We start from the raw sequence: 72,089 nt of genomic DNA, 5'->3' as shown, positions 1-72,089 counted from the left end.
TGCTGCAATGTGAACAGTGCAATTATTTTTACACTTGCATATGTTGTGATTTTGCCCTACAGACCTTTAACGAAGATTTTCAATCCACGGTGCTTATAAGGAAAACAATAGAAGAGAGAATGAATGGAATCATCAAGCAAACAGAAGATCCCTTATTTTTGATACATGAATATTCCTTTTAGAAACTGCTAGCAAATAACCAGTCAATAAGTGGAATGTCAGCTCCGAGGTCATTTCATAACTATCACTGTTTACTTACTATGCCCCAGATTGGGATTCTGAAGCTTCTCAACCAGTGTTTTCGTGCACTCTTGCTCTTCAAGTAAATAAACAGAGCCTCTGCTGACCTGAAGTTCAGCACAAGGATAGCATTGGATCCAAAGGTTAAAAAAAGCAAACAGGCAGGTAGAGCAGCCCATTGTGAGGGAGGAGGAAACCGGTCTAAGTCCCCTTTATCTGGACTGACTCCTGCAGTAAATACACGTGGTAGTACATTCATATACTTACAGCCCAAAATAGGAAATGTATCATGAAAAACAGAACACAGCTTTGCCAATTTGCATTGGATTGCATCCATGCCAGCCCGTCCCTTGAACTGGCAATAGGCAGTTTCAAATGCATTCTTTCCCCCCTTTTGAGCTTTTCTTTATTAAGATATTTAGGTAAAACTGTTGCACTGCAGTAGACCACTATAAAACAGGAAGTTTTATGCCACAGGAAGTATAAAGATTGCTTGCATTTTTGACCCCCTCTCAGGTTTTTTTATAAAAGACATAAGATATTTATTAGCAATGCCACTGCAAAGCAAATTCTTGTAGGGGAACTAAGATTACCCTACAGGCTTAACCTTTTACAATTAATTTACATACTATTATCTAGGCAATAACCCTTTTCTGTCTTCTTCCGTTTCATGGACCTGCCTGCCTGATTTAATATACATTTTTCATTCTTCATTACTGATGCTCAGTTTAAATAAATTCCCGAGAAGAGAGATCCATAAACAATGAGATTTGCATAGTTCAGCTCTGAGGAACACGGGCCTATTTGTACCCATCTTCCTTAGCGTGAGAGATAACAGTGTAACTGAGGTGTGGAAACTGACAGTTCTACATTATCCTGGGTTTTGAAGCCCAGGTTTCTCTTGACCAGTCATCTTTCTTAAGGTTAAGTAGCAATTTTCTTAATCAGGAATTAATTACTCAGTAAAAGGTTCCAGCTGAAACGGTAGCCTCTAAAGATGCTGCAGAAAACTAGATAGACTATTTCAGTGATTAGGATCCATAAAGTGTTGAAACCTTCTTACTTTCAATATAATCTTGGCTGGAAATAGAATTTCATGGGAGCTGATGCTTTTCGTGCCACCTGCCATATAGACCAGGCTAAAGGCATGTTTTTTTCTCTTTGGTGGCTGCCGCATTATCTTTTGGGAGTCTTATTTTATTTTGAAACTAAGTGATTGCTGTGATGTTTTCAACCAGACAGAGCAGGGATGTCAAACTCGCAATGTCATGTGATGTGTTGCGACGTATCATGACTTTTTTGCCATTGCTGGTAACGGCGTGGGCGCTGTTTTGCTATGATGCATCCGGCCAAAAGGCCGGCAGTTTGACAGCCCTGAGATAAAGCAGACCAGCATAATCTTGCCCAGGCAAGCCAAATATCATTCATTTGAAGCACACAGGAGCAGACAAAGAGTTGAATAAACTTCTGGTTTTGTTTTTTTACTTATGATCTAATAATGTGTGTATGATAGCAATGATGGGCAGGGGAAGAGCTTGCAAATTCTTTCCGGGCTACACGAGGCATGAAATAAAGGGTGGTGATTGCCTCAGATAGGTTGGGGGTTAAGTACCAAAATGCCAGTAAAATGTTTCAACAAGATAGTTCTCATGACTATTTCTGCAAATGCAACGGCCTTTGCTATTATAGCTCCTACTGGAGTTGCTACTCAGCTATTTTCCTAGTTTGTTTCTTTTCAAACTCGGTTCTCTTGCTTCTTTTTAGTTGTTTAATAATAGAGAAATAGCTGATACTTGTCTTGTGTCTTTAAGAAGAAATATTCTGGAATATGTGGGCATGCAAGAGTCACATCTAATGGAAGCCACATTCCTTGATGTGGAAGTTTTGCCCCATAATGCTTCTATCTAGCTATTAACATTTTCCCCCAAGGAGAGAAAGTGCATCTGCAGATCTTGAAGGAACTCCCATGGTCATGACTTTATGGTACTTTGGTCACAGCTATAGCCTGGATTTATATTTGAGGAAATGAGATGTGAATGAAAGGTGATGGAGTTCCAACTGATTGTTATTACTATTGTTGTTCTTCATTTTCTTTCTTTTTTTAAAAAATGTTATTAAATCTTAAGTGAGATATGATTTCCAAGTCTGCAGCGTTATATTAGATTTAGCTATTTCATTTGTAACATTGGGCCTTGTTGACTGGATTTTGGTGCTGAATCCCCATGAATTCTGACTCAGATTAAATCCTTCACATATTTATGGTATTTACTGTTACCAAAAGGAGGACTTGGATTTGGAAAATTCTACAAAAAATCATGTTCCCAAGAATTTATATTTTATGAAAAGTCTACCCCAAGGGCAATGTTCTTTTCAAAACTGGAACGTGGGTAAGGTAAACATTGCAGTTGTTGTGGCAGAAAGAAAACAGCATCTGCTATTGTTAAAAGGAGAAGAGCAATGTGGGTAACTTGAACAAAATGAATAAATATGTTTGGCAATTTAAGACCAGTAAGTACTGTATATAATAGCATATAGTGACAATGCCATAGTCCATTTCATCAACCATTTGGGCATGTCTAAGCCCTTGGATATGCCTAAAATAGTTAATGTAGCTGAAACAAATATCAATATACTACTAGAACTCTCATCGTTGACCTTTAACTGAGTGAAATGATGCACCACAAGGCAACAATTTTGGAATGAAGACATCTCAAAGGGGCTAACTACACAATGTGTATAAAATCCAGAACCCATGATTTCCAAGAGAATGAAGTTTGGGGAAGTTGTGGCTGCTTTGGTGCTACTGGCTGTGCTGCTGCTGCAATCATGTGATCTTTATTTTCAATGTTCCTTGACAGTTTCCCAGCCAATCTTGCAATCTCTCCTCCCTCCCTGATGCAACAGCAAAGAATTAACTCATCATGTGTCTCTTAAAGAAGCAACAACTTTATGGTGGATGAAAGAAGGCCTGGTTATTTTTATTGCCCCTTCTCTGGCACACAAAGATGCACATGTGTCTATAACCCATCTTTGTTGGGATACGAGGCATAAATCTAACTGCTCCAACCTCCTACATTTATTCACAACAACCTTGAGAGATAGATTGGGCTGAAGGGCACCAGATTAGCTGCAGTGACTGCAGATGGAGGATCTCTCTGGTAACAGTCAGATACATTAGCTACTAAGCAACCTGTTTCATTTTTCAACTGTTTCCTACTCTGAAACTCAGTGTAGACTGGCCCCTCCTTTGGCCACTGGAGATCAGATAAACCAGTCCTGTCCTAGCCATCAGGAGGTCAAATGATCCCGTTTTATTTTTAAGCTATCTCTTGAATCTTTGTACAACTCAATGGAGAGGCTGGCAGAGGTCTCCAGTAAAGTTAGGGAAGATGGAGAAGTTGCTATTGCTTTAGCATCCTCTGTTCTTGCAGCAACATTGATGTCTTGTGGGAGGACACTGCATACAAGACTCAAGATACCCTTTAGAATCAGGTTAGTCATTTCCCAAATTTTTGATGTGCTGAGCCCAAAAGATTCACCATCACATTAGATACTTCCCTGAAATGATACAAGGATATTGTTCCATTATTGATGTCAATGAAGGAGCCAATGTTACTCATTTTCCAACAAATTCCTTGATTCCAATGAGTTTTCTGGATTGTCACCACATAAATTGGAATTGAAGATAGGATATCACATCATTTTAATGAGGAACATGAATCTTCCAAAGCAGTGGAATGCAAATGATTATGGAAGAACTCCACATGAATCTCATTGTAGCCAAGATAAACACTGGCACATTCCAAAATGGCATTGTCACGATTCCAAGAATTACGCTCAATTTATTAGAAGGTGAAAATGTCTCTCTTCAGCAGATAAATTTCCCAAAAGAGTCACACTTTGCTTTCATTATACATTAACTGCAAAGAGAAGCCATACAGAATGTGCCTATTTAGTTGGAGAAACCGGTATTCCAGCATTGGAAGCTGTAGATCGCTTTAAGCTGAGGGAAAAGAAGTGAAAATGTTGTCCCAAAGGTGTTTTTTAAGGAGTCAGCTGGACTTCCTTGTTTTTTCTTTGAAGACATTTCGCTTCTCATCCAAGAATTTTCTTCACTTCTGACTGGACGGTGGGGAATGGAAGGATTTATATTCCTTGCAGACAGCTGGTCATTTGCATTCTTTTAGAGCAGCGGTTCTCAATCTGTGGGTCACGACCCCTTTGGGGGTCGAACGACCTTTTCACAGGGATCGCCTAAGACCATCAGAAAACACATATTTCTGATGGTCTTAGGAACTGAGACTCCACGCTCTTCTACGAGGCCATAGCTCCCCCCAGCAACCGGCAGCCTCCCCTGACCACCGGCAACACAGGAGGGGTGGTGGTGACAAGAGATGACCCCCCGATGTCCAGCTGGTCATCTCCGCCATCCAGCTGGCTTCTGGGAATTCCTCCCCGGCGCCCGGTGAGAGGGAGAGGCGGCCGTGGCAGGAGGCAGTTCCTCCGGCGTCTGGCTGACTTGCCGCTGACACCCAGCTGATTTTTGGGACTCCCCTTGCATCCAGTGAGAGTGAGGGGTGGCTGAAGCAAGAGGCGGTCCCTCCGGCGTCCAGCTGGCATGCCTAGGATGCCCAGCCGGTGGTAGGGACTTCCCTGGCATCCGTGTCAATGGAGGGAGGCAGCCGTGGTCTAATTAGAATAGAATAGAATAGAACAGAATAGAATAGAATAATAGAATAGAATAGAAGAATAGAATAGAATAGAATAGAATAGAATAGAATAGAATAGAATAGAATAGAATATAGACCAGACCAGAATAGAGTAGAGTAGAGTAGAATAGAATAGAATAGAATAGAATAGAATAGAATAGAATAGAATAGAATAGAATAGAATAGAATAGAATAGAATAGACAATATGGAAGAGAGAATAGAATAGACAATATGGAATAGAGTAGAGTAGAATAGAAGAATAGAATAGAATAGAATAGAATAGAATAGAATAGAATAGAATAGAATAGAATAGAATAGACAATATGGAAGAGAAAATAGAATAGACAATATGGAATAGAGTGCAAATGACCAGTTGCCTGCAAGGAATATAAATCCTTCCATTCCCCACCATCCAGTCAGAGCTGAAGAAGCTTCTTGGATGAGAAGCGAAACGTCTTCAAAAAAACAAACAAACAAGAAAGTCCAGTTGCCTCCTAAAAAAGTACCTTTGGGACAACCGTGACCTGGATGACTGAGAATCTCCATAGACAAAAGTGAAAATGTTAGAATATTTTTAAAAGATAGCAGAACAACCAGAAATGTTGTCATCAAAAGCATGCCTGGTTAAATAAAAGAATCTATATTTGTCTTGCTATGCATCTTTCTTCTTTAATAAAATGATGTTTTCTTCTTTAATTTTAAAACCAAAACAATAGCAAGCTACCATTGATCATTCTGTTTGTGTTTAGGTGAGAAAATATCTCTGAAAGGATGATCAGTGAGACATGGGTTGTTTAGTTAGCAATGACAAGGTGTAAATATAAAAGCAGTGGTGCAGTGGTTAGAATGTATATTGCAGGCTAATTCTGCTGACTGCCAGCAGTTGGGCAGTTTATTCTCACCAGCTCATCCTTTCATCCTTCTGAGGTCGGTAAAGACCCAGATTCTTGGTGGCAATATGCTGACTCTGTAAAACCCTTAGAGAAGGCTGTAAAGCACTGTGAAACAGTATATAAGTCTAAGTGCTATTGCTATTGCATTCCATGTAAAATGGTCAAGCAGTTCCATCAAGACTTAGGGTAAATGCTTGGGGAACTATTAAAATCTTAAGAGATCCTTTTGGGTTTATCTATTCTAGGTTTATTGTCATTTCTGAATCATCTTGGAGAACCCTCAAATTTCCTCTTAGTAGACTATTGATGTTTATATTGTATAAGATACTTATATACTTACTTCTTTTTCATTTATTTAAAGGCATTGTCCTCTGATGAATCCAGGATTTAATTTCCATTGGATGAAGGTTAGGGATAGTTACTCAGGAAAGCACTAGTCATTCCCAGAGAGGCCAGGAGGGTAGCTTCCTTCCCTTTTGTTATCATTTGTTTTAGTAGCTACTCTGTGATTAGTACAGGAGAATAAATATGAGCACTTATTTGGTTAAACTTCAAGAGACAACAGTACATGCATTTAATTACACCTACCATCAGTATCTTTCCCCTTAAAAAGAAAATAGAACGGCTGGAGATGAAGCTGTACACTGTATATCCGATTGAAAAAATAGAGTTTGGAATGAAGCAGTCCACTAAACATGTGGTTTGCTATTATTTGGATTACATCCTGGCCCTGACCATCTGTCAGAATAGACCAGAGAGAGCATTTAGACTTTGACAATAGATGAATAACAGCTTTGCCACCTGTTCCCAAAACAGGATTGGCCAACTCATGGTTCATGAACAGCATCAAACCAATGTTGCATCTAAGTGGTTTCTTCTGGAGCCTAGATCTATCCATGCTGGCTCAGAAGCAGCCAATACTAGCCCTGAGTTTGAACTGAGCCTCTTCCAGAACAGTAGGAAGTTCTCAAACAAAGCCAAGATTAGCATGGAATTTCATTATGACAAAGAGTGTATTATCCTACCCAGATAGGAGAGCAGTCAAGAAGAACTTAATATGCTTTGTGTAGATAGTATTTTTCCATATTGTGCCTATGCCACTAAAATCTAATATTTTCTGTAAGTAAGGTCTTTCTGTAAGGTAAGTCAGCATATGAGAGGGTAGCAAGGAAGAATTGATCATCAAATCAAAAGGTGCAGCCAATTCTTCTTGACGTTTAGATAGTGCTCATCATTTTGAATAGTTCATAGGTAATGAAAGGGTTTTGAAGATCTACAAAATGTAATATATAATGTGAACTTTCAACTTCATCCCAAGTGTTTGTATCTCCATGAAAATATCTTGTGTTAATAGAAACTCTATGAATGAGTAGCTTTATTATTAGTGCCTCATTTACCAGCAATGAACTTCTGTCTTTGTATCTTTTACTAATTTTTGTTGTCCAGAATGCTCTCCAGATGCTATAGAAGAACTTTATTCAGAAAAAATGATAGACTATAGCACAATTCAGCATAGCTAACCATGCAGCTTCTGTGTATCGGGTTGTTCGAAAGTTTACAATGAAAGAGCCTATTTGATAGAAACAATTTTATGAGAAAATTTCTGGCATTATATAATCAGAAATAATTAAAAGGTGATATGTATCTTAGATGAATAATTTTATTAGATAAATTACTTATGCACAGTTTCTTAATAATGAGTTTCCTTTGAAATAATCCAGAAATATTCCACTATTAATTTATCCAGTATTCACTAAAAATTAAATATTGACTTATTCCTCTTGGATGTGGTTGATAAATGTCCGTTTGTTTTTATATAAGTTTTATTAAAAGTTTTAAAGAGAACATGAAAAGTAAAACAAACTAATATAAAGGAAACAAAGAAAAAAAGAGAAAGAAAAGGGAAATAGAAAGAGAAAGAAGCTTCTGATTTTCCTTTGTAGCAAATATAATTAAAAAGTTATCTTAGTCTATGATTACAAAAGAATCCTCAGTTTCTGCTCTTATCTAATTCTTTTCCTCATCATCAAAACCACAAGACATATGTGCTTTTTTGTTTCATGAAAAAAGTCTGCAAGAGGTGTCCAAGCCTCTATAAATGTAGTCATTGCCTTTTCTCTAATCTAGGGGTAGTCAACTTTGGCTCTTTTATGACTTATGGACTTCAACTCTCAGAATTCCTGAGCCAGCTGGGAGTTGAAGTCCACGAGTCATAAAAGAGCCAAGGTTGACTACCCCTGCTCTAATCAAAGAAGTCCATTTAGCCATCTCTGCAAGTTCCATCATTTTACCAACCATTTCTTTATTTTGGATAGCATCAAACTTTTCTACTTTTGAGCATATAATAATCTCGCTGCGATGGTTGTGTGTAAAAATAAAGTTCTATGTTTTTGTTTAAAAAAAGTTGTCTGTCCTTTAATCACAAACGTTTCTGATTTCGATCGGCTGATTTTTAAAAAGTAGTAGCAAGGCCCTGATTGGATCTCCATTATATATATAGGGTATTATACTCTATTTAAACCCCATTCCAACTCTGATCGGGTTGCTGGAACGTGCTACATTCCACCAGCTGCTGCTTAAACTGTAAGTTCTGGGAGAATCCACCAGGAAAGTAGCAAGGCCCTGATTGGATCTCCATTATATATATAGGGTATTATACTCTATTTAAACCCCATTCCAACTCTGATCGGGTTGCTGGAACGTGCTACATTCCACCAGCTGCTGCTTAAACTGTAAGTTTTGGGAGAATCCACCAGGAAAGTAGCAAGGCCCTGATTGGATCTCCATTATATTATATAGGGTATTATACTCTATTTAAACCCCATTCCAACTCTGATCGGGTTGCTGGAACGTGCTACATTCCACCAGCTGCTGCTTAAACTGTAAGTTTTGGGAGAATCCACCAGGAAAGTAGCAAGGCCCTGATTGGATCTCCATTATATATATAGGGTATTATACTCTATTTAAACCCCATTCCAACTCTGATCGGGTTGCTGGAACGTGCTACATTCCACCAGCTGCTGCTTAAACTGTAAGTTTTGGGAGAATCCACCAGGAAAGTAGCAAGGCCCTGATTGGATCTCCATTATATATATAGGGTATTATACTCTATTTAAACCCCATTCCAACTCTGATCGGGTTGCTGGAACGTGCTACATTCCACCAGCTGCTGCTTAAACTGTAAGTTTTGGGAGAATCCACCAGGAAAGTAGCAAGGCCCTGATTGGATCTCCATTATATATATAGGGTATTATACTCTATTTAAACCCCATTCCAACTCTGATCGGGTTGCTGGAACGTGCTACATTCCACCAGCTGCTGCTTAAACTGTAAGTTTTGGGAGAATCCACCAGGAAAGTAGCAAGGCCCTGATTGGATCTCCATTATATATATAGGGTATTATACTCTATTTAAACCCCATTCCAACTCTGATCGGGTTGCTGGAACGTGCTACATTCCACCAGCTGCTGCTTAAACTGTAAGTTTTGGGAGAATCCACCAGGAAAGTAGCAAGGCCCTGATTGGATCTCCATTATATATATAGGGTATTATACTCTATTTAAACCCCATTCCAACTCTGATCGGGTTGCTGGAACGTGCTACATTCCACCAGCTGCTGCTTAAACTGTAAGTTTTGGGAGAATCCACCAGGAAAGTAGCAAGGCCCTGATTGGATCTCCATTATATATATAGGGTATTATACTCTATTTAAACCCCATTCCAACTCTGATCGGGTTGCTGGAACGTGCTACATTCCACCAGCTGCTGCTTAAACTGTAAGTTTGGGAGAATCCACCAGGAAAGTAGCAAGGCCCTGATTGGATCTCCATTATATATATAGGGTATTATACTCTATTTAAACCCCATTCCAACTCTGATCGGGTTGCTGGAACGTGCTACATTCCACCAGCTGCTGCTTAAACTGTAAGTTTTGGGAGAATCCACCAGGAAAGTAGCAAGGCCCTGATTGGATCTCCATTATATATATAGGGTATTATACTCTATTTAAACCCCATTCCAACTCTGATCGGGTTGCTGGAACGTGCTACATTCCACCAGCTGCTGCTTAAACTGTAAGTTTTGGGAGAATCCACCAGGAAAGTAGCAAGGCCCTGATTGGATCTCCATTATATATATAGGGTATTATACTCTATTTAAACCCCATTCCAACTCTGATCGGGTTGCTGGAACGTGCTACATTCCACCAGCTGCTGCTTAAACTGTAAGTTTTGGGAGAATCCACCAGGAAAGTAGCAAGGCCCTGATTGGATCTCCATTATATATATAGGGTATTATACTCTATTTAAACCCCATTCCAACTCTGATCGGGTTGCTGGAACGTGCTACATTCCACCAGCTGCTGCTTAAACTGTAAGTTTTGGGAGAATCCACCAGGAAAGTAGCAAGGCCCTGATTGGATCTCCATTATATATATAGGGTATTATACTCTATTTAAACCCCATTCCAACTCTGATCGGGTTGCTGGAACGTGCTACATTCCACCAGCTGCTGCTTAAACTGTAAGTTTTGGGAGAATCCACCAGGAAAGTAGCAAGGCCCTGATTGGATCTCCATTATATATATAGGGTATTATACTCTATTTAAACCCCATTCCAACTCTGATCGGGTTGCTGGAACGTGCTACATTCCACCAGCTGCTGCTTAAACTGTAAGTTTTGGAGAATCCACCAGGAATCCACCAGGAACTCTGAGCTGGAAGCTACATTCCACCAGCTGCTGCCTGATTGAGAATCTCCTGATTGGATCCATTATATATATAGGGTATTATACTCTATTTAAACCCCATTCCAACTCTGATCGGGTTGCTGGAACGTGCTACATTCCACCAGCTGCTGCTTAAACTGTAAGTTTTGGGAGAATCCACCAGTAAAGTAGCAAGGCCCTGATTGGATCTCCATTATATATATAGGGTATTATACTCTATTTAAACCCCATTCCAACTCTGATCGGGTTGCTGGAACGTGCTACATTCCACCAGCTGCTGCTTAAACTGTAAGTTTTGGGAGAATCCACCAGGAAAGTAGCAAGGCCCTGATTGGATCTCCATTATATTTATAGGGTATTATACTCTATTTAAACCCCATTCCAACTCTGATCGGGTTGCTGGAACGTGCTACATTCCACCAGCTGCTGCTTAAACTGTAAGTTTTGGGAGAATCCACCAGGAAAGTAGCAAGGCCCTGATTGGATCTCCATTATATTTATAGGGTATTATACTCTATTTAAACCCCATTCCAACTCTGATCGGGTTGCTGGAACGTGCTACATTCCACCAGCTGCTGCTTAAACTGTAAGTTTTGGGAGAATCCACCAGGAAAGTAGCAAGGCCCTGATTGGATCTCCATTATATTTATAGGGTATTATACTCTATTTAAACCCCATTCCAACTCTGATCGGGTTGCTGGAACGTGCTACATTCCACCAGCTGCTGCTTAAACTGTAAGTTTTGGGAGAATCCAGGAAAGTGCAAGGCCCTGATTGGATCTCCATTATATATTATAGGGTATTATATCTATTTAAACCCCATTCCAACGGGTTGCTAACTGCTACATTCCATGCTGGGTAGTTTTGGAAATCCACCAGGAAAGTACAAGGCCCTGATTGGATCTCCATTATATTATAGGGTATTATACTCTATTTAAACCCCATTCCAACTCTGATCGGGTTGCTGGAACGTGCTACATTCCACCAGCTGCTGCTTAAACTGTAAGTTTTGGGAGAATCCACCAGGAAAGTAGCAAGGCCCTGATTGGATCTCCATTATATATATAGGGTATTATACTCTATTTAAACCCCATTCCAACTCTGATCGGGTTGCTGGAACGTGCTACATTCCACCAGCTGCTGCTTAAACTGTAAGTTTTGGGAGAATCCACCAGGAAAGTAGCAAGGCCCTGATTGGATCTCCATTATATTTATAGGGTATTATACTCTATTTAAACCCCATTCCAACTCTGATCGGGTTGCTGGAACGTGCTACATTCCACCAGCTGCTGCTTAAACTGTAAGTTTTGGGAGAATCCACCAGGAAAGTAGCGGCCCGCGCGCCTAACGGCGCGCGAATTATATAACTATATAACTAAAAATCACAAACAGTAGCAGTACATTCAGGGCAAGTGTGTCTGACATCCCCTGTATCTAAGATGTCCGGCTTAGTTCAGTGCAACACCTGCTTTGCAGCCGTCCTTCGCAGTACCCTTTTCAAACTTGGAAACTGTCCTATCTGTAAACAAATCACTAGCCTACAAGGACAGATCATTTACCTAGGGTCTGTAATCCGTGCTCTTCGGGCAGAAATTAGGTGTCCAGTTCAGCCCCTCTACTCTAGTAAGCCTCCCTGCTATCAGCCCCCTTTACCACAAAGATCCTGCAGGAAAAGGGCAGTGTGGACAACCGTGGGATCTGGCAGGGTGAGAGCTGTGAACCATAAACACAAAGCTTTCGCTGTGTCCCTGCACAACAGCTACAGTGCTCTTGCTGACCTTAATAGGGACATTAAGGAGACTGGTAAAGGTATTTGTGAAGATAACTCAAATAAGCAGGGGATTGTGGTCCGAGATGAAGAACTAGATTTTGATAGGGAGAAGTGTGAATCAGGTATTGCACATCAGTCATGCAAGAATAGAAAGGCTCCCAAAAAGAGAAGCTACCTTCTGGTAGGTGATTCAATTATAAGGGATGTAAATTTAGGAAAGGACACAGAGGCTTTGAAAGAGGTCAGGTGTCTTCCAGGTGCTACTGCCAGTAGGGACAAGAAGCGTATTTCTAAAATAATCAAGAATGGCAGCAAGGACTGTGATGTGGAGGCTATTGTACACCTTGGCACTAATGATCTGTCCCAAAAAGATGTACTCTCTGTGCAGAATGATTTCCAGAGCTTGGGGAAGGAACTTAGCAGAATAGGCTGTAGGCTTACTTTCTCAGAGGTTTTACCAGTGTATAAGGAGCAAAACGGAAAAGGCCAGCGCATAGCACAATTCAATATGTGGCTAAAGGAATGGTGTAAAGGGGAAGGCTTTGGATATATTAGTCACGATGTCAGTAGCTGGTCCAATCAAAAGATGTACAAAAGAGATGGTTTGCATCCATCAAAAAAAGGGACTGAGTTACTCGGCTATAAATTCACAGATTTTCTGGAGGGAAATTTAAACTAAACAGCGGGGACAGGGAGTTAATTGATACGGAACAACCCTGTCCCCGGCAATTTAAAAACTATAGGGCTATCAGTGCATGTAGCACAGATGTGTGTGTGGACAAGAATACCAACCTTGCTACCAATCAAAATGAAGCCTCTAATAGCGAGTGCCATATAAAGTGCACTAACCAAATAGGTGGTAAGACAATAGGGGAACTCAGGCACCACACAGGTTATGTAGAAAGGAAACACAGGGCCACCCACAAAGGACTCAAATGTTTATACACCAATGCACAAAGTATGAACAGCAAACAGGGTGAACTAGAAATTCAGGTTAATGAGGGCAGATACGATATTGTTGCCATTACGGAAACATGGTGGGATGAAACTCACACATGGAACACACAGCTAGAGGGATTTAAATTATTTAAAAGAAACAGACCAAATAAAAGAGGAGGTGGAGTTGCTCTCTATATAAGAAATAACTACATCTTCACAGAAATAGAGTACAACAATGATAAAAACTGTCTTGAATGCATTTGGGTCAATATAAAAGGGGGGGGAAATGACATTGCCATAGGTGTATACTACAGACCACCCAACCAAACAGAGGAAATAGATGAACTTTTTGCTAGTCAGCTAACTAAGGTATGTAGGAAGCACATCACAATAGTAATGGGGGACTTTAACTACCCTGACATCAACTGGGAGACAAACTCCGCACCAAGTGGAAGATCAAACAGGTTCCTGGCAAACCTAGCAGACAACTTTGTCTCCCAAAAAGTAGAGAATGGAACTAGGGGATTAGCCATTTTGGATCTAATTCTCACTAACAGAGATGAAATGATAGACGGTGTTGGAGCCATAGGAACCCTGGGAGGAAGTGATCATGCAATATTAGAATTCAACATTATAGAAGCACAACCAATAGAACACAGTCAAACTAGAGTCTTGGACTTCAAGAGAGCTAATTTCAATAAACTTAGAGAGGGCTTGGGAAGGATTCCATGGATGAGAATCCTCAAGGGGAAAACAACTCAAGAAGCTTGGGAAATTTTGAAAAATGAGATAATAAAAGCACAGTCTAGCACAATACCAACAAAGAGGAAAAATAACAGCTCTCAAAAGAAACCAGCATGGCTGCATAAAGAACTCTCTGACAAATTGAAAGATAAAAAGGACAAGTATAGAAAGTGGAAAGAGGGGAACATAACTAAGTCAGAATATCAGCAAATAGCCCGAGCCTGCAAAGATGAAGTGAAGAAAGCCAAGGCTCAAAATGAACTGAGGCTTGCGACCAAAGTCAAAAATAACAAAAAAAGCTTCTTTCAACATGTAAAAAACAAGAAAAAAGTGAAGGAAATGATTGGTCCATTAGTGGGTGGAAGTGGCAAGAAGGTGACAAGCAACAGGGAGAAAGCAGAACTATTTAACTCATTTTTTGCATCTGTCTTTACACAAAGGGAAAAAACAGACCAACCTATCAAAAATAGTGCCATAAAAAACAAAACAGAAACACAAGTTAAGATAGGCAAGAAAATCGTTAGTGAGCACCTGTCCAGCCTAGATGAGTTCAAATCGCCAGGACCAGATGGATTACACCCCAGAGTTCTCAAGGAACTGGCAGATGTGATATCGGAGCCACTGAACTATATTTTTCAAAGATCCTGGAACACAGGGGAACTACCAGAGGACTGGAAAAGAGCTGATGTAGTTCCCATCCTCAAAAAAGGAAAAAAAATGGATCCAGGAAATTACAGACCTATCAGCCTGACCTCAATACCTGGGAAGATCCTGGAAAAGATAATCAAACAACGAATCAACGAACACCTAGAGGCAAACAAAGTCATTACTAAAAGCCAACATGGGTTTGTCAAAAATAGATCATGCCAGACAAATCTTATTGCATTCTTTGACCAAGTGACAAAATTAGTGGATCAGAGGAATGCTGTGGACATAATTTACTTGGACTTCAGTAAGGCATTTGATAAAGTAGATCACAACCTACTACTTGACAAGATAGAAAAATGTGGGGTAGACAGAACCACCACCAGATGGATCCGTAGCTGGCTGACCGGCCGTACTCAGCGAGTGGTCCTCAATGGAACTGCATCTATATGGAGGGAAGTGTGTAGTGGGGTGCCCCAGGGCTCTGTTCTGGGCCCAGTACTCTTCAACATCTTCATCAACGATTTGGATGAAGGGATAGATGGGGAACTCATCAAATTTGCAGACGACACCAAGCTGGCAGGAATAGCCAACACTCCAGAAGACAGGCTTCAGATACAGAAGGATCTGGACAGACTTGAACACTGGGCACTAACTAACAAAATGAAATTCAATGGTGAAAAAAGCAAGGTTCTACATTTAGGCAAGAAAAACCAAATGCACAAGTACAGCATAGGTGGCACCATGCTCAATAGTAGTAACTGTGAGAGGGACCTCGGAGTCCTAGTAGACAATCACTAAATATGAGCCAGCAGTGTGCTGCAGCTGCCAAAAAGGCCAACACAGTGCTAGGCTGCATTAACAGAGGGATAGAATCAAGATCACGTGAAGTATTAATACCACTCTTCAATGCCTTGGTAAGGCCACACTTGGAATACTGCATCCAGTTTTGGTCACCACGATGTAAAAAAGATGTTGAGACTCTAGAAAGAGTACAGAGAAGAGCAACAAAGATGATTAGGGGACTGGAGGCTAAAACATATAAGGAACGGTTGCTAGAATTGGGTATGTCTAGTTTAACGAAGAGAAGGACAAGGGGGGACATGATAGCAGTATTCCAATATCTCAGGGGCTGCCATAAAGAAGAGGGAATTAAGCTATTTTCCAAAGCACCTGAAGGCAGGACAAGAAGCAACGGGTGGAAACTAATCAAGGAGAGAAGCAACCTAGAACTAAGGAGAAACTTCCTGACAGTGAGAACAATTAGTGGAACAACCTGCCTCCAGAAGCAGTAAATGCTCCAACACTGGAAGTTTTTAAGAAGAGACTGGACAGCCATTTGTCCGAAATGGTGTAGGGTTTCCTGCCTGAGCAGGGGGTTGGACTAGATGACCTCCAAGGTCCCTTCCAACTTTACTACTATTACTATTACTACTATCCCTCTGTTAATGCAGCCTAGCACTGCGTTGGCTTTTTTGGCAGCTGCAGCACATTGCTGGCTCATATTTAGGTGATTGTCCACTAGGACTCCGAGGTCCCTCTCACAGTTACTGCTATTGAGCAAGGTGCCCCCTATACTATACCTGTACATTTGGTTTTTCTTGCTTTTTTTCACTATTGAATTTCATTTTCTTGCTTTTTTCACTATTGAATTTCATTTTGTTAGATAGTGCCCAGTGTTCAAGTCTGTCCAGATCCTTCTGTATCCTAAGCCTGTCTTCTGGAGTATTGGCTATTCCTGCCAGCTTGGTGTCGTCTGCAAATCTGATGAGTTCCCCATCTATCCCCTCATCAAATCATTGATATGGATGTTGAAGAGCACTGGGCCCAGAACAGAGCCCTGGAGCACCCCACTACACACTTCCCTCCATGTAGATGTGGTTCCATTGAGGACCACACACTGAGTACGGCCGGTCAGCCAGCTACGGATCCATCTGGTGGTGATGCTGTCTACCCCACATTTTTCTATGATGACCTCCAAGGTCCCTTCCAAATTTTTATTATTACTATTGTTATGGATCATCACACAGTCAGCCAGATGTTCAGACTGGATTTGGCATTTTGTATTATTATTATTATGGATCATCGCACAGTCAGCCAGATGTTCAGACTGGATTTGGCATTTTGTCTACCTATCGAGTCCTTACCCAGGACCTGGGATAGGCAGATGTGGATGTTGTTGATTTGTTGTTCTTTCATTTCCACTTCTGTTTTATTTGCATCCACCTCTTTTAACCAAGCCGCATCCTTGTTGTATTTCTTTGGGTTATCCATATCTGCTTCCAGAACTGCACTGTTTCTTCCTTGTCAGGTACTGACTGATTCCTTGTAGTTTCTCCATTGATGGATTGGTAGAAACGTTTCTGATTGGATTGAAATTGGAGGTTCTGCCTATAGTTTCCAATTTGAACTTCATATCTACTGATTTTCCTGGCTATAGCTGTTATTTGTTGTTTTATTATTTCCAGTGCTTCCTTGATCTTCCTTGTTTCTAAGTGGTATTTCATGATTAGGTATTCTTTGGTCTTCTTGTTCTTCAGCTTCCTTTCTTTCATCTGTTCTAGCTTGCTTGCATGTGATCTTAACTTGCTGATCTTATTTTCTAGTCTAACCTTCCATTTTTCTGGTATACTGTTTGTTTGTTTTTCTTCTTTGTTGATTTTGCATCCCAGGTATTCAGTTATAACTGCAGCTGTGCTGTACATTAATTGGTTTGTTTCTTGCAGTGAATTGGTGCTTATACTTGATATTGCAGTATTTGCATCTTTTAATGCTCGTGCTGTTTCTTTGGAACAAGCTTCAGTGCAGGCAGCCTTATTCTGTTGTTTTTGTGCTGTTCTAGATGCTCAGTTATTCTTTGTTTCAATTCTTTTATTTCTTTAGTTAGAGGATTTTGTTCTTCCTGAGGTAGAGGTATCTGGTTTCCAAATGTGAACAGTTGTATATCTCTGCTGGATTCCTTCACTGCCAACTCCCCCTGGTTTGCCTCTACATTCTGAATTACTTCTGGTAAGGCTTTGATTTCTTTGCCCTGGGTAAACCTTTGCAGTTTGTCCAATTCTGTTTCTGTGAATACTTTATTTTGTATTATAAATCGGCATTGATCTGCTAGTCTCTGTTCTGTTATTTCTGATTCTGGATATTGCAGAATCAGTGCATTCGTTTTAGATATCCTCTTCTTGTTGGACTTGATCTGTAGTAATAGGTCATTATTTCTTTGTTTTCAATCACTGTGTATCTGCGACGAGTAAACACCTTTTCTTCCAGTAGTTCTGCAGCTGCTGGCCCTGGTTGCTCAGCCAACAGTCCTGAGTCCTGTAACCCATTTTTCACCAGATATCCAGGAACTCCAATATCTAGTGCGGACCTTGTTAACCTGGGTGACATCCGAGCTGGTATGGCATTCTGTAATTTATGTCTATTATATTATTATTATTATCGATCATCGCACAGTCAGCCTGATGTTCAGACTGGATTTGGCATTTTGTCTACCTATCGAGTCCTTACCCAGGACCTGGGATAGGCAGATGTGGATGTTCGATGGTATTACAGATATCGTCGCAGGATGGAAGCAGTTCCTAATAAGGCCGCCTTTTGCAATTGACTAATAGCGAATTTGTCAATGCCAATGGTGTTCAAGTGGTGCTCCAGTTGTTTTGGGATTGCACCCAAGGAGCCTATGACTATTGGTACTACCCTTGCTTGCTTTTGCCACAGTCTTTCTATTTCTATTTGTAGGTCTTTGTATTTTGTTATCTTCTCCAGTTCTTTCTCTTCTATTCTGCTATCTCCAGGCACTGCCACGTCCACTATCCAGACTTTTTTGTCTTTCTTATCGACAATTGTTAAGTCTGGGGTGTTATGTTGAAAGTGCTTGTCTGTTTGAATTCTGAAGTCCCAGAGCAGTTTAATTTTATCATTTTCTATGACTTTCTCTATTTTATGATCCCACCAGTTTTTGCTTACAGGCAAATGATATTTTTTGCAGATCTTCCAATGCACCATTGTTGCTACTTTGTCATGCCGCTGCTTGTAATCAGTCTGTGCAATCTTCTTGCAACAGCTTACCAAGTGGTCCACTGTTTCTTCAGCTTCTTTGCATAGGCGGCACTTACTGTCTGTTGCTGTCTTCTCAATTTTGACTTTGTATGCATTTGTCCTTAAGGCTTGGTCTTGTGCAGCCAGAATTAGTCCCTCGGTCTCTTTCTTCAATTTTCCTGCTCTTAGCCATTGCCAGGTTTTATTATTATCTGCTTTCCCAGCTATTTTTTTCATGTATTGGCCATGTAGTGCTTTGTCTTCCCATGCCTCTATTCTGTTCTTCATTTGGTCTTTCTTGTAGGCCAGTTTGGTCTCTCCAGTAGTCAGTAAGCCTTCCTGATATACTAATTTCAGTGCATCTTCATCATTGTTCTTCAGATATTCTTCCAAAGCCATTTTTTCTTCTTCAACCATCTGATGTACTTGTAGGATTCCACGCCCACCTATTTGCCTTGGTAGATAAAGTCTATCAATGTCAATTATTATTATTATTATTATTATTATTATTATTATTATTATTATTATTATTATTACATCAGTAAGAAGAGATGGTCACTACTGTTTGCCAAATTGATGATAAAATATTTTTTGTCTTTGCTGCATTTAGATCATGTTTATCTTATTATCTGCAATTACCATTTAGTGATTGCAAACACAGTAAGAAACATCTTCTATATACCAAGCATCACACTGTTTTCTTAATTTTTTTGTTGTCAGGAAGTGAAATAAAAGTCGATTTGTATTGTATTTGCTGCTGTTATTTCCTAGAAATCTTTTTCAGTCCATTTCCCTTACCCAATGATCCTTCTTTAAGTCCCCTGAATGGCCTTTTAGCATGTTATAGACTGTGCTTGAATTAACAGTGCTGCAGAGCTGGTCAATTTCCATCATTATCTTGGAAAGGGTATTAAGTTTAGAATGAACATGCATTCATTACTCTCACCTCTTACATAGAGAAAAACTTTGGTGGAACAGATCCAGATATCATCTATGTCTCAACCATTATGACCATATGTTGGTGCAAAACAATGTGGTCCAGATGCATAATATTTAACATCTGAACAGGAATAATCAAGATATATTTTGAGGGAAACACAGTGAGTAGTAAGTAGTCCCACAGAGAATAAAGCAATGTTTTTGCCTATAGTTCAGTTTTTGAACACTTCCACACTTATATTGGGAATAATTATTTTTTTTAAAAAAATGAATTGGATTAAGAAGCAGTAAAAATGTCTGATGAAGAATTACTTCTATTCTAAAACATCTGGGATTTTGGAATATGTCTTTATGTTCTAGAGTGATGCTTGAGAGAAGCCCAGAGTTCTAGATAACTAAGGTGCACAGCAGGGGTAGTTGGCAGCTTCAGAAGCAGCTGAGAGTTTATTTTTTCTTTCTATGTGAATTTCCAAACTTACTGAGTAGGATGCATTTAGACTGAGAAGTGACTCACCCTTCAGAAACAGCTCAGTTTAAACAGACAGCTAATTTCTCAAGATCTAATAACAGAAAGTGGACATACTGAGTGTAGATGACTCAGATGAAACAATATGTTTAATACAATTCTTAAAAATAATCTGAAATTCTGACTCTGGACCTCTAAAGAATCTCAGATTGCAAATTCAGCCTTTAATTTCAATTTGATTACTTGTTACTCAGGGATCAGAATATTTCTCTTTATCTTGTAAGAAATCTGACAATGGTCTCCAAGTTGCAAGAAATTTAGTGAAATTATTGTCTCAAAGCAAAGCTGTCAATTTTGCCATCTCAGCTAGCACCAGTAGTTTCAAAATCCATTCTTCCATTGTGAGTATATTTTCCTCTTTCCATCTTTGGGCATATAACAACTTTGCCATTGATGACATATATAAAAACAAAGCCCCATTCACGAGCAAGAATGTCATGATTCTTTTGGATATCCAACATGAAGAGTTGTTCTTTGTGTTTTCAATGTAGCTATGTAGCAATACACACAAATTTAAAAATCAAGAATAAAAGAAAAGTGTCACACATAATTGCTTTGGTGTATTTCACTTTACACTTGTTTTTACCATTTCAGTCTATTTCCCCATATTCTTTCTCATCCTTTCTGTTTGTTCCCCGAGTTATGCTTATCTCTAATACAAATTAATGTATGTATGTACAAATTTATATAGAAGCCAGTCGTAAAGAATATATCAAATGGAAGAATTAACAAATCATTCTAGTTATTTCTTCATATTATTTAAAACTGCTTTCCATTCAAGAGGACTTTTCTTATTCTACGAATCATGTTTTCCTAGGAATTTCATGCAGAATTTTGTCAAAACTAGATGCATTATTCTAAGCGTGGCCTCACCAGCGTGGTGTAAAGCTATACTATCGCTTCTCATTGTTTTGATGCTATCCCTACATTGATGCAGTCCAAGACTGCATTGGTTTTTGGCAACTGCAGCATACTGCTGCCTCATACTTAAGTGTCCACTAGGACATCTAGATCCCTCTCACAATTACTACTGTGCCAGGTACCACCTATCCTATACCTATGCATTTGTCTTTCCTATCTAAGTGCAGGACCTTACTTTTCTCACCATTGAACTGCATCTTCTCAGTCAGAGACCAATACACAAGTCTGTCAAGATCCTTCTGGATCTTGAGCCTGTTTTCTAAATTATTGAATACTCTTGGTGTTGTCTGCAAATTTGATGAGTTCACTATCTACCCCCTTATCCCAATCATTTATGACAGTGGTTCTCAACCTGTTGGTCAGGACCCCATTTGGGGTCGAACGACCATTTCACGGGGGTCGCCAAACAACGCAGTCTGCCATTTCCCCCCCCCCCCCTTTTTCTTAGCTGTGCTACTCCCTTTTATTCTATTGACTTTTGAAAGCCAATAGAATAGACTCTCTTGAATAGAGTCTAATTCTATTGGCTTTCAAAAGCCAATAGGAATTTTCCAGGCTGTCTGTGCCCTGCTGAGCCCGCCAAAAATCCCATTCTGCAAACGGTGCTGCAAGTTGTCTGCAGCGAAGGTGAGCTGTCTGGAAGCTTTCAACCCTCCCTGCTGAGCAACTACTAAAAATGTAAGTAAAAGAGGGCCAGGGGTGGGAGGCCGGCGGGTGCATGGAGGGTTGCTGGTGCGCGTGGGGCCCGGCGGGTGCCTTACCTCTCTTGGGCTGGGCTAGCTGGTGGCCCAGCCGGTGGTTGGCCTGCGTCATCTCTGACGCTTGCCAGCTATGCCTCGCCTGGTGCAGGGGGCAGCACCACGCATGTGTGGCGCTCCCAGGCAGGAAAAGTCCTCGACTTACGACCGGTTGGGTAGTCCTCGACTTACGACCGGTTGGATAGTCCTCGACTTACGACCGGTTGGGGGTCGTGGCATTAAAAAGGTTGAGAACCACTGATTTATGAAGATGTTGAAGAGCACTGGGTCCAAGTCAGAACTTTGAGGTACTTCACTGCGTGCTTCCCTCCCTATGTAGATGTAATCCATTGAGGACTATCCACTGAGTGCAATTGGTCAGGCAATTTTAAATCCATCTGGTGCCAATACTGTCTATCCCATATTGTTCTATCATACCAAGAAGTAGATTCATTAATTTGTGTACTTTATCAAAAAAGGCAATAAGATTTTTCCGGCATGATCTGTTTTAACAAACACATGCTGGCTTCTAGTAATCATCTTACTTGTTTTTAGGTGTCCACAAATCCTCCACTGGATTATCTTTTCCAGGATTTTCTCAGGTAATCAAACTGATTAGCCTATTATTTCCTGGATCCACTTTTAACCCTTTTTGTATTTCTGGTATTTCCCCTGCACTGCACGAGCTTTAAAAACAATCCTATTTTGTATTTCTCATTTTTCTTTGTGTTGAAACTCAATTTTTAACATCTTCCGTGTACATTATTTTAGAATTCTCTAATTTACAATTTGTCAAAAATATTCATAAATGCAATTGTAATAAACTTTAAAATTATATTCATTTTCTTGTTGTCCTAGGACCCCTAGAAGTTCTACAAGACCTCTCCAGGATCTACAAAATCAGAATTACTTACCAGCCTCTATTGAAAAATTCAACAATATCAAATCCCATTAAACAATCATGAGAAGTGGTAATGACAATTTTTAATTTTAAATATGGTAAGTCTCAATAAATATAACCATGCAAAAAAGCTCATTTGAAATCCTCTTGATATTTTTAAAAAAGTGGTGTCCTGAGAGAAAAATACTTAAGGAACACTGATATAGGTAGCAACTGAGCAAAAGTTGGTGTTGGTGCAAATTGAATTGTAATAATATTTTTTAAAATAAAAACTGCTTCACCATTCCTCTAGTAAGCCTGCTTCTCTATGCTTACTTTTTTGTGATTGCTATTTGCCCAGTCCATGACATCCAGCTCTTAGTTAATTTTTTCATAAAGATCTTATGATCTTTGCACTGATAGTGGCTTGGATGGAAATAATTGCCCTTCAATTGTTTCCCTGTTTAATGTGTTGAAATAAATATATGAATGATGTTATTTTTCTGGCATGGTAAATTACTTCCAGAATGTTTCCCAGGCATTTTTGGTGGGATTAAAAGAAAGTCATGGCTGTGAATTTGTGAATAAAATTAGGAATTATAGAATTTTCAAGGGAAAAAAAAAACATTTTAATGTGTGCCAAAACTGTACCAAGCCTCCATTCCAGCATGATCCACCAAGTTTTCATCACAAATCTCCTGCTGCTTCTCATAAGGAAGCTTTTAAATTTCATCCATTCAGATTTCCTGGCAATCATGGAGCCAGCATGTTAATCGTTTCCTGCCAAGAGAATCTTTCATTCCCATGTGGAGTTAGTTTATTCAGTAGACATGACATGCCCTTCATGATTTTGGATCAATGGCAAAAGCTTTGAACAATTGCTGTTGCAATATAGGTGGTACCGAGTAATAAAACCAGCAGTAGTAGACAAGGGAACTCTGAAGGAGGAAATGTGGAGGAGGTGAAACGATGGGTTCCTAGAGAGATTAAGAACTACTCTATAAAACCCAAGGGTAATGAAATGTTCTGTTTTTATTAGATGGGGAATTGTTCTATTGAACAAACCTGAGTCAAATAGAAGTGTTCTCATTTTTATTCCCGGGGAGCCCCCAGATGAGAAGAAGCATGAATTCCACTATTCCTACAAAGCACAGCAAAGCTGTCCATGTTTGCATCTATATAAACAGCATCTGAAGTTAATCCAGCTTTCTGAAAAACAAAAGAATGATATAACTCTGCCCCTTGGTTCAAGTGAAAATAAGGAATAGTTGATAAGTGGAATGAGATCTGATCCAAACAATGTTGTCCTATGGATACAGAATGCCTATTCCAGATCTCCCTATGACGTTTTATGACCTCTCTTTACTCCAAGTGCAGATCAGGATAAATGTTAATTAGAAAATACTGGGCATTAGAGTCTATTGTTTGAGAAGACTGGGAGATCATGCATATGCCAGGATTCTTCCCTATTTGCTAGCATTTTTTTTTTCAAAATTGTATATTTCTTCAAATGTCTAGGTTGTCTTCCAGATACCCTTTTCTCCTGGTTATGATTGATTCTAATATGTATTGCTTGTACTGGATAATCCTTTGGAATTGCTCTTTGGGAATGTTTTTGTGCAACCATCAATATTGATTCAAAAGACCCCTCCTTATTGTCAGACAGTTTTTCTATCTCTTTAAACCACCATTTCTTAACATGTTCTTTATGTAGCATTAGCTCTTCCATTCTTATCAAAACATGCATCAAGGCAATAAGAAGTTCAAAGAGAAAGAATTCTAACATTTCAAACAAATGTAATGTTGTAAGTTTTGTAAAAGCATGAATATCACACAATATAAAATATTTTGGCTTTAGATTCATGATGTTGCTACTATTCCTACAGATAACCAGAACTCATTCTTAAGTAAAGAAACATACTGATAATTCTGTTTAAATATTGATGCCTCTAAAACAGCTTATGCAGGTATTGTGCTCTGATTTGCATTTGAAAAGTCTGTTTTGAAATGTGAATCTACCAAACTATTTGTTTTTTCTTAACTTCAATGCAGAATATAAGGACAGTTGTTATTCTGTTTAAGGTTGGTATGGTTCAGGCGATCTTGCTGAAGATCTGATGGGGTTTAGGAAGTGAACTTCCTTTGCCACAACACATGGCTTATGGAATACTATTCTCCCCAGATCTATCTGGTCCAGATCCTAACTGTTGTGTCCTGAGCCTGCAAAAGCAGGCTCGGGATGTTGCATTGGTCCCTGGCATTCCAAAAGCTGCCTGGGACCAGACAGAGCGACGCTGGCCTTGTGCGCATGCACAAGGCACAAAAATGCTCTGTTCCTATTGGTTGACACTGTCCGGGCTTCTGGCTATATGAAAAGGCCTGCGTGCCTTTTGCTTTTGCTTGGTTGTTGTAGAAGGAGAATAAAGTCTTTGTTCAGCATCGCCATGTGTCTTCATCATTCGCACGCGAACGAAGTATACAACACTAACTATGATTCAAACAGCCCTGAAAACTTGACTGTTTCCTTAGGCCTCAAGTTAGAATGTGTGGGGTCCTCTGCATTTTACTATTTTGGAATGTTGGTCTTTTAAGTTCAATGAAATAAAATAAATGTTAGGAAATGTTAGGAAAGTTCAGTGACAGGTAACCAATCTGGACTTTCACATTTTGTTTATAGACAATGCCAAATTATTATATGCTGTCATACTTGCTACTGAAAATAGATTGACCAGCATCCATATCTGCTTTGTTCTTTAACTACTGAAAAAGCACAGAAAAAAATACAGTGGTATAAATTAACATGAGTAACATACCAGAAGAGCACAGTGTTTCCATCTGTTTTACTGCTTTGACTCGGCAGCTACCGTTTTGAATGACTACAGATGTCCAAGCTGCCAAGGAAAGAATGATAATGGAAGCCTTTTAGCTATAGCCTATGTTTACTTTAGGTAACCTGGAATTTCACCATTGTAAAATTAGACTTTCCATTGTCTGCACACAGGTGTCTTGTTCTTTCTCAATAATTTGTTTTGCAAGGCTGAGCATCTAAGTGGCAAGTTATATTCAAGGAATGGGAGAACTGTTTGCAAAAATGGCATTTTTAATCTCCAGAAAAGCCAGGAAAACATGGCCTACATTTCAGAGGAATTTAAAAGCAGCTGGTCTCTAGGATGGTTTTGAACTGTAATATATGTTATAAACCATCTCTTTCAATCACAGGGTCTAGAGCTTTTAGTACTTGGAAGTCAAGAGAATACCACACAGAATTTGTCCATTTCTTCCAAAATAAAGGAAGGAAACAAGACTGCTAATTTGTCATATTACAATGACCATTTTTTAAAACTGTGTATTAAAAATGGTAAATTGCAGGAAAAGCATTTAAGTTGGAAAGATGAGCTTTTTTATGATTCTTTGAAATCAGAATATATAGCTTTTGAGTTGATATATACATTTTTTGTCCCAGTAGTTATGAAAGATGCCTCATATCTTTTTGACATTTTATGTCTCTTATTCTTTGTTTTAGGATTGCTTTAGACTTTAATAAGGTTTTTTGTAGATGAAGAAATATAAAGTATTTTAAGGAATGTTACTAGTGACATTTGTGTTTGTGTTCTAAACTGTAAAACTGCCTGAGAGCATGGACTATATCCAGTGGTGGGATTCAAATATGTGAACAACCAGTTCTCTGTGTGGATGCCACTTCCGAAAGTCCGTTCTGGGCCTGGGCAACAAAAAACTAGCTACCGGTTCTGCCGAAATGGTGCAAACCAGCTGAATCTCACTACTGGATATATCCCATTATCATGGCCGAGGCAGAATAGATTCACACCTTACTCTTATGCTGGGAATTTGATTATTTAGCAACTACTAATTTCTGGAGGTGGAAGCGGGTATAGTACAATACTTAAAAGTGCTGGATTAGGGTTGAAGAAACCAAGAGTTTTAGTTTTCCCTTAGGCATGAAAACCAAATGGCTGATTTTGGGCTAGTCAAGCTGTCTTACCACTTGTGAAATGTTGCCAAGTAAACAGCATGGTCCTGTCTATGTGTAGAGGAGTAAAGAGACAGCCTTGAAGAAGAAAAGGAAGAATGGTTATGTTAAGTACCAGTTTAGCCCCAAAATAAAGGAGCAGGTGAGAAGAAACTCAAAATCATGCTGCCTTGCTTTTGTTTAGTGTAAGAGACTGCTCTTTAGAAGGCCAGATCCTGAAGTTGAAACTCAAGTACTATGGCCACCTAATGAGAAGGAACGACTCACTGGAGAAGAGCCTAATGCTGGGAAAAATTGAGGGCAATAGAAGAAGGGAACGACAGAGAATGAGGTGGCTGGATGGAGTCACTGAAGCAGTAGGCGTGAGCTTAAATGAACTCCAGAAGATGGTAGAGGACAGGAAGGCCTGGAGGAATGTTGTCCATGGGGTCGTGATGGGTTGGACATGACTTTGCAACTAACAACAACAAGAAGAGACAGGGGAGACAAACTTAGTTAGCTTTTCAAGATTCTGTTATACTTTGCAATGGTAGACTATATCCTGATCTGGCTTTCCTTGAAGGGCTGCTATCAGTGATTAAGACTGGCTTAAAGGAGCATAACAACAATCATTTCCTGACCTTGAAACAATTCTCATGATCACAAAACACATCCTTGCAAAGAGTCATTCTCTGCTTGGAAACTCTCAGATGGAAAAGAGAAGCATTTAGTGAGAACTGTACTAGGATCCCAATGTTTCTATCAGTTCCCAGAATCTAAAACTGATTTTGAATGGAGTTAACTACAAACATAGCTAGGAACAAATTGCAGCTCTTCACAGTCTGGAGAAAGTGAATATAAAATAGTCCATTCTTTAGCCAAAAATAGTTCTCTCTAAGTATGCAATAATAATAAAAGGTGGCCACAGTAGAGCTGTGTTTTCAACTGATATCTTTATTAAACATTTTCATGTCTGCTGGTTTGCTTAAAGGTACCAATAGTGTCCTTTTGTATTACAATGTAATAAACAGATTAATAAGCCATTTTTTTTCATTTGGCCCACACAGGTAAAATGATGATAGTTAACTCATTGCATTGCATTGATGAGATGTCAGTAATTATTAAATGCGGGGAAAAAAAAATCAACAAACAGGACTGGAACAGTCACAGAAGTTATGTGTGTGTATAAGGGTAACCCAGCTGGCTTTCATGCTTAAAGTGGGATTAGGACTCATAGTCTCTGGGTTTCTGGACTTGTGCCTTAACCACTAGATTAATTGGACTGCAACTAGATTGGTAAAAAGATAATTGCTTCACATGTATATTCATCCAGATCCAAAGATTATGTTTAGGTAGCCTAATCATAAGTCGGGGATATTGTGAAAAGTTGTGGACTTACAGAATGGTATGTTTGGCATGAAGTCAGGACCATTTTCTGATTCTTCCTCTCTGTTACAATTCTTGTTCTCTGAATCACCCAGATCAGCTGCAAGCATGTTGTTGTATTTGCTATCATAAAATACGTTAGGCTTTCCTAGTTAACTTATTTTCATCGCTGGTAAATGAGCTCTGTGCAGATGTCTTGTTCATTTTGTTTTATTCTACTTGATATGGCAAAGAAGGGGGAAAATGAGAATGTGGCAAAAGTGCTTAGCTAGCTAAGTGGAGCTTGTAAAATTTCTGCTGTCATTTGTAAGACACGAATCTAAAATATGCAGCTGCTCAGAATTTTTGTGCTAAAAGGTGAGAGAAGCAAAAACAACAGCAACAAAAACAGAGTGTCTTCCAATTAATTTCTAATAAAATTAAGGTTTTGGCAGGTAAATTTTATGTTAAAAGTCAGTCCCTGCTACCAGAAAACAAAAGAACTACAACCTTCAACAAACAAACAAACAAAAACCAAAGCAAAACGGTTTTCTACAGAAATGAAAACACAATGGCCGATTGATCAGTACTGAAATCTAGAACATTCATATAGCATATATATTTTAATAGAATCCAATAAAAAGCAATATCTGAAGTTGAGTTTTGAACTATAGAGTCCTTGGTACTCTTGCAACTTGATTGTTTGTTTGAGATGTTTCATTACCCAACTAAGTAACCTCATTAGTGTGAGTGACTGTAGGATTTTCTCCCGGTTTATATGCTGTAGCTTGGTCTACCTGTTTGGGTTGGGAGACACAGAACTCTATTGCAAAGTATATTCTTTCTGTTTATTTCTTGATAAGTATTTTGGATATATACTTCAAACAGAATAAAATACATATACGAGTCAGTGGGAATGTATGCATGGTTTTCTGTTGCAAACCTCTATAAATCTTTGGAATGAAAACTAAGTAATGTTTTTGCCCCCCTTCTAGTGGTCTATCACATAAAAATAATACAAATCTTATTAGCGTCATGGATGAACAAGCAGATAAATTGAAGAGATCAACCTAAAACATTGCTAAAGGGAAATATTAGACTGTCAGGCTTAAAAGATAATTTGCAAATATTTCTCTGTTAAACAGCTTATCAATTTTCTCGTTCTTTTTTTCATACTTTCACTCATGTAAATGAAAAACTGAGATTACTGTCCTAGGAGGAAGCCCTTCGCATTAAAGGAACAAAGAGAAGGCATATTCAAATTTATTGGTTAGAAATCTATCCCTTATTTTTGTCTATAATCTGGTTTAGGTAAATTCTAAAAATAGAATTTGGAGGACACCGCCTGCAGTGGTGTCCTCCAAATCATGTAAGTAGTTGGTGCTTAGGGCAGATGGTAATCTAGCCTTGCAGTTTAGTAGAAGACTTGATTCTTTTTGAATAACATGAAATTACTGAAATGGTTTTTTTTTTTTTGTTTTATTGAAAATTTTTTAGAGTTTTACAAAGAACAAAAAGACAACAATAAAAAACAAAACAACCCTCACCCAACCCCTCCCAAACCACCTCCTCCATCCCCCCCCCGAGCTTCCCAGAGCTGAATATAGGCTTAATTAAAATTTTAAAAATCCTAAAAAAATTAAACAACTTATAAAATGATTAACAATAAAATATATATAACAAAAAAAGCATAAGCATAAAAAAGTGCTTAAAAAAGAAGAAAGAAGAAAAGAGATTAAAAAAAAGAAAAAAGAGAAAAAGTGCAATCTATAAAATATCAAAATTTATATACAAGTTATAAAAAAGCTAAATGATATTTTTTTATATCCAATTTGTATTGTGTGAAATTTATCCATTTTTCCCATACGGCAAAAAATTTCTCTTGTGATTGCTCCTTTAAGAAAGCCGAAATCTTTGCCATTTCCGCCAGATAAGAAACTTTAAAAAACCACTCTTGCAAGGTAGGCAAAGATTCCTTCTTCCAGTATTGCCCTACTAACAGCCTTGCGGCTGTAATCAAATTTAACATCAATATAACCTCCTTGGCATCACAATCAGTAACAATACCTAACAAAAACAATTGTGGAGTAAATTTTACCCTCTTTCTAAAAATTCTTTGAATATTCCACCATATCTTAATCCAAAAAGCTTTTATATTTTTACACGACCACCAAATATGATAATAAGTGGCATCCAGGCAACCACATCTCCAACATTTAGGCTGTAAGTCAGGATACATAAGAGACATTTTTTGTGGATCAAGGTGCCATCTATAAAACATTTTATAAAAATTCTCCCTTAAATTCTGGGCTTGTGTAAATTTGACATTCCTCACCCAGATAATTTCCCAGGTATCCAGTAGAACTGGTTCACCAAAATTTTGTGCCCATTTAATCATACAGTCTTTAATTAGTTCTGATTCTGAATCCAGTTCCACTAGAACCCCATAAATTCTCTTAATGTGAGTTCGCCTTTGATCCTTTACTTGTTTAAAAAGATTTTCATCTTCTCTAAGCAAGCCCATATTACGATCCATCTTCCATCTATCCAGTATTTGTCTGTATTGAAACCATGAATAGGTAATATTTTCATGTAGTAAATCTTCCAAAGATTTTAACTGCCAATTTTGACCATCCCATCTAAGTAATTGTGTATAAGAGACCCTATCCATTTTAACTCCTCTCCTTATCCCCTCTATCGCATGCCAAGGTATAGCCCATGATGGTATTTTAAAATCACTTTTATAATATTTCCTCCAAACCCGAAGTAGAGAAATCCTTATAATATGAGATTTAAAAACCCGATCCACTTTTTTATTAAAAATTAAATAGGCATGCCATCCAAAAAGTAAATCCCAACCCTCCAGATGGAGTATTTCTACATTTGTTAAATTTACCCAATCACTAATTAATGTTAAAACCACAGCATCATAATATAATTTCAAATTCGGTACCTTGAGTCCACCTCTCTCACGGAAGTCTTGCATAATTTTAAGCTTTACCATTGGTTTTTTCCCTGCCCAAATACATTTATTAATGCCTTTCTGCCATTCATTTAAATTAACCTCATTCTTTAAAATAGGTAGCATTTGAAACAAAAAAAGAAATTTTGGTAGGACATTCATTTTAATCACTGCAATTCTTCCCATAAGAGATAACTGTAACTTCTCCCAATTCTTCAAGTCTTTCTGTACCCTGACCCACAGCCTTTCATAATTATTTTTATACAATTTTACATTAGAAACAGATAAAGTAACCCCCAATTATTTTATCTTATCAACAACTTCAAAATCTGTCAGATTAACCAAAATCTGCTTGTCCAGGTTAGTCATATTTTTAGATAATATTTTAGTCTTATTATTATTAATTTTAAAACCCGAAACCCGTCCATATTGGTAAATCAGTTGTAGTAACTTTACTACAGAATAGGTAGGTTGAGACAAAGTAACCACCAAGACATCTGCAAAAGCTCTTAACTTATATTGTTTTTTGTTAACTTCTATTCCTTTTATTTCCTGCGACTCTCGAATTTTAATCAACAAAATTTCCAATGTTAGAACAAACAGTAACGGTGACAATGGACATCCCTGTCTTGTACCTTTTTCTATTGTAAAAACCTCTGACAAACCCCCATTAACAATAAGTTGTGCCGTTTGTTTTTGATATATAGCACCAAAAGCTTGTAATATTTTTTCTCCAAAATTCATCTGCTCAATTACTCTTAACATAAACTGCCAATTCAATTGATCAAAAGCTTTTTCAGCATCTAAAAATATCAGCCCTGCAGAGATTTGGTTATTCTTATCTAAATATTCTAATAAATTGATAATTTGTCTAGCATTATTTTTCATATACCTACCAGTTATAAAACCCGATTGATCCTTATGTATAAGCTGATGCAAAACCCTCATAAGCCTATTAGCTAAAATTTTTGCAAAAATCTTATAACCTACATTTAAGAGAGATATAGGCCTATAATTCTTTGGTAAAGTAAGATCTTGATCCTCTTTTGGAATCAAGGATATAAAAGCACTGCGCCATGACGGAGGAATCTCTGAGCCCTGTAATATATTATTAAAAAGCTCACATAAAGGTTGAATCATCTCTTCTACTAAAGTTTTATAATAAATGGATGTCAAACCATCCGTACCCGGCGCTTTACCTAATTTTAATTGCTTAATAACTATCACAATTTCCTCATTGGTAATTAAACCATTAATTTCTTGTTTCTGATCTTCTGTTAGTTTAGGGAAATTAGCCTCACTTAGATAATTATTTATATCTAAAATTTGTACATTGGTACTCTTATATAATTTTTGATAATAATCTAGAAAAGATTTCTTGATCAACTCCTTCTGATACACTAATTTACCATTATAATTTATTTTATCTATAATTCTCTGTCTCTGTTTCTTTCTTAATTGATAAGCCAGCCATCTCCCTGGTTTATTAGCATTACAAAATGTATTTTGTTTCATAAACAATAAGTTAGTTGCGGTTTGATCAGCCATCAACATGTTAAATTGTGTTTTTAGCAACTTTATAGATTCTTTAAGCTTTTCATCTGTAGGATTTAGAATCAAAGACTTTTCTTTTAATTTAATCTCATCTTCCAGTTCCTTACGTTTCTGGATCTGCTTTTGTCTATGGACATTATTCATTTTTATCAGAATCCCACGCATAAAAGCTTTACCTGCATCCCTTACCATTGATATTGATATTAAGCAAAATAATCCTTTAAGCACTCCTTTAATTTTTGAACATTCCTTTCTTGTCTAAATAAGTTCACCCTCCAGGATGTCCTCTCCTCTTTTTCATCAGCCAGTTCTTCCTTGACCAGAAGCCTGGAGAAGACTGCCTGGAGATCTGCCATTGAAGAATATGTTGCAGAACTCTTGGGTCTTGCTCCTCCCACCGGCAACGAGACACTTTCATGAGAAGATTCTTTAACTTCTTTCTTCTGTTGTTCCTTTTCCTTACGTCTATGTGCTGCATGAGTCATTCTCTGCTCTTTGACCTCTGTTTGGCGCAGCCATTCAACCTGTGGCTTTCCAGCAACCATCAAACCTAATCCTTCAGACTGCTGTTCCCTCGGAGTTCGTGCTTTCTCCGCCTCCCAGCTGTTTTTGTTTCTTCGGAAACAAAGTGAAACGCCGCTACCATCTCCGCGCTTAAAGTGTTCTGGTGAGTGACTTCTAAACTCATATTTTAGCCTAGTGCTAGAAACATAGAAGAAATAAATGGCAAACTCTCATTATTTATGACCTCTTTCACTCCTGTTCTTGAATATTTGAATGAGTTTGCATTTCACCTGAAATAGTGAAATGAAAACCCATTTTGTATAAATCTATTATATCTCTTACCTTGTCATAACATTGTTAGATTTCCATATCATAACAGTCTTGTTTATAAAGGTGTGCAAATAGATAGTTGTATTAACAATACCTCTACACATTTCAGTTCATAAATGAGCAGGAAGATTACACACAAACAGGGGCCTCTATATATCCTAATACATTTTCCACCTTGCCACTCATTTTACAGTACATGGAATGGAGAAAAATAGGGTTCATAAATAAATGGCCACCAATAAAAACCCACTTTAGGACATATTTCATTCAATCATGCAAGGACACTTTAACCTGTATTGATATTTTTATCAGTGTTGATTCCTGGTGACCATCTGGACTAGCTCCTGTTGTTTTCTTGGCAAGGTGTCTCAAAAATGATGTGCCAGTGCCTTCCTCCTAGGGCTGAGAATGAGTGATGGGACCAAGGTAGGATTAAATTTAAGGTCTTCCAGTTTCTAGCTTGGCGTCTTAACTACTATACCAAACTGGCTCTCTTTTACATTTTAAATTCTAATTATTCTAATTATTATTTCATTTCAGGCATTCCACCTGGGGACAACAAGAGATGAGGGTGTCAAAGCAGCCACTTCCCTTTTATTCTGCACACCTATTTCAGTGGGGTCTTTGGTGCTCTCTGAGCTTGGTGGGGTTTCATTGCCAAACTAGGTAACATCATCCATGCACTGGCATTGAACCATTTGCAAGAATATCACCCAGCTCAGAGAGCATCAAAGGCCCAACATTTCAACATTAACTCTACAAAAATTTTCTTCTATCAAGACCTATTTCTCTATCTGGATCCTCTGCTGTCCCTAATAACTTGCTCTAGGAGCCTTTTACTTGTTGCCTAACTGGCAATTCTTCTATCAGGCTATCAGAAAACTTATCTTCTGTGATGATCATCACAAAAGGGAAAAGACACAGAAATTCAACAGCTGTTAAATCTGTGGGGGCTAAACATTATTAAATACAGCCTCCACTAAAAGATAACAGGCTTGTTTCTAATTACTACTGAAATGGGGAAATCCTATTCACAACTCAACTGTAAACTTATATTGGAAAAAATCTATGAAGCCACTGAGCAAATATGTCTGCAAATAAAAGAGAGTACTACAGAAATAAAAAACAGAAACTCTACTCTGAACTTACAAACTGACCTTCAGATTTCATCTGACTATTCTACAGACCAAAAAACAACAGAAGAGGAATTAATCAACATTAAAGAAGATTCTATGTTATTCTATATACAACCTATTGAGATTTCTGATGATCAAAAAATGACTATAACTAAACCATACACAATTTCAAAACTAACAGAAATGGATGTGCAAACACAACTGATTGAGAACTATGACAATTTTGATAAACAACTACTAACCACAAAATTCCTGACAGTTAGAACAATTAACCACTGGAACAACCTGCCTCCAGAAGTGGTGAATGCTCCAAAACTGGAAGTTTTAAAGAAGAGACTGGACAGCCATTTGTCTGAAATGGTATAGGGTTTCCTGCCTGAGCAGGGGGTTGGACTAGAGGACCTCCAAGGTCCCTTCCAACTTTATTATTATTATTATTAAATTGGACATAATGGAGTGTCTTACTCTGCAGATTCAAATGTCGAGACTTGAACTTTAAAAACAACAAAGGATTATCTACAAAGGAGTCAGGTCCCTAAAACAGAGGAGGGGACACTCTTTCTTGACTCAAATAATACCACAAGGAATAAAGAGAGATTTATTTGTTGATATAGAGGCTTTGTTGTGTGTGAGTGGCAGGCATGTGCACTTCCACTTGCGCAAATGGAATGTGCACACATGTGATTGCCCACTGCTCGTGCAAGTGGGAATATGTGTGTGCACCTGCTCGCCTGCCACTTCCACAGCCTGGTTCCGAATAGTGGGCCTGGTAGTGGGCCATGGCATAGGGGGTTGGAAACCCTGCTATAATGGACAGAATCATTGAAAGCAAACAATCAATGCCTGGAACTAGATTCAAATTGTCCCACAAAACATTTGATAAAACGTTTGATAACATGATAATTATCAGCTATGTACTCTTGTTTTATTTGAAAATGATGCTTCTTTAAATGTCAGTATAATTATGTTTCTCAATTATGTATGAAGAGACAGAAAACAATACTTTAACATGCTAAAAGAAAATGCTCTTTTCCTAAATACTAGATGACCCATATCTTGTATACAATTTATACCCTATGTCAGTGAAAATCATAGGAAAAAATTAGCAGGGTTTGTGGAATTTCCCTTTTTGCATATTAAAATTACTGCACTGTTTCCTACCCTACAGGAATTCACACAGTGGCATTGATGTAAGTAAAGAAATAGGTTTTGGAATTCTATTTTTTTATGAATAGAAATTTATTATTGCATAAATTACATTTGAATGATTTTAGGACAATTTTTAAATTGTTTCTATCCTTATGAATATCAGATATCCATGAAAATAATTCAAAAATTGTTCTGATATAATTTAAAGGTAATTTATGCAATAAATTCTTATTCTTCAAATATTTGTTAAAAAAAAGTACCCCAAAACCTTTTGTGTACAAACAGAAAAAGGAAGTGACAATATTAAACATGACTTGGAGCTGCCCTTTCCGCAAACACTTGAAGAAGGTCCATTCCCTCCCTTGACCTATCAATAGATACATGTTGATGCTTTTTCCTCATCCTTCAATATCACTGGTCTAAATTTAGCTAAATGTTTGTCACTTTGTTAAATTGCTGATGCCACAAGAATAACTTAAATACTCCTGATTATAGGCTGTATAGAAATAAAAGAATGCATTATTAGGAGACAAAATTCCGGAGAAAAGAAGCCAATGATATATTTTTCACCGGAACTTTGGTGAACAATGTACAAAAGAAAGGTAATAATTTGATAAAAATACATAGCGCTAAAGATATATAGATAGATGCATAAATGTGTACCCGTCACACTATTTCTTTTCAGATAAGCAATTTCAATTACATTTTTAAGTTTGTGTGTTTCTTACTGTTGGAGGTAGCTGCATTTCTACTTTCAGCTAAGTTAATCTTGACCTTTTTGATGCTAGCTTTGTAGTCACAAGAATGCTTTTTACAGGAAGAGGTAAACATTGGAAGCATAAGAATAAAAAATGGGCCTCCCCATGGCTAGACCTATACAAATATCCTAGGAAGCAGTACCTAAAGTTGATGGCCTGGAGTAGATTATAACACATGTTTTCTTCTACAAAAAACATAGAAAGAACTGTGTTGGAATCAACTAGGAATCTGGTCCAATTTCCTTCACTTTCTCATGGATTGATAGGAGCTTGAATCTATAATTGAAGGAGGCCATTCCTGAATCAGTTGACCACTGATTATATACCAGCACTTGTATTCAGAAATATATATTTTTTTTATTGAAAATTTTTGAAATTTTACAGAAAAAAAAATTCCCCTCCCCAATCCTCCCAACCCACCCCAACCTCCCCCAACCTTCCCAGAGCTGAATACAGGCTTAATTAAAACTTAAAGGAAAAAATGTTAAACACATGTAAACCATAAGCAATTAATTACAATAATTAAACAAATTATAAAATACTTTAAGACCAATATATAAAAAACAGAAAAAATTATGATTACAATCATTAAACAAATTATAAAATACTCAAACACCAATATAAAACTGAAGAAAAATAAAAAAAGAATAAAAAGAATTAAAAAAGAAAAAAAAACCAAAGAAAATTTTATAAAAAAATTAAACCACCCTTAAGATATTATAAACAGTATAAATTATTCAAAAAGCTAAACACTATCTAATATCTAAACATACACTACCTATCTAGAATTTTCATTCAATCTCCATAATATCATACTTATATTATATAAAATCTATCCTTCTTTCTTTGTCATCAAGCTCAAAAATACACATATAAACATTAATTGTACCATTAAAACAAAATATTCTTTTAAATACTCCTTAAATTATTAAACTTAAACTTCTTATCTAGAATTTTCATTCAATCTCCATAATCTTCTCTCCTCTTTGTAAATTATTCAGAAAAAACTAAACATTTTCTAATGTCATACTTATATTATTTAAAGTTTATCCATCATTCTTTATAAACACCCTCAAAAACACACATATAAACATTACTTATAACATTAAAGTTCCCTTATACATATTTAAAACAAAATATTGCTTTAAATGCTCCTTAGATATCTAAACATACACTACCTATCTAGAATTTTCATTCAATCTCCATAATATCATACTTATCTTATATAAAGTCTAATCTATCCCCCTTTCTTTATCATCAAACACAAAAATAAACATATAAACGTTAGTTATACCATTAAAACAAAATACTCTTTTGAATACTCCTTGAATGACTAAAGTTAAACTTCTTATCTAAAATTTTAATTCACTCTCCATAATCTTCTCTCCTCTTTACCAATAACCAATGCCATCCACAGGGACCTGTAATCTATCAATAACCTAAAAACAATCTATACATTCTTAATCAATCTCTCTTATCCAAGAACCTCAAGAGAAGTGCTTGGAAATCTGCCCTTAAAGGTTGCTCCAAAAAGTTTGTAGATCTTGCTTCTCCCGCTGACTCGGAAACAAATACTTGTGAGGCTTCCTTAACATCCTTCTTCTGTTGCTCCTTTTCTTTACGTTTATATGTTGCACAGGTTATCCTCTGCTCCTTCATCTCAACTTGTTGAGGCTCCTCAGTCTGAAATTTCCCAATTTTCATCAGTATAGGCTCTTCAGACTGCGATTCTACTTTCTTCTCTTCCAAAGCTTTAGACATGATAAGTGGCGATGAACATACCCCCAGGACCGAAGTGTAAAACTCTTTCGCTTTGAAAACAGTATTAAGTCTATAACGTATCCCCAGATAATTCACCACCATTCCAGTCGGGACGTCCCATCTGAACAACATTCGCCTCTTTTTAAGTTCATCTGCTAAAAAAGCAAACTCCTTTCTTCTTCTTAAAATTTTAGATGGGATCTCCTTTAAAATTATAACGTCTTGTGAAGCAATCTGAAACCTCTTATTGTAAAAAGCTTATTGTAAAAAGCGCAGGGATCTTTTCCCAAAATAAATAACCACATCTCTTGGCAGATTTCTTTGCTTTGCCACCACAGAGTTAACTCTAAATATTTTTTCAATTTCACTAAATATTTCCTCTTTTTCTCTGTCCAGAATCACAGCAAAGTCATTTGCAACCATCTCTCTCAGATCTCTTTGCAGAGACTCTCTCAAGCCTCTAATTCTTAAAGCATATTCCATTTCTCTATATTGAAGCATAAGAATCTCATCTTGAGAATTTTCCATCTCTTTTTCCATACCTTCAAATTTTCCCTCCAAGAGCTCCACTTTATCTGAAACCTCTTCTACACAAAAGTTCAACTTTTCAAGAACAGAGGCAAATCCTTTTAAAGCCAAAACTATATCTTGCCTCAGAATCCTATTATTTTCCACTAAAATCTCTTTCACTTCACCCCTGATTTGAGATATAGCATTTCCCATTATGTCTTGCAAATCCTTTACCGTTAATAACTGTGCCAAAGGAGAGGGTGAAGCTATTGATTTAGATTGTTGCCCTGATGATATCGCCGAAGAAGAAAACACCTTAGGAGCTGTAGGAATTACTGGACGTTTTGGAGCCATCTTAAAAAATCTTTACTCCTTCTTAAAAATTATCCAAAAAAGGGAGGGAAAGAAAAAAAAAAGGGAGATTGACTCCCCAAAATCAAAAACTCCTTCAAAAGGAGATCATTATAATAAAAAGAAAAAGATTAAAAAAAAGAAGGAAAAGGAAAGAGAAAAAAAAATTAAATAAAAAAAATCGGTTCCATTGTTTTTTAGAAGTACAAAAAACAAAACAAAAAAATCCTCCAAAAAATAAAAAGAAGAATTAAACAGAAAGGGAAAATAATCCTCCTAAAATCCAAACCCAATATCAAAAAATCATTATAAATAATCAAATCCGTTCCATTCCGTTCCAATCATTTAAAAAAAAAAAGAAAACACCAAAAAACCTGCCGATCGCCATTTTACTTTCCCTTTCAACAAAAGAAGAAAGCAAAAAGAGGGAATAAAAGTAAATCTTTAAATTTAAAATCCAAATAAGATCGAAAAAAACAAAATCCTCTATTCAGCTCTGTCCGCTTTTTAAAAAAAACTCACCAGGTCACTTTAATCGCGGAGGTGGTTGCAGCGGCTTGTTTTGTCCCTAGAGACAAAAACAGCTGGGAAGCGGAGACAATCTGAACTCCGTGGGAGCACTCTTTTCACCCCCCAAAAGAAAACCTTGGGGGTGCATAAGAGGCTCTACCACTATTCAGATGATACTCTTCTCCCTTCCTTTGCCCGGGAGGGAGATTTTGAACCGCAGAACAGCTGATGTCTGCTGTTCATAGCGGTTCTAACACTTTCCCAGGAGGATGGCTACAAAGTAGCCGCCATCGCGCGCGCAGATCCACCGGAAGTAGAAATATTATTATTATTGCTATTATGGTTTGTCACTAGTCAGCCAGAAGTTTAGTTTAAAATAAAAAGGTCTTAATCTGACACTGATTATAATATGGGCACAAGTTGAGACTCTGGGGAAGGCATCGCATAAATTGAATGCTACCATACAAAAATATTTTTTTCTTATAGAAACCCATCTTTCCTCTTTGGGTATATTATGGAAGTCCCTTCCAACTCTGTTACTGTTACTATGTGGGTGTGGGTGTTTCGTTTTTAGTTTAGTCTATAGTTCTGAGAATTCCTGATAAAGCTACATCCAGTTATGAACCAGGTCAGATTGCTGCTACATGCCATGTTTGTAAAGAACTCGTGTGTGTGGGAATTCTGAATGAGCAAAAGGTTCTACTGAACTTTCCTTTACAATCATGCAGAACTGAGATGCACATCGGTGCAGTGAGCCCTGGCTGGTAGATGGCATTTCCTGAACTTCCTCTTATGCATCAGCTTTCATAAAACAGAGAAAAAACACAAATGTAAAACTTCTGCTGGAAATTTAGAATGGTTATATTGTTTGTTTTAATTTCTCTTACATCTGTGGTAGCTTTAAACTGCCTTGTGAATAAAGTTCTTTCTGAATTATCTTATGAATATTTCAATGCTATTGTAGATTTTGCAGTTCTACAAATAGAAATAGATTATTGAACAGGTGCAGAGTTCTCTACCTATGAATTAGCAAATGTTCATAACCACAAAGATGATTGTCTTATACAACACCCTTACAGTCCTATTCCCTCTTTCTAAAAAATAAGCACATTCTAAGCCTTAAGGAATAATATAGAAAGGGATAGCTTTATCTGAAATAATTAATTGGATACTTTTGTTTACTCAAAACTTTTATAACCTACCTTTTCCTTTTGAGGATTTTTTTTGTGCTATGAAACATCTCCAGACATGTAAAAGAGACATGTATTGATCCTTGTGCACCTGGAAAAATTCCCATACAATTTAAGTTTATAAAAAAAGAAAGTAAGAAGGCAACACTACATGAAAATTACTTTTTCTTGTTAATCAGGCAATTACAGAAAGCAGGGTTCATTAGTTTAGCCTTTATAAAAGGCACTGTTTCATTAAAACTGGGAGGCTTACATTGTGACAACTGGATTAGATCTAGAAACAAATTAACCCTCTAACACATTCATAATTACACTGTGGGATATTCTAACCCACCCTTGATCTTGGTTGGAACTAAAAAGTAATGATCACTCTTGGGCCTTGCTTATTTCCATTCTAGTTAGATAAATGCTGGTTTAGCTCTGCTTAGAATTGCTTTATTTAGAGAGTGAGGTGGCACTGGAAGGATTTTAATAGATATTTAATACATCAAAGCATTCAGCTAAATCCAGCACACTTTTATTACCATGAATAGATATGTTTAGGGAGGGAGAGGGGGAGAAAAATTTGATATTGATTTATTTTAGAGCAAAATGGCCTAATCAGCCAATAAGGGCCTTATCACAGCACAGGCAATGGCAATCTTCTCACCGGGTGAGATGCTAAGACAAATACGCAAAGAGGATAAGCATATTTCATAGAAAGTTGCCTTTGTATCTGTCTATTAGGAAAATAGCAAAAATGTATATTAATATTAGAGTTGTATCTAAAACTATTCTTGCTTGTAGCTAAAAGGGAGCATTATTTTTTTAAAAATTAGTCTGAAGGGTCTAATTTTATTTAATGTTTTTGATTTAGTATCTTCCTCAGTGGATTGTTGGAATGCAGTGGATATAATATATCTTTACTTCAGAAATACTTATTACTACATGTCCCATGACTAGGCAAGTTTGTAAAGCTTTTACATACTCTGGTTATAGCAGTCGGGAGACATAATCTGAGCTTGCAATTTAAACAGAGTTGATTTTAATTATCTATGTATGGGACGCTACCATGTAATTTCAAGGCTGTAAACTAAATCTGAAAGTAAAAACAGGAGAGCAATGGAAAACCATTTTTACAGTGTTGCCAAGAAAAATGCATAGATGAATCCATGTAGCCACCAAAAAATGAGCTCAGCTGAGAAGCCCTTAATTTTTTTTAAAAAAATATCTAAAGTTGATTTAAAATCTAGATTGAAAGAGTTCTTAACAATAGTCCCTCATTAAAACTGCAGGAAGGTATTGAATGGCATGCAGTTTTAGCCATGATCCCTGTACAGATATTCCTTGACTTATGACTGTAGTTGAGCCTGGAATTATGGTTATAAGTCAAGCTGATCATTAAGTGAGTCACCATGTGAATATGGCCAATATTACAATCATTTTTTCCTATGGCCAGTAAGTGATTGTAGTGGGTGTAAAGCAAACACTTATTAAGTGAATCCTTTGTGTGCAATTGGTGGCTTTTGGCGGAAATTGGAAGTAAACACCAGTTTCTGCCCAAAAAGTGGTAAATCACAGTCATAGGAGCATGCTGAAACTGGCCATAAATGTAGGCTGGTTGGTGAACACCTACAATGCAATGGTGTGATTGCAGTTGGTGGGGGTGGAGAGGGGCCAACCATTGGAACTTCAAATCTGAATCAGAGCTATCTTTTTTTGGTTCCATCATAACTTTGGTTGGTAAGTGACCAGTTGTAAGTTGAGGACTACCTGCAGTGGTTAAGGTACCAGGCTAGAAAGCAAAAGATGGTCTTCTGTTTGAATTCCATTTGATCTGGCAAAGTAGGCAAGTTTATTTATTTAATTTTATTTATATGCTGCCCAATCCAAAGGACTCAGGGCGGCGTACAAAATTAAAACATTAATCTAACAATAAAACAATAAAATAATACAATCATACAGCGTGTCTGATCATATCCCGCCCCCCCCGGGGACATCAGCCCCAGGCCTGCCGGAACAGGAGAGTTTTAACAGCTTTCTTAAAGGCCGGCAGGGTGGGAGTAGTTCGAACCTCGGGGGGAAGTTGATTCCACCAGGTCGGAGCCACCATAGAAAAGGGCCTTCCCCGAGGGCCCACCAGCCGACATTGTCTGGCCGACGGGACCTGAAGGAGGCCCAATCTATGGGACCTTACCGGTCTCTGGGAACTGTGCGGCAGTATGCGGTCCTGTAAGTAACCTGGCCCTATGCCATGAAGGGCTTTAAAGGTGATAACCAACACCTTGAATTGCGTTCGGAGACCCACAGGAAGCCAGTGCAGCTTGCGGAGGATAGGTGACACGTGGGCATACCTTGGCGCGCCCACAATCGCTCTCGCGGCTGCATTCTGAACCAATTGCAGCCTCCAAACGCTCTTCAAGGGTAGCCCCATGTAGAGCGCGTTACAGTAATCCAGTCTTGAGGTGACAAGGGCATGAGTGACCATGAGTAAAGCTTCCCGGTCCAAATAAGGCCGCAACTGGTACACCAGGCGAACCTGGGCAAAGGTCTCCCTGGCCGCAGCTGATAGATGTTGTTCCAAATTTAGCTGTGAGTCCAGGAGGACACCCAAGTTGCGTGCCTACACTGAGGGAGGTAAATTTGCCCCCCCCCCCAGGACTAATGATGGACCATCCAGTTGACCTTTGGGAGGCAAGACCCAGAGCCACTCGGTCTTGTCAGGGTTGAGTCTAAGCCTGTTCACCCCCATCCAGACCCTCACATCTTCCAGGCACTGGCACATCACGTCAACTGCTTCACTGAAAGGACATGGGGTGGAGATATACAATTGGGTATCATCCGCGTACTGATGATACATCACCCCGTGTCGCCGAATGATCTCACCCAGCGGTTTCATGTAGATGTTAAAAAGGAGGAGGGACAGGACCAAGCCCTGAGGCACCCCATGATCGAGGCGCCTAGGGGTCAATCTCTGTCCGCCCGCCAACACCGACTGCGACCTGTCAGAGAGGTAGGAGGAGAACCACCGCAATACGGTGCCGCCCACCCCCACCTCTCCAAGACGACGCAGAAGGATACCATGGTCGATGGTATCGAAAGCCGCTGAGAGGTCAAGAAGCACCAGGATAGAGGAATGACCCCTATCCCGGGCTCGCCAGAGGTCATCGGTCAGTGCGACCAAAGCAGTCTCAGTGCTGTAGCCGGGCCTGAAACCAGATTGAAAAGGGTCCAGATAATTAGTTTCATCCAAGGATCGCAAGAGTTGGGACGCCACCACCTTCTCTACAACCTTCCCCACAAAGGGGAGGTTGGAGACAGGACGAAAGTTCTTCAAAACAGCTGGGTCCAGGGAAGGCTTCTTGAGGAGAGGCCTCACCACCGCTTCCTTTAAAGGTTGCGGAAAAGACCCCTCCATCAAGGAGGCGTTGATTATCTCCTGGAGCCAGCCTCGTGTCACCTCCCTACTGACAGAAACCAGCCAGGAGGGGCATGGGTCCAATAAACAGGTGGCGGCATTCATTGCCCTCACGGCCTTGTCCACTTCATCAGGGGTCACAGGCTCAAACTCACTCCAGATAACATGACTAAGACCAGCCCCCGGCAACTCGGCTGGCACTGCCCAGTCGGAGTCCAGGTCTCTCTGAATCTGAGCGATTTTGTCCGAAAGAAACTGAACAAACTCCTCAGCTCTCCCCTGCAAGGGTTCCTCCGCCTCCTCCACTTTAAGAAGGGAGCGGGTCACCCTAAACAAGGCGGCCGGGCGAGATTCTGTGGACACAATAAGTGCGGAAAAGTGAACACGCTTTGCTGCCCTTATCGCCACTAAATAAGTCCTAAGATAGGCTCTTAATAGTGATTGGTCAGATTCAGTTATTGGCCCTCCAATGTCGCTCTAGACGTCTCTTGTGGCGCTTCATCTCCCGGAGCTCCTCAGTAAACCAAGGCGCCCTTCGGGGACCACCACCACAGAGAGGTCGCAAAGGTACAATTCGATCCAGGGCCCCGGACGCCACCTCATTCCAGGCCACAACCAGGGACCCAGACGAGTTGTGGACAAGGGAGTCAGGTATTTCCCCAAGCTCCTCCTGGAACCGATCTGGGTCCATTAGGCGCCTGGGGTGGAACCACCTAGTCGGCTCCCTCTCCCTGCGATGGGGGAGTGATGCTCTGAAGTCCAGCCTCAATAGGAAATGATCTGTCCATGACAAGAACGAGATCTCTATTCCCCTTAATTCCAGATCATGTCTCCATTGCCCCGAGAGAAACACAAGGTCGAGTGTGTGACCACCCCTATGAGTTGGATCCTGGATTACCTGGGTCAGGTCCATGGTTGCCATGGAAGCCATGAACTCTTGCGCCGTCTCTGAGCGATCGCCGAGTGATGGCAGGTTAAAGTCCCCCAGTACTATAAGTCTGGGGAACTCCACCGCCAACCCGGCTACTGACTCCAGCAATGTAGGCAGGGCTGTTGCAACGCAGCTGGGAGGTAGGTACGTCAGCAACAAGCCCAACTGAACCCGTGAACCCAACTTCAATAGGAGGGACTCACACCCAACAACCTCTGGAGCAGGAATCCCACGAGGACTCAAGGACTTCCGAGCGATGACTGCCACTCCCCCACCCCTGCCCTGATGTCGAGGCTGATGAAGCACCACAAACCCGTCCGGGCACATCTCTGAGAGGGAAACACCCCCCTCAGGGCCCAGCCAGGTTTCGGTTATACATGCCAGGTCCGCCCCGCTGTCCAATATTAAATCACGGACAAGGGGGGCTTTGTTGACAATGGACCTGGCATTAAACAATAGCAGCCTACAACTAGGGCCCTGTACTCCCCTGTCACCAGTACTACAGGATGAGCCTTTTGAGGGGCCGGAACAAGGAATCGCTCTAATATAGCGAGTCCTCGTTCCCCAAAGATGGCCTGCCCCTCGGCTCCCGCCGTATCTGCCCATCCCAGTCATAACCGGGATGCTCTGATCTTCTTCCCTCCCTGGAGTACCCCCACCCTCACCAGCCTTCTCCCTTCCTGACCGGACTAGCTTTCCATACAGACCAAGCCCAAGGGTAAGTCCTGCCCCCCCGCTTTTGCTGTTGCACTCTGCCCCCCAGCAGAGGGGGCACCAGGCTCCGCCCCCAACTCCACCATTCTCATACCCCAAACACTCAATACACATTCACACTCAATTTATATACAATGGTTCTAGATACCATTGTCTAGTAATCTTCATTTGGTAGGTTCCAAGAGATATGCCTTTTCTGCCCTGGCACCTATCTTAGGACACATTCGTCCACCTGAAATTAGATTACCTCCATCTGTTTGGATATTCCAAAAGGCCCTCGAGACATAGAACATAAAATAATAGAGTTGGAAGGGGCTTTGGAGATCTTCCAGTCCAATCCCCTGCTTGAGCAGGAGACCTATACAATTTCAGACCTGGCGACATGGTCAGACCTGGGACTTCCAGGTAACTGGAGGCAGGGGTTCTCAACCTTGGCAACTTTAAGACTTGTGGACTTCAACTCCCAGAATTCCTCAGCCAGCTGGCTGAGGAATTCTGGGAGTTGAAGTCCACAAGTCTTAAAGTTGCCAAGGTTGAGAACCCCTGGTTAGAGAGTATTAATGTGACACTCCCTCTTCTATAGTTTGTATCTTTTGCCTTTGTGATCTTTAATAATATGGATTGTTATAGCTTATATTTTTTATTTGTGGTTTTTAAGACACCCAGAATCACTTTGTCAACTACATAAATGTCATTAATAAATAAATTCCTGAATATAGATTTGTATTTAATGCTGTAAATCTCTCTCTCTCTCTCTCTCTCTCTCTCTCTCTCTCTCTCTCTCTCTCTCTCTCTCTCTCTCTCCCTCTCCCTCTCCCTCTCCCTCTCCCTCTCCCTCTCTCTCTCTCAATATGATCTTGCCAGAGCTTGTCAGAAAGCAGCAATATTATTTTTAAAAGTTTCCTATCCTCATCCTAAATAGAAAACTGTTCTTTGATTCCTATAAACTTTTGGCTGCTCTGAGACCAAAGTGCCACTGCATATTAACAAATCAGTTAATTTAGAAATCTGAAGTAAATTATGAATGAGGAGAGGGTTCAGAGAGTTAAGAACTGTCATTCTTAAAATGGGCTCCAAAATTATTATTTAATTGAAGCGCATAGCTTTCACTGTAGTGTCCTTAAACATTTCCTTATGTGGAAAATCACACCGATTCTCACTGGCATCCCAAAATAGCTTCCATTTCTTCCCTGAAACAATGAAACCTGAATGCATTATGACTTCTGCCTCTGAAGTGGTATGTATGTGACAAGCAGTGCCCCAAGGGATAAATACTTTCCTTCTGTTTACTTTCCTGTATCATAAAATAGAGGAATTAAGTTATGCAAGACATGTTCAGAGGTGCAGAGCAATGTTTTTGTCAGGACCTCTGACTCAGCCTGTGGTCCACAAGAGAAGCCTTCCTCCTGTGATTTGTGGGTGTGCTCATCACTGAATAATGGATGCCCTTTTCCCTGACACAAGGTTACAATGTTAATCATATCTGGAGTTTTATTTCAAGCCCTAGGCAGGGGTAGGCAACCTTGGCTCTTTTATGACTCGTGGACTTCAACTCCCAGAATTCCTGAGCCAGCTACCCCTGCCCTAGGGGAAAGGGCATTCTGCTTCAGTTTCTCCCAGACAAGTTAAGAATTTCAAAAATAACCTACCCTTTTGGATCTTCAGAATATTTTCAGGTTGTGTGATCAGCGAATGGGATGTGCAGCAACATGGTAGAGGTTTTTTTTTTTTTCTTTTCTTCTGTTCAGTTGTGTATGATTCTTGGAGACTGCCTGGACAAGTCCGTGTAGTTTTCTTGACAAGATTTTCAGAAGTAGTTTGCTACTCCCTCCTTCCTAGAACTGAGAGAAAGTGATTGAAGGTCACCCACCTGGCTTTGTCACTAAGGCAGGACTAGAACTCATCGTCTCCCAGTTTCTAGGCTGGTGCAGTTAACTCCTACACCAAACTGACTGTCAAATCAGTCCTGATGCAGTTCAAATTGGAGAGCTGAGATGTGGAGGTTCCAATTTTGGGCTGTGAAATTTGGAGGCAAAACAATTTGATTGGAACTGATTCAGATTTTGATTTGGCAATCAAAATATCTGCCACTACTAATGTTTTTTTGACAGACTGGAATGAAAATAGCATGCATGATACCCATTTAGAATATATTAACTCCTACAAGTTTATGCCTGATACTGTACCTTCCAGAATTTCACTACAATGATGTTTAGGAATATTTCTTTTAAGACAGAAACAGCAGGAATGAGAATGAGCTCACAATATAATTTATCAAAGAACCTACAGAGATGTGCTGAACTGGTGCAGATATAACAAACTCCAGTTTAAGAACCATATTTTAAAAAAACTGTCTCTTAGTTATCCATTGGCTTCTTCTGCCTGTCAAGTTTGATATGACATTGAAGAATGCCAATTAGACTACCCATATGTGGTGGTGTATCTTTTCACTAAGTGAAAATGATTAGTGGTACCAAAGAGATTAGCATGGCAAACACTTTATCTTCCAGGTAGGGCACCATTAATTAATTTCTGGATGCCCATTGGCACATCTTAGCATGACATAACTCCTAGAAAATGACTAGGATACATGCCCATTATAAAAAGGGCTGTTCTTCTGAGAAGACTTTGCTTCATTGTACTAGATAATAAAGATGTCAGGAATGTATTAAAGATAATACAAATTTAATGCTGCAGTACTGCTCAAAGGTTAGGCTGTTTTAATAAATAGTAGAGAAGTGCTGCATTTACACGAAGAAGAAATAATTTCTTCCAAATCATTTTCAAAATATGTACAACTACATGCTCAGAAGATGCAGCTTTGCTTAGAGATTGTTCCGTGGTTATAATTAAGTTGAGTGGTTTGTCACTCTGGTACTGATTATGTTTTATATTTTAATTGATTTTTAACATGGTTTTATATTTATTTTTTGCTTCTGTTTTTGGTGCTGCTTTAGCAGTTGTATGCCATCATATTTATGAGATGAGTGGCTATACAAATTGAATAAATAGTTGGAAGCCCTGACTTGTATTGGCAAGCAAGCAGATAAGTAGGCATCACTTCTTGTGTAACTGATATACAGATCCACGAGTCCAGTCTTCTACCCTCTTTCTTAGCTGACAGAATAAGAAAGATTTCATTAAGCTTGACAAGTATATCCCTATGTATGGCCTTGAATAGTATTTCTGAAACTTGGCAATTTTAAGATGTTTGGACTTCAGCTCCCAGAATTCCCCAGCCAGCCACACCACACGTCTTAAAGTTGCCAAGTTTGAGAAAGGCTGCGCTAGAAAGATGTTGAATGACAATATTTCAGTATAATGTAATTATGTTGTGGCTTGTGGGTTGTGGTTTACTAGTCATACTTTATGTTAGTTATAAAACAGTTCCCAAGGTATGAACACTTTGCTCCTTAGTAATTTATAGCATAAAAATGCTGTAGCTGGGCAGTTGGCAGGATTTGATGGATGTGAGTAATCTGACATAAGGACAGAATGTGCCATTTTCTGACATGGGGACAAAAGTACATACCATATTTTCTGGTGTATAAGACGACTTTCTAACCATGCAAATCGTCTCCGAAGTTGGGGGTCATCTTATACGCTGAGTCGTCTTATACGCCGGAAAATACGGTACTGCTTTGACATTAATATTGATATTGATATTGATGGTCTTTGATATTAGACCAGCCACAGCCTTTGGCCCAGATACAAAGCCTTGACTGCTGAATTGTGCCATCCTTTGTGTTGATAGGAATGACAAGAGAAAATAACATGAAGTCTTTTTGCCTAATCTTTAATGGTAAAACTATTGAAAATTGTAAAATAAATGTGCATTTGTGTTAGCAGCATGCCCCATTCACTCAGTGCATTGGGATGGTAACTTGCTCCAAACATACAGAATTTAAAAAGTGAAGTTTTACACCCAAGAGTGTATAAAAATGTAAACTATTGAGGTCAGGTATTAATCCACAAAAGGACTATATTTTTTGCCTGCCTGTGGGGATTCGAGGCTTGCTGTTTCCTTAAAGATAAAAACGTTGCCAATGTTGCCAGATGTTCCACCGTACCTGTGATGGTTTCAGATAATAAATTAGGAATTAAATTTCCAGTGAGAGTGATCCTATGCAAGGCGTGGATACTTTCTCCTCTTCCACACTTTCAGTGTTAATGCAAGCTACAACGTGAATGGAAAAAAAAATAGCTTGCCAGATTGTGGAGAAGAGAGCGTGGAGTAGATTTTCATATTGTCTATATATCCACAATGTTAGCAATAAGGTGTATTCTACATCTATTCTAATTTCTTTAACACACTAGTCAGTCAGAAAAGATTCATTTGTTCAAGACAGGCAATCAGCCAACAAAGGATGATCTTTTGGGATGGGAAGTTTTAGTTTTTTGGGGGGGAACAATGGCAGAAATAAAAGCAAGGTCACACAAACTCACTGATACCAACAGGGGACTGTTTCATCAAACAGGACAGATGATATACAGTATAGATTTGGGAAAAGTTGGAATGGATCACACAAAAGTTGGAATGGATCACACAAAAAGATGACTGAACAAAGTAGAATTAATAAGAGGCATTGAAGCTGCATCTAGTGGCAAAACAGGTCTAAGAGAGAGTGAGGGGAAAAAAGCAAAAGCATCTTCCCAGCCCCAAAGGACTCTGATAGGCATGGGATTTAATGAGGTGAAAACATTCTTTGGCTAGAAATCACACTGCTGTCAGACCACTCAACACACTCCCTCCACTATCTCCATGTATGGTTAGAATAACTGCTTCATTATTCCCAGTGTTAGAAACAGTAAAATATCATTGAATCACCGCTGTATTTGTTCATATCGCTCTGAATCAATTTGCAGTCTCTGATTCAATATGGCAGACCAACTTGGCTTGGTACTTTCTTTGGCTATGCAATCACCATAGAATTAAATCTCTGAATTAAACATTTATGTGATTGTATCATCTGCACCCATAAAGTGGATCTGCTTGCCCATGGTATGCCTGATTTGGGACTAGTGACAAATTAAGAATAAGAAAATAGGAAATGGCATATTAAAATTACAACAAAAAGGAAGGTACCAGAAGAACTCAACAATCATTTCGGATTTCTCTGTTGATGTAGCTCTCTAGGAATTGTACGCATACAAAAAGTAAGCAGTCCAACTGGTCTATGGACAAAAAATAATAATTCCTTGGGAAATATCAATTGTTATGGTTATCTTTTTTCATGGGCATAAACCTTTTTCATAACTAGAGGATTTTTTGCAATGGAACCACATAATTTGATATATAGTATTTTCTAGCTTAGCTGTCATGTTTATTTCTATTCTATTCCAAGCCAGAAGGCCCTGAGCTTTGCCTATAATGAGAAACATATAGAGAGTGATAATGGTCCTTTTGTCCTAGACCTGGAGGAACCAACTGTTTACTTTGTTGTCCCAAAGGTGTTTTTTCCAAAAGGCAACTAGGCTTTCTTGGTGGTTTCTTTGAAAATGTTTCACTTCTCATCCAAAAAGCTCTTTAGTTCTGAACAAATGTACTGATGAACTAAAGAAGCTTCTCGGATGAGAAGTAAAATATTTTCAAAGAAAACACCAAGAAAGGTCAGTTGTCTTTTGAAAAAGCACCTTTGGGACAACTATGACCTAGATCAGTGGTTCTTAACCTTTTTGAACAAATCGCCCCCTTGAGCCAATGAGGAAGTTGTCATCGCCCCTCTCCCCCAACATAACCTCTCAATCACAACATAGGAAATAATTCTTCAATTTATGCAAACACTTGTTTTGTTTTCTTTAAAATTGTCATCAGGACATATCGATGCAAATAATTTATTTCCAGTCTTTTTCCCATATCTCAACTGTGTGAAAAATTTTGGTGCCATCCATCACTTTATTCCCAAACTTCTTGATACATGTATTTCATTATTATCTTATTTATTTAAGACACTTAAATGTAATGACCACTGAAAACAAAATTCAATTGCAAGAAAGTGAAATGCCCGAAAAGAAAAACAGTAATATTTAATGATTGAATTACAAGTGAAATTTAAGACACAAAAAGAAATATAAAAAGGGTAGAGACTACTGCGCAATGCGCATGAAGATAAGCTATGCGTATTCACATATGGACGGCTTTCTGTACTGAAGCTAGCTGGAGGAACATTTGAAAACACAATTCAATCCACTAATAGCGAGCGAACTGATGTTTTTGTACGACAGATATACAGCAATTCACTGTATGAAAAAATCTCAAAAGTGTCCCCAAAATGTCTTGCTCCATGGCCCCCATATCGCCCCCTTTTTGTTCCTTCACCCCCACATCGCCCCTTTTTATTCCATCACCCCCCTGAAAAATGAAATCGCCCCCTGGGGGGCGATATCGCCCAGGTTAAGAACCACTGACCTGGATGATTGAGAATCTCATAGACATTTACTTAATATTTACAACACTTTATTTGTTTTAACAGAATAACAGAGTTGGAAGGGACCTTGGAGGTCTTCTAGTCCAATCCTCTGTTCAAGCAGGAAAACCTTCGGAAAAATGGTGTGCAATCTGTTTTTAAAAACCTCCTAAATCCTTTGCCCTTGAATGCTAGGAGTAGCCTGACATCAAGGAAGTCTACCATTAACAAATTCATTCAGCCTACAGTCTCCACTTGGAAATTGAGTTTTAATGGCAAAACTGCATAATTGAAACATCTGCTTTAGTTTTTTGGATTTCATTACCTGTTGCCCATCACCTAATATTTGTAAAATCTTGCCTAATAAAAAGTTCTGTAGCACCTAAAAACTTGGTTGATTTCTCTTGGTTAATTGTAATAAAATATATAACTCAATTATAGATTTTGAATTTTTAAGAATTAAACTATGTTTGAAGTTCATTAAGTTGATTCTGTTAATTTATATAAAATATTGGAAATTCCAATTTCATTTTACTAATTTTATTTGGGATTCAGGAATACTTCTGTAAGATAGAGCAGAATTGCATTTTTCTCTGTGTAAAATGGAGAAACAAAAAACAAATGATTGTTGATACCAATGAAGACTGTTTATTTTGTTTTATTTCTATATGCAGATAGAAAGGATATTTTTTTTAGTCAAACCAGCTATAAGATTTAAGGGTTTCCAATTGTCATATTTTAGTTCAAAATACACCCTTTACAAACTTTTTTTTACATTGGCTTTCCTCAATATTTTTTTCTTCAGATGTGGTGGGACAGAAGCAGTTAACATTTTTTTTGATCATGTTAAGAAGAAATTGTGACAATCAAAATCCAAGCATTTGGTTAGGAATGAGGTTCTACACTAAATAAAATGGTCAGGGTCAGCTATATTTTATATCAACAATATAAGAGTTTACTCGCCAGTCCATAGAGCACAATAGTTTTCTTTTTAAACTGTCTTGTAATAAACAAGGACAAATCTCTATTAAAATAGGAGCATGACATTATGTTTATTTTCATTTACTTCAGACATTTTTGAACTTAGAGCAACAGTTGGGATAGCTGTTGTTATAGCGACAGCTAACCCACTCGCTTCATAGAAAAGATGGCTAATTCTTGTATCATTCCATCCAAAATTAATAAGAGTATATGTTTTTATTGTTACACTCTAAAGAATAGGAGTCTTTTAATTTCTTTACTCATTAATGAGTGACAGATGTTAAAATTAACATTTTTGATTTCCATGCCAAGACAGTAATTTGTAAGATTATGCAGGGTTTATTGTAGTCCTAAAATGTTTTCTTAACTGAAATCTTTAAATACCAATGGTGACCATCATGGAAAACTATAATCCTATAGAACTATAAACTATATAAGACTATGTTGTTGTTGTTAATTGCGAAGTCGTGTCTGACCCATCGCGACCCCATTGACAACGTTCCTCCAGGTCTTCCTGTCCTCTACCATCTTCTGGAGACCATTTAAGTTCACACCTACTGCTTCAGTGACTCCATCCAGCCATCTCATTCTCTGTCGTCCCCTTCTTCTATTGCCCTCAATCTTTCCCAGCATTAGGCCCTTTTCCAGTGAGTCCGTCCTTCTCATTAGGTAGCCAAAGTATTTGAGTTTCAACTTCAGGATCTGGCCTTCTAAAGAGCAGTCAGGGTTGATCTCTTCTAGGACTGACCGGTTTGAACGCCTTGCAGTCCAAGGGATTCGCAGGAGTCTTCTCCAGCACCATAATTCAAAGGCCTCAATTCTTTTGCACTCAGCCTTTCTTATGGTCCAACTTTCACAGCCATACATTGCAACTGGGAAAACCATGGCCTGGACTATACGCACTTTTGTTGGCAGGTGATGTCTCTGCTTTTTAGAATGCTGTCTAGATTTGCCATAGCTTTCCTCCCCAGGAGCAAGCGTCTTTTAATTTCTTGGCTGCAGTCCCCATCTGAGGTGATCTTGGAGCCCAGAAAAATAAAATCTGTCACTACCTCCATTTCTTCCCCATCTATTTGCCAGGAATTGAGAGGCCGGATGCCATGATTTTGGTTTTCTTAATGTTGAGTTTCAAGCCAACTTTTGCACTCTCCTTCTTCACCCACATCAAGAGGCTCTTTAGTTCCTCTTCACTTTCTGCCATCAGAGTGATATCATCTGCCATATCTTAGGTTGTTGATATTTCTCCCGGCAATCTTAATTCCAACTTTTGATTCATCTAGCTCTGCCTTTCTCATGATGTGCTCTGCATATAAGTTAAATAGGCAGGGCGACAGTATACAGCCTTGCCGGACTCCTTTTCCAATTTTGAACCAATCAGTGGTTCCGTGTCCAGTTCTCACTGTTGCTTCTTGACCCGCATATAGGTTTCTCAAGAGACAAATGAGATGGTCTGGTACTCCCATCTCTTTAAGAACTTGCACAATTTGTTGTGACCACACAATCAAAGGCTTTTGCATAGTCAATGAAGCAGAAGTAGATGTTTTTCTGGAACTCCCTAGCTTTCTCCACGATCCAGCGTATGTTGGCAATTTGATCTCTAGTTCCTCTGCCTCTTCGAAATCCTGCCTGTACTTCTGGTAGTTCTCGATCCACATACTGCTGGAGTCTAGCTTGTAGGATTTTAAGCATACCTTTACTAGCATGTGAAATGAGTGCAATGGTGCGATAGTTTGAACATTCTTTGGCATTGTCTTTCTTTGGAATTGGAATGTAAACTGACCTTTTCCAATCCTGTGGCCACTGTTGAGTTTTCCAAATTTGCTGGCAAATTGAGTGTAGCACTTTTACTGCATCGTCTTTTACGATTTTGAATAGCTCAGCTGGAATACTGTCACCTCCACTAGCTTTGTTGTTGCTCAGATTTTCTAAGGCCCATTTCACTTCACATTCTAGGATGTCTGGTTCGAGGTCAATGACTATCTCATTGTGGTTATCTGGGACATTAAGCTCATTCTTGTATAGTTCTTCTGTGTAGTTTTGCATCTCTTCTTAATCTCTTCTGCCTCTGTTAGGTCTCTGCCATTTTGGTCCTTTATCATGCCCATCTTTGCATGAAATGTTCCCTTCATATCTCCAATTTTCTTGAAGAGATCTCTGGTCCTCCCTATTCTGTTGTTTTCTTCTATTTCTTTTCACTGTTCATTTAAGAAGGCATTCTTATCTCTTCTAGCTACTCTCTGGAATTCTGCATTCAATTGGGTGTATCTTTCTCTTTCTCCCTTGCCTTTTGCTTCCCTTCTTTCCTCAGCAATTTGCAAAGCTTCCTCAGACAGCCATTTTGCTTTCTTGCATTTCTTTTTCTTTGGGATGGTTTTAGTTGCTACCTCTTGTACAATGGTGCGAACTTCCATCCATAGTTCTTCAGGCATTCTGTCTATCAGATCCAGTTCCTTAAATCTATTTGTCACCTCTACTGTATATTCATCAGGAATATGATTTAGTTCATACCTGAGTGGCCTAGTGCTTTTCCCTACTTTTTTCAATTTAAGCCTAAATTTTGCAACGAGAAGCTCATGATCTGAGCCATAGTCAGCTCCTGGTCTTGTTTTTACTGACTGTATACAGCTTCTCCATCTTTGGCTGCAGAGCACATAGTCAATCTGATTTCTATGTTGACCGTCTGGTGATGTCCATGTGTAGAGCCGTCTCTTATAAGACTATAAAACTATATAAAACTATAAACCTATAGAGAAGCAAACTGGAATTAAGGAGAAACTTCCTAACAGTGAGGACAATTAACCAGTGGAACAGCTTGCCTTCAGAAGTTGTGAGTGTTCCATCACTGGAGGTTTTAAAGAAAAGACTGGACAGCTACCTATCTGAAATGGTATAGGTCTCTTACTTGAGCAGGGGGTTGGACTAAAAGACCTCCAAGGTCCCTTCCAGCTATTCTGATTGATTGACTATTCTGAGTAAACCTCTTGCTCTTTGATTCTTAAAGAAATCTGAACAAAATAATTTTATATTTTCCCTCCAGAATCTCCTTTATAATGCTTGCTTGGTAATCATCAACAAAACACGTATCATAGTGGCTCTGTGGTGAAAGGAGTATTAAATCAAATGAAAAAGAAGTTCAGCAGGGAGTAAATGGCTGCCATCTCACAAAGCAGCATAGGCCTCCATGGGTCAAATAACCCTAACCCTTTCTTTCTTGCACTTTCACATTTTTCTTTTTTTAACTCTTTTTTCTCATTTTTTGTCATTTAACTTTGTGACTGTCTTAGAATAATTATTTTTAGAATAATTAGAATAACAGAGATGTAAGGGACTTGTAAGTCATATAGTCCAACTCCCTGCCCAAGCAGGAGACCCTACACCATTTCTGACAGATGGCAGTCCAGGTTCTTCTTGAAAGCTTCCAGTGATGAAGCTCCCACAACATCTGAAGGCAAACTGTTCCATTGGTTGATTGTTCTCACTGTCAGAAAATTTTTCCTTATTTCTAGGTTGAATCTCTCCTTGATCAGTTTCCATCCGTTATTCCTTGTCTGGCCTTCAGGTGCTTTGAAAATAGGTTGATCCCCTTCTCTCTGTGACAGTCCCTCAAATATTGGAAGTCTGCTATCATGTCTCCCCTGGTCCTTCTCTTCACTAGACTAGCCATGCCCAATTCCTGTAACCTTTTTTCATGTTTTAGCCTCCAGTCCCTTAATCATCTTTGTTGCTCTTCTCTGCACTTTTTCTAGAGTCTCAACATCTTTTTGTAGTGTGGAGACCAAAATTGATTGCAGTATTCTAGGTGTGGACTTACTAAGGCTTTATAGAGTGGTATTAATACCTCACATGATCTTGATTGAATCCCTTTGTTAATACATCTTAGGCTTGTATTAGCTTTTTTGGATGCCACCACACACTGTTGGCTCATATTTAATTGATTGTCCACTAAGACTCCAAGACCCCTCTAACAGTTACTGCTAGTAAGCCTGGTTTCACCCAATCTATATATGTACTTTTGGTTTTTCTTGTCTAAGTGTAAGTGTACTTTTCTCTACATTAAATGTCATTTTGTTAGATAGGGCCCAGTGTTCAAGTTTGAATCTTGAGCCTATAATCTAGGGTGTTGGCTATTCCTGCTAGCTTAGTATCATCTGCAAATTTGATAAGTTCCCCTTTCATTCCCTCATCTAAGTCATTTATGAAGATGTTGAAGAGTATTGGGCCTAGGACAGAACCTTCTGGTACCCCACTGATTACTTCCCTCCATGTAGACATAGTACCATTAAGGACTATTCGTTGCTTATGGTTTTTCAGCCACTTAAAAATCCATCTGATGGTGATGCTTTCTATCCCACTTTTTTTTTTTTTTTAGCTTTCCAAGAAGTAGGTTGTGGTCTACTTTGTTGAATGCCTTGCTGAAGTCTAAACATACTATGTCTACAGCATTTTGCTGGTCTACTAATTTAGTTACTTGGTCAAAGAATGAAATAAGATTGGTTTGGCATGATCTGTTTTTGACAAACCTGTGCTGGCTTCTAGTTATAACTTTGTTTGTTTCTAGATGTTCGCAGATCTGTTTTTTGATGATCTTTTCCAGTATCTGATGTTAGGCAGATTGGTCTGTAGTTTCCTGATTTTGTTCGTTTTTTTTCTCCTTTTTTGAAGCTGGGAATTACATCAGCTGTTTTCCAATCCTCTGGTAGTTCCCCAGTGCTCCAGGATTTTTGAAAGATATGGTATAGTGATTCTGAGATGACATCTGCCAGCTCCTTCAGAACTCTGATATGTAATCTGTCAGGTCCCAGTGATTTATGTTCTTACCATTTTTTTGTTTATTTTAACTTTTATTTCTAGTCTGTCTTTTTCAATTATGTTTTTGGTAGATTGGGCTATAATTTCTTTTTGCATGGGGCCTGATGCAAAGAATGAGTTAAGCAGCTCTTTCTCTCTGTTGCCTGTTACTTCTTTGCCATCTTCTCTCTTTAGTGGACCAACTGTTTCCTTGATTTTTTTCTTGTTATTTATATGTTGAAAGAAACTTTTTAAAAATTATCTTTGACTTTTGTTACACATATTTGTTTATTCTGAGCCCTCGCTTTCCTGACTTCTTCTTTGCAGATTCTGGCTATCTGCTGATATTCTTCCTTAGTTATGTGTCCCTCTTTCCATTTTTTATACTTGTCCTTTTTGCCTTTGAGTTTATCAGAGAGATCTTTGTGCAGCTATGCTGGTTTCTTCTTGTATTTCTTTTTCAGTGGTATTGTGCTGGATTGGGCTTTTATGATCATATATTTCAGAGTTTCCCAAGCTTCTTGAGTTGTTTTCTACTTCAGGATTTTCATCCAAGGAATCTTTCCCAAGTTCTCTCGGAGTTTGTTGAAATCAGCTCTTTTAAAATCTAAGACTCTGGTATCATTATATTTTATTTCTTGTGTTTGCATTATATGGAATTCCAGTATGACATTGTCACTTTCACCCAAGGTTCCTGCAATTTCAACTCCATCATTTCTTCTCTGTTTGTGAGATTAATCCAGTATGGTTGGCCCTCTAGTTCCTTCTTCTACCTTTTGGACAACAAAGTTGTTGGCTAGGTCTGTCTATATATATATGGGTCTGTGTAGTTACATAAATAAATAAATTGGTGCTCTACATTCATCCAATGGGAACACAATGTATTGCAGCTTCGCTCCAATTTAGGTGCCTTGTAGATTTGTAGACTTCAGCTCCCAGAATCCCTCAATCAACATTGGCCACTGATGAAAATTTTGGGATGTAAACTCCATGCATATGGTGAATACTCAGCTGGGGCCAAACACAATATGTAACTATCTTTGTGATCTGTCCTAATTTATTTTGCTTCAGCAGTAACCTTTAAATTCACTTCAAATTCTCCCTATCTCCCAGCACTGATGCAATCTGCACACAGCACAGGTTATTTTCTAGATGTGCTGAACTACAACTTCCAATGGTCGTATTACATGAGAATTCTGGAAGTTGTCATCTCCAATTTCTGGAGGGCTTCTTGATGAAATTGTTGGACCAGAAGAAGGGAGACCACATTCTAAATTATCTCTGTGCAAAGAAACAAGAGGTCCTATCTACTTACATAGAGGATACAGGTCATCCTCGACTTATGACCACAACTGAGCCCATAATTTCTGTTGCTAAGTGAGACATTTGTTAAATGAATTTAACTACCTTTCTTGATGCAGTTGATAAGTGAATCACTGCAGTTGCTAAGTTAGTAACACGGTTGTTAAATGAATCTGGCTTCCCCTATGACTTTGCTTGTTAGAAGGTCACAAAGGTTGATCACATGACCTCAGGACACTGCAACTGTCAAAAATACATGCCAGTTGCTAAGCATCTGAATTTTGATCACGTGACCATGGGGATGCTGCAATGGTCATAAGTATGAAAAATGGTCATAAGTTACTTTTTTCAGTGCCGTTTTAACTTCGAATAGTCACTAAATGAACTGTTGTAAGTTGAAGACTACCTGTACTGTGAAATTGTTTATAAGACTTCATAAATACATATAAAAGAAATGAGAGATTCTGCCTACAGAACACCCCGTTTGCCGTGGCATTGTGAAATTGTAGAATTCCTTCAATAAAAGATATTCCTTCTACATGTATGACTTGTTGCAGGGCTGTGGAAGCCAAAAGCACTGACATCAGTGGAGCAATATCATCATGGGCTATAAAGCACTTAGATAAGGGATAAACCCTCACCACAGGCATAAATTACACTGAACAGGCAGACAACAGATATATTCCTGACAGTTCCCATTTATCAAGTATTCAGAAATGAGAAATAACCTGAAAATATAAGTTTGTATTTACACTGGGAATGGAAGAGAGAATTGATTATCAATGTGATTAGTTAGAAATCATCTGACTCATGGTAACATAGTTGTGGGAATTAACGGTAAGAAATGGATGTACTCAACAGCTCTAAAATGTGTCATAACTCTTTTTATGGCTTATGTAATTATGCTTAAAATGCTTGTGTTTTAACTGAGCAGGACTCTAAATTTATCTTGCAAGTAGATGAAAATTATTGGGGGTTTCACTTGAGGTTTTACTTGAGAAATTGCCATAGTTACAGTTCTGTTATGATTTGAATTCTCTTCAAAACAGTATAGGTGTTCTTCCTAATAGATCTTTCCTGTTTTTGTCTTGAGCTGAGTTCTCACTAATAGAAGGAAGATGTCTACCAGTTTCCTTTTCTCGGGGAATCAAGGAAAAAAAAATCTTTCTCTACTTTCCATTAACAAATGAAACCTGAAAAGACAGGTTTAAGTAGATTTCACCCATTGATTATGAATATACCCATATTGGAGAGAAAGAGGCAAGCCGGTGCATCCAAAAGTACTTCAGATATTTGAGTTGTAACAGATGGTGTTATGTCCCGAGCCTTGCAAACGGGCTCGGGGCATTTGCAGGCAGTCCCGGGCAGGTGCAAACTGCCCGGGACCAGACAGGCTGTCGCCAGCGCCTGTGCGCATGCGCGGGTGCTGGCGCGGGAAAAGTAACACATTGACCCGGGAACTGCCTATATAAGAGGCTAGGAGCTTTTGGGCGTTGCTGAAGCCTTCACTTGTAAGCTGAACACAGAATAAAAGGAAACCTGAGAACTACAACTGCTTCTCGCGTCTGCTTTTCGCCAAGGACTCAACACTGGCGACGAGGGTGGGATGCCTTACATCGCCTGGAAAGAAAGAGGTGTAAGCTTACCCAAGTGAGTCCTGAGCGGCGGAACGACGGAACGGCGTTGACTCGGCAGCTACCCGCCAATCCAGTGCGCATTCGGGGGTAGGCTGGCTGATAGACCCGTCTCCTGAAATGGCAAAGGTTGGAAGGTTTTCGGAGTTCAACGTCTCACATCCAGAGCGGTGGGAGTCCTACGTAGCCAGGGTGGAAAATTACCTCAAGGTGAACCAAGTGAGGGAAGATAGCTTGAAGGCTGCCACCCTGCTTTGTGTCTGCGGTCAAGACGCCTCCGAAATCGCAGAGAACCTTGCAGCACCTGTCCCATTAGAGTCTGTCAGCTACGCAGATCTAAAGAAGCTATTGAAGGAGCACTTCCAGCCCAAGATGTCCGTCATCGCATGGCGCCACACCTTCGAGCAGAGGGATCAACGATCCGGAGAGTCGGCCAAAGAATACATCGCCGCATTGAGGAAGGCCGCCAAGCACTGCGAGTTCAAGGACCTCGAAGAACGACTGAGGGACCGATTCATGTGCGGCTTAAGGCATCGAGATCTACAACAGAGGCTTTTCGCCAAAGAAGAATTGTCCTTCCAAGATGCCTTAAGAGAGGTCACCGCAGAAGAAGCAGCAGGCGGCGCTGTCAAAAACATGCGGCCGATCAGGAACAGTCCAGATGTTGCATCCGTGCACCAAGAGGACGTCCAAGAGAACTCCGAGGAGGATCCAGATGAGGAAGTCGACCGTCTCCATCCCACGAAGGAAGGGAATCAGAAAGGAAGCTGTGCAGTTCCCCTCAAGTGCATCGGCTGTGGAGGTCGCTACAGGAGAACCGACTGCAAGTTCCGCTCCGCTATCTGCCGGGCGTGCGGGAAACAAGGACATATTGCAGCTGTGTGTCTGGGCCGACAAAAGGTACAATCTCAGGAAGAACTGCGCCTGAAAGGTACCAGGGTCCCCAGCCAGAATAGGGTAGGTTTTTGTGCTTCGCGAAGAAGCATCTTCAGGACAGGCACACACAAGCCCATCAAGAAAAAGCTGTCACTCAAGGTGAAGCTACAAGGGGTTCCATTAACTATGGAACTAGACACGGGGTCTGCCCTTTCAAACATATCCTTACATACATTTAGGAAGATTTGTTCCGGCAGTGGAACTCAGGCTAAATTAAGGCCTTCAGACATTGTGTTAACAGACTTTCAAAATGCGAGAGTGTGTGTTAAGGGGGAGGCCACCCTTAACGTACAGTATAAGAATTTTGAAGGTCCACTAGACATATTAGTAGTACGGGGTGAGCGAACGAGTCTCATAGGACTCGATTGGTTTGAAGCCTTGGGGATACACGTCACGGGGCTCAACAGCTTACAAACACTCGACCTACAGGAAGTCTGCAAAGAATTTGCAAATGTCTTCAGCCCCCAGCTGGGCACATTCAAGGGACCTCCTGTGTCCTTAAAACTAGACCCCACTGTCACACCCATTAGAATTAAAGCAAGAAGAGTCCCTTTTGCTTTAAAGAGTAAAATTGACACTGAATTAGACAAACTGATCCAATAGGGAATCCTAGAACCTGTTGATTCCAGCCCTTGGGAGACCCCCATTGTCACGTCTCTAAAGGCAAATCGGGACATTCGCATTTGTGCTGACTACAAATGCACTCTTAATAAGGCATTGCAGCAACATGCCTATCCTGTTCCTGTGGTCAGTCATATTCTGGCCTCCCTCAAGGGGGGGGGCGCGTTTTTGCAAAGCTTGACCTAGCTCAAGCGTATCAACAGCTGCCTGTTGATGATGCTGCTGCTATAGCTCAGACTATTGTGACCCACAGGGGAGCCTTTAAGGTAAAAAGGCTACAGTTTGGAGTGAATGTCGCTCCTGGGATTTTCCAAAGCGTAATGGAAAACACATTACGGGGCATACCGGGGGTTTGCCCCTACTTTGATGATGTCTTAATTGCAGGAGACTCCACACACATTCTAGCTGAAAGGCTAAGGGCTGTTCTGTTAAGATTCAGGAAAACAGGCCTCAAGCTCAAAAGAGACAAATGCAAAATTGGGGTGCCTTCTACTGAATTTCTGGGATTCAAAATTGATGCTGCTGGGATTCACCCTGCTGAATCCAAACTAACTGCCATTTTAGAAGCACCTAGGCCAAAGTCTAAGGCCGAACTTCAGGCCTTTCTGGGCCTCCTGAATTTCTACAATTCCTTTCTTCCACATAAAGCTAGTGTAGCTGAGCCTCTTCACAGGCTATTAGACAAACAAGCAGTGTGGCAATGGTCACAAACACATGAGGCTAGTTTCAATGAGGTCAAGGCCTTACTCACTTCTAACAGTGTACTTGCACACTTCAATGAGTCCCTTCCTGTGTGCATCGCTTGTGATGCTTCCCCTTACGGGGTAGGAGCTGTCCTGAGCCACCTCAGGTCTGATGGAACTCAGGTTCCTGTTGCATATTACTCCAGAACACTGTCTTCTGCTGAGCGCAACTACGCTCAGATAGACAGGGAGGCTCTGGCTGTTGTTGCTGGAATTAAAAAATTCCATGATTTCTTGTATGGCAGGCATTTCACGGTCTTCACTGACCATAAGCCTCTGCTGGGACTGTTTACCACACATAAACAAACTCCCCAAATCATTTCCCCTAGAATGCTTAGGTGGTCTATTTTTCTGTCTGCATATGATTTTTCCTTACTCCACAAGCCTGGGAAAGAAATGGGCCATGCTGATGGCCTCAGTAGATTGCCCCTGCCAGTAGTAGAAGCTGACCCTGCGCCAGCTGTCAACATTCTATCCATCCAAGCCTTGCCCGAATCCCCTCTGAATGCCAGGGATGTCGCCGCTGAAACAGGCACAGATCACACACTCTCACGTGTCCTTTCTTGGGTTTTGTCTGGATGGCCTGAGCACTGCCCTAGTCCTGAGTTTCAGAGTTTCTGGTCCAAAAGGAACGAGTTGTCCACTTCTCAGGGTTGTCTGCTTTGGGGAAACAGAGTTGTCATTCCCACCTCAATGAGGACTAGGATCTTAGAGTCCCTCCACGAGGGTCATCCTGGCATTGTTCGCATGAAGGCCCTTGAGCGCAGCCACTTGTGGTGGCCTGGTTTAGATAAGGACATTGAGGCTAAGGTGCATGCATGCCACCTGTGCCAACGCTCTCGCCCAGAGATGCCCCAAGCTCCTGTGCATAGATGGGAGGATACACAATCCCCATGGTCTAGGGTGCACATTGACTACGCTGGGCCCTTTCAGGGCCAGTTCTTCTTGGTCCTCGTTGACAGTCATTCAAAATGGCTTGAGGTTGTACCTGTCTCATCCACCACCACTGCAAAGACTATTCAGGTACTGAGGGGGATTTTTGCTGCACACGGGCTCCCAGATGTCATCGTGTCTGACAACGGCCCTCAATTTACTTCCTCCGAATTCCAAGCTTTCTTACAGGCTAACATGATTCATCATGCCACGTCTGCACCCTTCCACCCATCCACCAACGGTATGGCTGAACGCATGGTCCGCATCACAAAGGACGCCTTGAAAAGACTCACCTATGGGGACTGGCATCACAGGTTGGCTGACTTTTTCCTTTCTTACCGCACCACACCGTCCACTTCTACAGGGAGAAGCCCAGCTGAACTTCGCTGGGGGCGCAAACTTACTACGAAGCTTGACCGGTTGCATCCAGACAGACTGCCTTCGTCTACCTCACATCCTAGGGCACCTAGACAACTACTTGTGGGTGCCCCGGTTTGGACTCGCAATTACGGGCCTGGTCATACATGGGTCCCCGCTTCTATTTCCAGGGTCACAGGTCCTCTCTCCTACGAGGTAGCCCTGGAAAACGGTCGTGTCCTGTGTCGGCACATCGACCAACTCCGCCCTAGGCGGGACCTTTCAGATGAGACTCCTGGGTCTTTTCCAGGGGGGAGGGGGACCCTTTAGAGCAAAAGGAGGGGCATGAGCTGCTGCCCAGCTCCAATCATGGAGCCACAAACGGCCCATTCCAAGATTCCGCGAGTGTCCCAAACAGGAATTCTAAGAGCCTATCCAAGTACCAGGCATTCACGCCTACTCCAGCCAGGAAGTCACCCCGGGGGTACAATCACTATTCACCTGCACAGCACAGTACTCCAGTCAGGGAGGATACCCGGGAGCATCCCAATAAATCATACCCCGCAAGAGAGCTGGCACATAATCCCCAGAGTTGGCCTGACCTTACCCCAAGTCCTACAGGGGGTCAAACTTACAGGGAGGTGGTCGAGGAACCAAGGCCCGACCGCAACACCTCTAGCCCACATCAGGGAGTAACTGAGTTTTGGGAAGGTACAGAGACCCACACGAGCCCGGACACAGAACGGGGCTTAGGGATTGGACAGCCTCCTGACAGGTCTTGGACGGACCTAGGAGGTTCTATAGAAATGCCCAGCAGTGGCTATCACTTCAAGGGGCCCGAGGGCCTACAGCTAGGCAGATCAACCAGGTCACAAAGTGACAGAAGCCCTGGCCTGACGAGCCCGGTGGGCGAGCGAGCAGGCCAGGCATTGGGGCACAGTCCTTGGAAGGCACCAAGGCATGATAAGGAGAACATGCTCACGTCTCCCCTCAGTCAGGGAACACCTGTCAGAAACCCAGAGCTGAGAAGGTCACAGAGAGCAAGGAAATCTCCTAAATACTTAGAGGATTACATAACATTGCTGGCCAAACAAAAGCCAGTAAACAGTAGGAGCACTGGGGAGTAGAACACTGCATCAAGAAATAATTGTATGTTGGTAGTAGTCTTAGCCCGGGGGAAAGGGGTGTTATGTCCCGAGCCTTGCAAACGGGCTCGGGGCATTTGCAAGCTGCCCGGGACCAGACAGGCTGTCGCCAGCGCCTGTGCTCATGCGCGGGTGCTGGCGCAGGAAAAGTAACACATTGACCCGGGAACTGCCTATATAAGAGGCTAGGAGCTTTTGGGCGTTGCTGAAGCCTTCACTTGTAAGCTGAACACAGAATAAAAGGAAACCTGAGAACTACAACTGCTTCTCGCGTCTGCTTTTCGCCAAGGACTCAACAGATGAGCAAACAAAAAAATAGATGAGCAGGAAGATATTAGTTGTACAATGTTCTGTCTTGATGGCAGCTTGTGGACCAAGGTCTCATTTCTATGGAAGGCAGTATCAAATTGCTATGCTCTGCAGTCAGATAGCTATTTGAAAAAAAAAAAAAACCCTATTTCCTAATTTTGTAAAAAAATATACAGATTTTTTAAATTATGAAATGTCTTTGTATCTTAAAGCAAATTTATGTGATGTGATGATAATTTGTCATCTACTGAATTATAATTAAAGGTTATATGCAAAAGATTGACTTTAGAAATGTCTAGATATTTCTAACATTTATCCTTGATTTTTATCATTTTGTTTATTTCATATGGAACAACAACAACAACAATAGTTGGAAGGGACCTCGGAGGTCTTCTAGTCCAACCCCCTGCTCAGGCAGGAAGCCCTATACCATTTCAGACAAAGGGCTGTCCGGTCTCTTCTTAAAAACTTCCAGTGTTGGAGCATTCACAACTTCTGGAGGCAGGTTGTTCCACTGATTAATTGTTCTCACTGTCAGGAAATTTCTTCTTATTTCTAGGTTGCTTCTCTCTTTGATTAGTTTCCATCTATTGCTTCTTGTCCTACCTTCACATGCTTTGGAGAATAGCTTCTTCTTTGTGGCAATCCCTGAGATATTGGAACACTGCTATCATGTCACCCCCTAGCCCTTCTTTTCATTAAACTAGACATACATAGATATATGCTAAACTTTAATTATCAGATTGTGGGTGTTGGTGTTTATATATATATGCCATGCTGTTGACTTGTCAAGAAGCAGTATTTAAATGTGAATAATTCACACAGAGAGAAGTGTCAAGGCAAGATAGCAGAATTTTCCTCAGTATCAATAGATCAGTGTTTCTCAACCTTGACAATTTTAAGGCATGTGGACTTCAACTCCCAGAATTCCACAGCCAGCAATGCTGGCTGTGGAATTCTGGGAGTTGAAGTCCACATGCCTTAAAATTGTCAAGGTTGAGAAACACTGCAATAGATAATCCTCCAAGAAAACAGTTTTCTGGGGAGCTTCCAGTGAGGATTTATGACAAACTAGACATCCCTGAAGGAGTAGGGAGGGCATGTACTATGTTTATGATTTATGGTTTCATGATTAGACAGTATAGTTTATAGAAAGAAGAGAATTATATTGTAACCATAAAGTAGGAGGTAAATTTATAATTGTACTTATGACTGTTGTAGAGAAGATTATAAACTACTTCTTTGTAATTTTTTCTTTCTTTTGATTTTTTTTTACTTTTTTCTTGCTTGCATTTTCAGCAATATCTTTGATTTCTTTCTTCTTATTACTTTATATTCATTTGTATTAATGCTAATCTTTATTTTAATTTTTTTAATAAAAATGATATGTGCATACGAGTGTACGTTTATGGTGCACGCACACATACACACACTCATACACATGTACATGCATAATACACATGCACATACATAAATACAAATTTATGCAGTCAGTTAGTGAACTGAATTTGGTTTACTGGGTCATAAATCTGTAAGTCTATGAAAATCTTAAGAAGCTTTCTTTAGTTCTGCTGAGTCACCATGGGAATGGCAAACTTTTGTTCTAATATATCGCTGTGTTGAATTGCCAAATGGAAAAAAAATGCACATATTAGGATGTGCTTTTGCATAAACATGCACAGGATTGTTCTGATAATAAACAGAACCAAACAATTTTATTAGCAAAATGGTAGTGTTACTTTCAAAAACTAAAGGTAATAGAAAGATAGAAGGATCTAAGGAGGGGGGGCTCTTTTGAATAAATAAATTCTCTTGTTTAATCTGGGAGCAGCGTTTGACATTACTGAAAATATTTTTTTTTAAAAAGCTTTGAGCAATTTTTGGATAAATACTAACTTTAGGAAAGGAAAATAAAAGATATGTTTGATTGAATGCAGTAGAGATTCACCTCAAAATAGGAAATCAGTAGTTTAATATTTTGTGGGAGGGCTTTTTTTGGCCATTTTAGTTTTATGAACCAACCCTATCATTATAACACACACAGAGAGTATTAGTTAGCATGTAAGAAATAAAGAAGAGCGTTTACGTTTTGAACTTTGGTTACAAGATGTTCAGGAGAACATAGGAAGAGTTTATAATTGAGCAACATCTACTCAGGAATTCCTGCTCCCAAATTCTGTAGGAAACCTGGAATTCAACTCAAGTTAGTTGAACAACTGTGGGCTTCTGTATGCCCACTGTATGTTTTTTCCATTGTCTTTTAATTATTTGAGTGGATATAGAGATAGAGATAGATAGATAGAGATAGAGATGCATCTGTGCACACACACACACACACACACACACACACACATACACACACACACACAGACAAAGGGGAAAAGGAAGAGAAATAGGAGAAAAAGATAGGTTTTAAAAATAATCTTGTAGGAGATGAACAGCTGGAGCTGGAGGCAGGGTTGAATGCATCATCAGTCTGAAGTTCCTATGGCTCTGCAATAGATGTAAGTCCAGCCCCACCCCTGAAGTCCATTGACACTTATCTGGCACCAACCTAACTTTCCCTTTGTTAAATTAATGTATTTCTCCAGAAATTCTACACCTAACCTGGTCTAAAACAGCAATTTGTACATTTAAAATCTACCTCTAGAAAAACATCACAACATGTATCAGCAGTATTAATACTGCTGAACATAAAACAGGTATCGGCAGTACTAATACCGAAACATAAAAAATATGAAGTTGTACTTATTTAATCATTTCCCTTTAATTTTCCTCAAAACTATTAAATATGCTTTCATTAAACTGCTTTATAATCCAAGACCTCACTTTTTAGAATATTGAATTATCTTTTATACAAATCTATAAAACCCAGTCTGATAAAATAGATGGAGTAAGATAGGAGATACAAAATTTTTAAAACATACAGGAAAAAAAATAGAAAAAAAGAGCACAGAGTATATATCAGTAGTGATAATTATTAGTGCCTGATACATTGATATAACAATGACTACAGTAAAAATGCACAAAAGAAGGATCCTTACATGTATAGCATGATTATAAAAAGGATGCATCTTTAGAACAATCAGTACTACGCTGATATCAAAGTCACTTTAGATAAGATTATGCAGGAAACAAAACAATGTACTATCAGTTAACTTTGCTTGAGTGATTTATAGTTTCCAGATATTTTATTTCAGACATTAGGGACTGCCAAATATTGTTTTAAGACAGTTGGGACCCTGAGATGAAAAGTTTACTTACAATAGCAGAACAGCTTCCTATTCATAATGGCCAGAAAAATCAAAGGACAAAAATGAAGACAGTTATTTTCATGTATTTCTTAGATTTCTGAGATTGAGAATTATTTAGGGCTTGGCATTCTGAGTCATGCTTCAAGTGAGACAAAGAATCATCTGCAAGACTGGACAAAAGCAAAAGGACTTTCTACTTGCATATTTGCATTAGTTCATATTGAGAGCTGTAGAAAACCAAGATCTGCTCTCTGTCACTCTGGAGGATGGAAGAGAAAATAATGGAGATTAATTATTGGAAGATTTGAGTGTTCAGGTTTAGGAATGTTTCCTAACATTGAACATTCCTATAGTATGAGTAGCTTGACATTGGGCCCAGTTATCCAAGAAGGTGGTGGACATCCCTTCTTTGGGTGTGTTCAGTTCAAATATCTGTCATGGAGTCATTAATCTGCATTCCTCCAGATTATAGGTTGGATTCCATGGCTCTTCACAGCTCTATAGTTCTTTTATTTTATTGCATTTGCTATGGAAGTTTTTGTAATGTTCTAAATAAATAACATGTACAATATTTTAAGTAGTTCTTTATAAACTTGCATAAACATATGAAATGTTTATACAACAAAAAAGAAATGTTTAGTACATCAGTATTGGATCTGAATACTAATACAGCTAATAATACAGCTAATACTGCTTGTATTTTTTTTTTTTTTGCATATGAAGATAATATGAACAGCCTCACTGAGTTCCAGTTTCAGTGTCATAAATTTCTTCTTTGGAATTTTCCTCTAAAATAATTATCTGGGTTTTAACAAGTAAAGGAATGATATTCACAGTGGTGCTGAAGAAAAGCAACCAGCTCACACAACAGTTGCAACATCAGGCATTATGACTTTGATTTGTTACCTTCCCTGCTGACATCCTGTTAATAGGGAAACTGGCAGGGAAGGTCACAAATTGCGCAAGAAGATCTCTCCCACCCCCCCTCCTCAATTTCTCTGTGTTTGCACCTGTATATCCTCCCATAAGGTCCCCCACCCATCAGTAGCCACCTGAAGTCCTTCAGTATTCATGCTGTGTCTTCCCCCACCATGTATGCACCCTCATGTCAACAGTTATCTGTTAACTACCTACATCTAGGAAAGTCTTCAAATACAGTGTAGTTTTCTCTCAGGTTACCTGATCAATAAAATAATAAAACTAAAATGTTAACATGAAATTAACTGGGGAAGAAAAGCAGTAACAAGCTTCAGCACTACTCCAGAAAAAAATCAAATAGTTATGAACTGATAGTGGTGCTTAACAGTTTGTGAACTCTTTTGAATATTCTATATTTCTGCATAAATATGATCTGAAATGTGACCTGTTCCCTTCACAAGTTCTAAGTATCTTTGCCACATACTAATATGTAACTTTGGACAATTTTTTCTCAATTAAAAAAAAGTAATGTTTTTGGCTCATTTGTTTAATTAAGTTTTCTTTATCTAGCTTAACATTTGTGGAAGAAAGATCATGGTTTAGGTCAGGTCATCAGAAATGTCTATGTCCAGAAGGGTCTCCCAAAGCAAACAGGCCATGATAAATACCCCAGACTAACACCAATCACATCTGCTAACCCACATTGGACCAATGTGGGAGATCATGGTCTATTCCTTGCCTATTGCAATACAACCTCAAAGCTCCTTATTCCATTTATTTATTTATTTATGAGACTTATATACCGCTTTAAGTGCAAGCACTCTCTAAGCGGTGTACACCAGTAAGCAATGTATATATATATTTACATTGCCCCCAACAATCTGGGTCCTCATTTTACCTACCTCGGAAGGATAAGGCTGAGTCAATCTTGAGCATGTGAGATTTGAACCGCTGACCTGCTGAACACAGTCAGCTAAAGTGGCCTGCAGTACTGCACTCTAACTGCTGCGCCACCTCGGCTCTTATTTTTACAAAAAATATTTTAATTTGGTATATTTACTTTTGGAACAATGTACTGGACATCACAGTCTTTTATCTGATTTTTCAAAAACATTTATGGGATTGCTCTCTAATAATAATATTATTGCCTTACATATACCAACAAGTATTGCTCGGCTTCTGATATTTGAATCCCAAGCAGCATCATGCAGAGTTACTAAAATAAGAGATTACTGCCAGTATTTTCTAGCTTTGGTGTTTTTGTCAAACAGGTATCTTTAATAAAGAACATGAGCCAGAATGTCCTTATCAGTTTTCTGGAGTCCTAAGAGACATATTATAGTTCAAAGATGCATAAATAAAATGAGAAATATGAAGTAAAATGAGAAATATCAGGCTTTATATATCTTTGTCATATTGGGAGATTCTATTAATAACAAGTGTCTGGATCCCTAAGAGAATATTTTTCTGTTTTCATACAGTTTAATGCATTATTTCTATTATGTATGATAAATCAGTATCTTATCTCCAGGCCACTGAAAGATTTCAATGCATTTCAAATGTCTTGCCTGAATTTACTCACTGGCTTAATTCACTTCTTGTAACTGCTGAATGAGTAGTTAGAATTGTATCTAGACGTACATTTCAAATATGACTTTCTCGGTCTCTTGTTGGTGTTCTGTGGAACTTTGATTCAATGGAAAAAGGGAATGATTTATTTCATAGAAATGGATATTTATATTTTCAACAGGATTTGAAATGACTCCAGAATTTTTGATAATGTTATTTAAAGATCTCTGATATCCCACATGGGATCATATCATAATATAATATTGTTAAAAGGCACCAGATCACTTTCTAAATTACCATGGCTCTCTTCTATGCCCACCCTAACAATGTTTTTTTTAAAGTCATATCCAGTTTTCTCAACATATCATTGTATTGTTTTCATGTTCATCGGT

Source organism: Crotalus tigris, unplaced genomic scaffold (assembly GCF_016545835.1).
Source record: "Crotalus tigris isolate CLP2741 ecotype Arizona unplaced genomic scaffold, ASM1654583v1 scf7180000018155.2402879, whole genome shotgun sequence".
Classification (NCBI taxonomy): domain Eukaryota; kingdom Metazoa; phylum Chordata; class Lepidosauria; order Squamata; family Viperidae; genus Crotalus; species Crotalus tigris.
The sequence above is the reverse complement of the archived record's forward strand: the minus strand, read 5'-3'. Positions refer to the sequence as shown.